Source organism: Ranitomeya imitator, chromosome 6 (genome assembly GCF_032444005.1).
Source record: "Ranitomeya imitator isolate aRanImi1 chromosome 6, aRanImi1.pri, whole genome shotgun sequence".
In the NCBI taxonomy this organism is placed as follows: domain Eukaryota; kingdom Metazoa; phylum Chordata; class Amphibia; order Anura; family Dendrobatidae; genus Ranitomeya; species Ranitomeya imitator.
The window spans coordinates 3921970-3994058 of NC_091287.1; the positions used below are offsets into that span (position 1 = coordinate 3921970).

Here is a 72089-nt window from a genome sequence, read left to right on the forward strand (position 1 = left end):
CCTCCCACCAGCCCAGGAACAGATTAGCATACGATGGGGCACAGGGACTCCCCATCGCGGTGCCCCTGAGCTGGTGGAAGTACTTCCTGTCAAATATGAAAAAGTTTTTTGTGAGAGTAAATTGTAGAAGGTCTAGTACAAATCTACTGTGGGCCCTATGTTGAACTGCTCTAGATCTAAGAAAGTGGTCCACCACTTTTAACCCCAAATGATGTGGTATATTGCTGTAGAGGGCCTCCACGTCTATGGAGGCCAAGAAGGAACCCTCAGCAAATTGTATCCCCTCGAGTTTAAGGAGTAGGTCAGATGTATCCCTTATATAAGAAGGAAGGGCTAATACGAATGGTCGAAGTACCTCATCAATGTAGACACCGCAGTTTTGGATCAGTGAGTCCGAGCCAGACACTATAGGACGACCTTTTAATGGTTCAAGCCCCTTATGTACTTTAGGTGTGGTATAAAAAGTAGCTGTAAGGGGGTGGGCTGGTAAGAGGAAATCATGTTCATTTTTAGAAATTAACCTCTCGGTGTGTGCTGCTTCAAGTATATCCGTCAGTTCAGTTTTGTATTGAGTTATGGGGTCAGCGCTTTAATATTAGGGCTTCCCAGGGCCAGTCGTCGCTGAGTGGGGGCGCCATTCCGCTGACCAGTAGGGTGCCAACCTCCACAGCCAGGCAGGCTGCACAGCAGTAGGGTACAGAGGTAGTGAGGCCTATTTTTAATACACGAGCACTTTTTTGTTATGCACATTGTTGGTCTTTAGTCCGTGTATCTCACCCTGTCACAAACCTAGTTTATATATATGATTATTTAATAAATATATATATATATACAGTCAGCCAGTTAGTCTGCCTATCTTTTTCCTGTCTAGTGTAAGTGCTGGTCTGTATGTGACACCTATATTAGGATCCATACTAGGAGACATAGGGACAGCCGACGCGGAGTGGGGGCGCCAATCTCGTATCTGTGTTTAGGGTGCCAACCTCCACTGATAGGTAGGCAGTACTAAGAGGTATTGTTTGGCAGGGTTATCCCAGAGTGCACGGTTGTGTGTTTTATGTGTTTATCTGGTTGTATTTGTGGCATGGTTTTAATTGGTATATTAATTAAAAGCTATATTTTATCTGTGTTATCTTTAGTACATAAAGGGTTCCTATTGGTATAATATAGATTGTCGTTGACCTTTAAGTAGCTGCTAAGACAGCTCCAAGTGGCGTTGAAAAACAATATAGCAGTCTCGAGCTGTGGAGCCAGGTTCGTCGTCTGGCTACATAAGGCCTCGAACGCTCCCTTTTCTGGGAGTAGGAAAACCGCTTTTAAAGCCGGAGCAGCAAGAGCAAGTTTTGGTTTTCCTTGCTGACTCAGCCTCTAGCTCTTTTGTCTCCTCTTCTGAAACTGGTAAATGTAAAAGCAGCGCGTCGTTAGTGGATGTTCACGGTCAGGGACAAGTCGCTTCCTTGTCCTCTTCAGCCAAAACAACAACAGAGAAGGATGCGTCAGGCGACACAACGGGCTACTCCATGGAGCTCTTTACACATACCGTCCCTGGCTTAGAAAGTGAAGCAGTTAACAGTCCATGCCCATTACAAGTTGAATCGGACATGGAGTGCACAGATGCACAGCCACAGCCAGATTATTATGCTGTTCCTTTGACTCAGACCACAACATTGCCCTCGCAGTGTACTGATCCAGAATCAGACCCTGATGAGACTATGGTGCCCCGTCACGAACGCTATACCACCGGCTTACACGGTGACACAGACGAAGTTGCACACGAGATAGAAGAGGAGGTCATAGATGACCCAGTTGTTGACCCCGATTTGCAGCCATTGGGGGAACAGGGTGCAGGCGGCAGTAGTTCTGAACCGGAGGAGGAGGGGTCGCAGCAGGCATCAACATCGCAACAGGTTCCATCTGCCGGGCCCGTATCTGGCCCAAAACGCGTGGCAAAGCCAAAACCTGTTGGAGGACAGCGTGGCCTGAAAAGGTATCCGATGCTAGAAAGAGTGCAGTCTGGCATTTTTTTAAACAACATCCAATTGATCAGCGCAAAGTCATCTGTCAAAAATGTTCAACTACCTTAAGCAGAGGTCAGAATCTTAAAAGTCTAAATACAAGTTGCATGCATAGACATTTAACCACCATGCATTTGGAAGCCTGGACTAACTAGCAAACGTCCCTTAAGGTTGTAGCACCCTCGGCCAATCAAGCTAGTCAGCAACGCTACATCCCTTCCGTCACTGTAAGGCCACCATTTTCCGCACCACCTGCAGTATCTGTGCAGGTTTTGTTGCCAGGCCAAAGCAGTCAGGGTCAGGGAATCACCAGTTTCGTAGTTGGAAACACTGCATGTAGGGCACCGGCAAGAATACCGTCTCCAACCGTCTCTCAGTCTGCCATGTCCACCGGCACCCCCGCTAGTTCCACGATCTCCAGCTCTCCAGTCCAGCTCACCCTACATGAGACTCTCGTTAGAAAAAGGAAGTACTTAGCCTCGCATCCGCGTACACAGGGTTTGAACGCCCACATAGCTAGACTAATCTCGTTAGAGATGATGCCCTACCGGTTAGTTGAAAGCGAAGCTTTCAAAGCCCTGATGGACTACGCTGTACCACGCTACGAGCTACCCAGTCGACACTTCTTTTCGAGAAAAGCCATCCCAGCCCTCCACCAGCATGTTAAAGAGCGCATCGTCCATGCACTCAGGCAATCTGTGAGTACAAAGGTGCACCCGACAACAGATGCATGGACCAGTAGGCATGGCCAGGGACGTTACGTGTCCATCACGGCACACTGGGTGAATGTGGTGGATGCAGGGTCCACAGGGGACAGCAATATTGGGACAGTTCTGCCTAGCCCACAGTCTAGGAAACAGTTGGCTGTAGGCGTTTGCACCACCTCCTCCTCCTCCTGCAGAAGCGAGAGCTCGTCCACAGACCGCAGTCGCACAACCACTCCATCCGCAGCTGCCACTGTTGCACACCAGGTGTCCCATTATGGGGCAGCTACTGGCAAGCGTCAGCAGGCTGTATTGGCTATGAAGTGTTTGGGCGACAACAGACACACCGCGGAAGTTCTGTCCGAGTTCTTGCAGAAAGAAACGCAGTCGTGGCTGGGCACTGTAGATCTTGAGGCAGGCAAGGTAGTGAGTGATAACGGAAGGAATTTCATGGCTGCCATCTCCCTTTCCCAACTGAAACACATTCCTTGCCTGGCTCACACCTTAAACCTGGTGGTGCAGTGCTTCCTGAAAAGTTATCCGGGGTTATCCGACCTGCTCCTCAAAGTGCGCAGACTTTGCTCGCATATCCGCCGTTCGCCCGTACACTCCAGCCGTATGCAGAACCATCAGCTGTCTTTGAACCTTCCCCAGCATCGCCTAATCATCGACGTTGCAACAAGGTGGAACTCCACACTGCACATGCTTCAGAGACTGTGCGAACAGAGACGTGCTGTTATGTATTTGTGGGAGGATACACATACACGGGCAGGCAGTTGGATGGCAGACATGGAGTTGTCAGGTGTGCAGTGGTCGAAGGTACAAGACATGTGTCAAGTCCTTCAGTGTTTTGAGGAATGCACACGGCTGGTTAGTGCAGACAACGCCATAATAAGCATGAGCATCCCCCTAATGCGTCTGCTGATGCAAAGTTTGACGCACATAAAGGAGCAGGCATCTGCACCAGAGGAAGAGGAAAGCCTTGATGACAGTCAGCCATTGTCTGGTCAGGGCAGTGTACAGGACGAGGTAGTGGGCGAACAGGAGGAGGAGGAGGACGAGGAGGATGATGGGGATGAGTATTTTTTTAATGAGGAAGCTTCTCCGGGGCCAATAGCAACTGGTGGCGTTGCAAGGCCGGGTTCAGGTTTTTTTAGGGAGACAAGTGACGTAGATTTGCCTGAAACTGCCCCTCAACCCAGCACGACCGCAGATTTGACAACTGGAACTTTGGCCCACATGGCGGATTATGCCTTACGTATCCTCAAAAGGGACCCACGCATTAGTAAAATGATGACTGATGACGATTACTGGTTGGCCTGCCTCCTTGATCCTCGCTATAAAGGCAAATTGCAAAATATTATGCCACATGAGAACCTGGAACAAATATTAGCAACCAAACAATCAACTCTTGTTGACCGTTTGATTCAGGCATTCCCAGCACACCGCGACGGTGATGGTTCTCACATGAGCTGCAGGGGGCAACAGGGCAGAGGTGTTAGAGTTGCACAAATCAGAAGTGGTGTTGGACAGAGGGGTTTTATGACCAGGTTGTGGAGTGATTTTGCTATGACCGCAGACAGGACAGGTACTGCAGCATCAATTCAATATTTTTCATCCCTTATCGACGTTCTCCCTCAACCGTCATTCCCATTTGATTACTGGGCATCCAAATTAGACACCTGGCCAGAATTGGCAGAATATGCATTGCAGGAGCTTGCTTGCCCAGCAGCTAGTGTCCTATCAGAAAGAGTATTCAGTGCTGCAGGTTCAATATTAACCGAAAAAAGGACTCGTCTGGCTACCCAAAATGTTGATGATCTAACCTTCATTAAAATGAACCACAACTGGATTTCGAATTCTTTTGCCCCACCTTTCCCGGCTGGCACCTAGCTTTCCTATGAAAAGGTCTTGCTTGTGGACTGCTCTGACTGACTTTTCCAATCTCGTAATTTGCAGCAGCTGTTTGTTCAGTATATGACATGTTTACACCTCCCAAAATGGCCAAACTCCCCCCACGGGGCCATGGTCTTGCCACTTGGCGCAAGCACCCGTGAGAGTGCCGTTTGTCTGAAGAGGTGGGTGTGCACGCTTTTGGTCGACGGCACTGCCACTGGGTCCCTCATAGTACAATAAAGTGTCTCTGGCGGTGGTGGTGTGCACCCATCAGACACACCGTTGTAACATGAGGGGCCCTGGGCCTGTACCGCCGGCCACAAGACAGTTCCCCCCCCATCAGCTCAAACAGTGCTCTACGATTTGCAAAATTATCTCTCACAGCTCCACCAATGTTTAGTCTATGCGCTGACATCCTTCAATGCCTGGCACTGACAATACCAATTTGTTGACATGTATGATGGTACTTAACATAGTCAGGGGCAGTGTCCTATATTTACACCAGTAAATACTTTGCGCCAAATTACTAGGTCTGAAACTCAGCAGAGGAGCCCACCCCTGTACCTAAGTATGCCACCCTTTTGTGTTTTGGTTTTGTGTATTGCGAGACATTAACATCTATTTATTTTTGGTAAGTACTAACTGTCAGACACTCATTACAATCGGCCTCCGCTGACAACACCAATGCTGCCTGTGTACCCCTGCAAGATAATTCCAAGTGTCTACAGCCTACTTTTGTTATGTTAGGCCTACTAAGCCTGTCTGCGGTCCCTCCTTCCACTGGTCCTCCACTGACCAGACCACTGCTGCCCGTGTACCCCTGGAACCTATTTTAAAGTGCCTACAGCCTACTTTTGTTATGTTAGGTCTACTAAGCCTGTCTGCGGTCCCTCCTTCCACTAGTCCTCCACTGACCAGACCACTGCTGCCCGTGTACCCCTGGAACCTTTTTTAAAGTGCCTACAGCCTACTTTTGTTATGTTAGGCCTACTAAGCCTGTCTGCGGTCCCTCCTTCCACTAGTCCTCCACTGACCACACCACTGCTGCCCGTGTACCCCTGGAACCTATTTTAAAGTGCCTACAGCCTACTTTTGTTATGTTAGGCCTACTAAGCCTGTCTGCGGTCCCTCCTTCCACTAGTCCTCCACTGACCAAACCACTGCTGCCCACGTACCCCTGGAACCTATTTTAAAGTGCCTACAGCCTACTTTTGTTATGTTAGGCCTACTAAGCCTGTCTGCGGTCCCTCCTTCCACTAGTCCTCCACTGACCACACCACTGCTGCCCGTGTACCCCTAGGACCTTTTTTAAAGTGCCTACAGCCTACTTTTGTTATGTTAGGCCTACTAAGCCTGTCTGCGGTCCCTCCTTCCAATAGTCCTCCACTGACCACACCATTGCTGCCCGTGTACCCCTGGAACCTATTTTAAATTGCATAGAGCATCCTTTTTTTAATTGAAGGCGTACTAAGTCTGTCTGCGGTCCATAATTGAAATTGTCCTCCACTGACCAGAGCAATGCTGCCTGTGTACCCCTGTAACCTTTTTTAAACTGCATTGAGCCAAATTTTGTGTTTAAGGCCTACTGTCTGCGCCACTCAATACAGCTGTCCTCCTCTGAAAAAAGCTGAGCGTCAATAGTCTGGTTTTCAGCCTATAGGAATTTGAAAACTGCATTGGGGCTACTACTTCGGTAGGGCCTACTAACTGTGTCTGCCGCTCCAAGGTGTTCTCCTGGTTGCCTCTCCATAGCTTCGATCTTCTAGCTCTCGTTCAGTAGTTGTTGAAACAACACTGCATTAGGCCTACAAGTTGGGTCTGGGTTCTAGAGACGGTGTCTGCCGCTCCAAGGTGTTCTCCAGGTTGCCTCTCCATAGCTTCGATCTTCTAGCTCTCGTTTAGTAGTTGTTGAAACAACACTGCATTAGGCCTACAAGTTGGGTCTGGGTTGTAGAGACGGTGTCTGCCACTCCAAGGTGTTCTCCAGGTTGCCTCTCCATAGCTTCAATCTTCATGTTCGTGTTAAGTAGTTGTTGAAACAACACTACATTAGGCCTACAAGTTGGGTCTGGGTCGTAGAGACGGTGTCTGCCGCTCCAAGGTGTTCTCCAGGTTGCCTCTCCATAGCTTCGATCTTCTAGCTCTCGTTTAGTAATTGTTGAAACAACACTGCATTAGGCCTACAAGTTGGGTCTGGGTTGTAGAGACGGTGTCTGCCGCTCCAAGGTGTTCTCCAGGTTGCCTCTCCATAGCTTCGATCTTCTAGCTCTCGTTTAGTAGTTGTTGAAACAACACTGCATTAGGCCTACAAGTTGGGTCTGGGTTGTAGAGACGGTGTCTGCTGCTCCAAGGTTTTCTCCAGGTTGCCTCTCCATTGCTTCAATCTTCATGCTCGTCTTAAGTAGTTGTTGAAACAACACTACATTAGGCCTACAAGCTGGGTCTGGGTCGTAGAGACGGTGTCTACCGCTCCAAGGTGTTCTCCAGGTTGCCACATAATCGAAGCTGCATAGAGCCTATTTTGTTATTTTACGCCTACTAAGTCTTTCTGCGGTCACTCCTTCCAATTGTCCTCCACTGAGCACACCAATGCAGACCGTGTACCCATGTAACCTTTTTTAAACCTGCGTCGAGCCAACTTTGTGGTGTAAGGCCAACTTGTAGTGTCTGGCTGCGCCACTCAATACAGCTGTCCTCTTTACAAAAAATGACCTACAATTATCTGGTTTTCAGCCTATCGGAATTTTAAAACTGCAGTGGGCCTACTAGTTGGGTTGGGGCCTTCTATCGGTGTCTGCCGCTCCTTGCTGTTCTCCTCCAGTGAACAAAGCTGTGCCGCCTGTTTACTACTGTTGCCAATTTTGAACTGCATTTAGACTACTTACTGATTTGGACCTACTCTCTGTGTCAGCCTCTCATTCCAGTTGTCCTCCACTGAACAAAGCAATGCCCCCTGGTTAGTCCTGTTACCAATTTTGAACTGCATTTAGCCCACTTTATTCTTTGGGCCCATATCTGTTTCCCCCTCATCCTGCCCATTGCCCAGCCAGTGATAGATGAGTCTGCTGGTACATTGACCCAGACCACTACATTCCCCTTGCCCTCTACACAGCCAGAATCTGACCCTGCTGAAAGTCAGGTTCCCCTTCCCGCATACCATACCACCTTACACGGGGACAAAGAGGAAGGTGCAGATGAAGGTGCAGGTTCCTTCATCAGGTGGGGGGAGGAATACTTGTTGGCGACGTTACTGGCACAGGGCCCCTCATAGTATGCAAAAGTGTCACTGCCGGTGGGAGGCGCCCCCGCCGTGCAAACACACCGCCGTACTTTGAGGGGCCCTGTGCCAGTGCCAACGAGTGGGCCCCCCCTGCTTGCTCAGGATCACAGCACTTGCAAAGTTGAAATACTTACTTCTCCCTGCTCCACTGCCGTGACGTGGTCCAGATTTCCTGGGCCCACTAATTACTTGAACCAGCCCTACCCCCCCCAACTTTAGCCAAATGACCCCCAATTTCCAATGCCTTACTATTATTATAAGGTAAATTAAGATTGACAAGCTTCAGTAACAAGAATGTATGTTTTTTGCCATTAAAATGGGCACTGTAGGTGTTTTCCTGGCCTCCACTCACTGCCGACTTTGCTCCCCCATTGACTTGCATAGGGTTTCGGTCGATCCCCGACTTTTCGCGATAATCGGCCGATTCCACTCGATTCGACTTTTGAGATAGTCGGGTTTCGCGAAACCCGACTCGACTCTAAAAAAGTCAAGGTCGCTCAACCCTAGCAGTTAGTATATGGGGGGGCAGTCAGCATACGGGAAGGGGGCCGGTCAGTATACGGGGCAGTTAGTATATGGGGGGCAGTCAGCATACGGGAGGGGGGCCAGTCAGTATATGGGGCAGGTCAGTAAACGGGGGTGGTCAGTATACGAGGCAGTCAGCATACGGGAGGGGGGCAGTCAGTATACATATATATATATATATATATATATATATATAGTTACATTGTTATTAAGGTTGAAGGAATACTATAAGTCCATCTGGTTCAACCCATAGCCTAACCTAACATGCCCTAACATGTTGATCCAGAGGAAGGCAAAAAAAACCCATGTGGCAAAGAGTAAGCTCCACATTGGGGAAAAAAATTCCTTCCCGACTCCACATACGGCAATCAGACTAGTTCCCTGGATCAACGCCCTATCAAGGAATCTAGTGTATACACCCTGTAACATTATACTTTCCCAGAAAGGTATCCAGTCCCCTCTTAAATTTAAGTAATGAATCACTCATTACAACATCATACGGCAGAGAGTTCCATAGTCTCACTGCTCTTACAGTAAAGAATCCGCGTCTGTTATTATGCTTAAACCTTTTTTCCTCCAACCGCAGAGGATGCCCCCTTGTCCCTGTTTCAGGTCTATGATTAAAAAGATCATCAGAAAGGTCTTTGTACTGTCCCCTCATATATTTATACATTAACATAAGATCACCCCTTAGTCTTCGTTTTTCCAAACTAAATAGCCCCCAGTGTAATAACCTATCTTGGTATTGCAGACCCCCCAGTCCTCTAATAACCTTGGTCGCTCTTCTCTGCACCCGCTCCAGTTCAGCTATGTCTTTCTTATACACCGGAGACCAGAACTGTGCACAGTATTCTAAGTGTGGTCGAACTAGTGACTTGTATAGAGGTAAAATTATGTTCTCCTCATGAGCATCTATGCCTCTTTTAACCCCTTCCCGACCTTTGACGCATACGCTGCGTCATGAAAGTCGGTGCCATTCCGACCCATGACGCAGCATATGCGTCATGGAAAGATCGCGTCCCTGCAGGCCGGGTGAAAGGGTTAACTCCCATTTCACCCGATCTGCAGGGACAGGGGGAGTGGTAGTTTAGCCCAGGGGGGGTGGCTTCACCCCCTCGTGGCTACGATCGCTCTGATTGGCTGTTGAAAGTGAAACTGCCAATCAGAGCGATTTGTAATATTTCACCTAAAAAACTGGTGAAATATTACAATCCAGCCATGGCCGATGCTGCAATATCATCGGCCATGGCTGGAAACACTTATGTGCACCCACCCCACCCCTCCGATCGCCCCCCCAGCCCCCCGATCTGTAGTCCGCTCCCCTCCGTCCTGTGCTCCGCTCCCCCGTCCTCCTGTCCGCTTCCCCGTGCACCAATCACACCCCCTGTGCTGCAATCAAACCCCCCCGCACTCCGATCCCCCCCCCCGCACACAGCGACCCCCCCCCCCGTGCTCCGATCCACCCCCCCCCGCACAGCGATCCCTCACCCCGTGCTCCAATCCTCCCCCGTGCTCCAATCCTCCCTCCCGTGTTCCGATCCACCCCCCCCATGATCCGATCCACCCCCCCGTGCTCCGACGCCCCCCCCGTGCCCTGATCTCCCCCCCCTTATACTTACCTGGCCGCCCGAGGTCCGTCCGTCTTCTTTCCTGGGCGCCGCCATCTTCCAAAATGGCGGGCGCATGTGCAGTGCGCCCGCCGAATCTGCCGGCCGGCAGATTCGTTCCAGAGTGAATTTTGATCACTGAGATATATCCTATCTCAGTGATCAAAATAAAAAAAATAGTAAATGACCCCCCCCTTTGTCACCCCCATAGATAGGGACAATAAAAAAAATAAAGAATTTTTTTTTTTTCACTAAGGTTGGGGTAAGAACTAGGGTTAGGGTTAGGGGTAGGGGTAGGGTTAGGGGTAGGGTTAGGGTTAGGGGTAGGGTTAGGGTTAGGGGTAGGGTTAGGGGTAGGGGTAGGGTTAGGGGTAGGGTTAGGGGTAGGGGTAGGGTTAGGGGTAGGGTTAGGGCTAGGGTTAGGGTTTCGGTATGTGCACACGTATTCTGGTCCTATGCGGATTTTTCCGCAGCGGATTTGAAAAATCCACAGTGCTAAACCGCTGCCGATTTATCGTGGATTTACCGCGGTTTTTCTGCGCATTTCACTGCGGTTTTACAACTGCGATTTTCTATTGGAGCAGTTCTAAAACCGCTGCGGAATCCGCAGAAAGAAGTGACATGCTGCGGAATGTAAACCGCTGCGTTTCCGTGCAGTTTTTCCGCAGCATGTGTACAGCGATTTTTGGTTCACATTGAACTGTAAACTCATGGGAAACTGCTGCGGATCCGCAGCGTTTTCCGCAGCGTGTGCACATACCTTTAGAATTAGGCTATGTGCACACGGTGCGGATTGGCCGCTGCGGATCCGCAGCAGTGTTCCATCGGGTTTACAGTACCATGTAAACATATGGAAAACCAAATCCGCTGTGCCCATGGTGCAGAAAATACCGCGCGGGAACGCTGCGTTGTATTTTCCGCAGCATGCCAATTCTTTGTGCGGATTCCGCAGCGTTTTACACCTGTTCCTCAATAGGAATCCACAGGTGAAATCCGCACAAAAAACACTGGAAATCCACGGTAAATCCACAGGTAAAATGCAGTGCCTTTTACCCGCGGATTTTTCAAAAATGATGCTGAAAAATCTCATACGAATCCGCAACGTTGGCACATAGCCTTAGAGTTGGGTTGGAATTAGGGTTGTGGTTAGGGTTAGGGGTGTGTTGGGGTTAGGGTTGTGGTTAGGGGTGTGTTGGGGTTAGGGTTGTGATTAGGGTTACGGCTACAGTTGGGATAAGGGTTAGGGGTGTGTTGGAGGTAGAATTGAGGGGTTTCCACTGTTTAGGCACTTCAGGGGGTCTCCAAACGCAACATGGCACCACCATTGATTCCAGCCAATCTTGTATTCAAAAATTCAAATGGTGCTCCCTCACTTCCGAACCCCGACGTGTGCCCAAACAGTGGTTTACCCCCACATATGGGGTACCAGCATACTCAGGACAAACTGCGCAACAATTACTGGGGTCCAATTTCTCCTGTTACCCTTGAGAAAATAAAAAAATGCTTGCTAAAACATCATTTTTGAGGAAAGAAAAATGATTTTTTATTTTCACGGCTCTGCGTTGTAAACGTCTGTGAAGCACTTGGGGGTTCAAAGTGCTCACCACATATCTAGATAAGTTCCTTGGGGGGTCTAGTTTCCAAAATGGGGTCACTTGTGGGGGGTTTCTACTGTTTAGGCACACCAGGGGCTCTGCAAACGCAACGTGACGCCCGCAGACCATTCCATCAAAGTCTGCATTTCAAAAGTCACTACTTCCCTTCTGAGCCCCCACGTGTGCCCAAACAGTGGTTTACCCCCACACATGGGGCATCAGCGTACTCAGGAGAAACTGGACAACAACTTTTGTGGTCCAATTTCTCCTGTAACCCTTGGGAAAATAAAAAATTCTGGGCTAAAAAATTATTTTTGAGGAAAGAAAACGTATTTATTATTTTCACGGCTCTGCGTTATAAACTTCTGTAAAGCACTTGGGGGTTGAAAGTGCTCACCACACATCTAGATAAGTTCCTTTGGGGGTCTAGTTTCCAAAATGGGGTCACTTGTGGGGGGTTTCTACTGTTTAGGCACACCAGGGGCTCTGCAAACGCAATGTGACGCCCGCAGACCATTCCATCAAAGTCTGCATTTCAAAAGTCACTACTTCCCTTCTGAGCCCCCACGTGTGCCCAAACAGTGGTTTACCCCCACACATGGGGTATCAGCGTACTCAGGAGAAACTGGACAACAACTTTTGTGGTCCAATTTCTCCTGTAACCCTTGGGAAAATAAAAAATTCTGGGCTAAAAAATTATTTTTGAGGAAAGAAAACGTATTTATTATTTTCACTGCTCTGTGTTATGAACTTCTGTGAAGCACTTGGGGGTTCAAAGTGCTCACCTCACATCTAGATAAGTTCCTTTCGAGGTCTAGTTTCCAAAATGGGGTCACTTGTGGGGGGTTTCTACTGTTTAGCCACATCAGGGGCTCTGCAAACGCAACGTGACGCCCGCAGAGCATTCCATCAAAGTCTGCATTTCAAGACGTCACTACTTCACTTCCGAGCCCCAGCATGTGCCTAAACAGTGGTTTACCCCCACATATGGGGTATCAGCGTACTCAGGAGAAACTGGACAACAACTTTTGGGGTCAAATTTCTCCTGTTACCCTTGGGAAAATAAAAAATTGCGGGCTAAAATTCATTTTTGAGAAAATAATTTTTTTTTTTTATTTTCATGGCTCTGCGTTATAAACTTCTGTGAAGCACTTGAGGGTTCAAAGTGCTCACTACACATCTAGATTAGTTCCTTTGGGGGTCTAGTTTCCAAAATGGGGTAATTTGTGGGGGATCTCCAATGTTTAGGCACACAGGGGCTCTCCAAACGCGACATGGTGTCCGCTAATGATTGGAGATAATTTTCCATTTAAAAAGCCAAATGGCGTGCCTTCCCTTCTGAGCCCTGCCGTGCGCCCAAACAGTGGTTTACCCCCACATATGGGGTATCTGCATACTCAGGACAAACTGGACAACAACATTTGTGGTCCAATTTCTCCTATTACCATTGGCAAAATAGGAAATTCCAGGCTAAAAAATCATTTTTGAGAAAAGAAAAATTATTTTTTATTTTCATGGCTCTGCATTATAAACTTCTGTGAAGCACCTGGGGGTTTAAAGTGCTCAGTATGCATCTAGATAAGTTCCTTGGGGGGTCTAGTTTCCAAAATGGGGTCACTTGTGGGGGAGCTCCATTGCATAGGCACACAGGGGCTCTCCAAATGCGACATGGTGTCCGCTAACAATTGGAGCTAATTTTCCATTCAAAAAGTTAAAAGGCGCGCTTTCCCTTCCGAGCCCTGCCGTGTGCCCAAACAGTGGTTTACCCCCACATATGAGGTATCGACGTACTCGGGAGAAATTGCTCAACAAATTTTAGGATCCATTTTATCCTATTGCCCATGTGAAAATGAAAAAATTGAGGCGAAATTAAATTTTTTGTGAAAAAAAAGTACTTTTTCATTTTTACGGATCAATTTGTGAAGCACCTGAGGGTTTAAAGTGCTCACTAGGCATCTAGATAAGTTCCTTGGGGGGTCTAGTTTCCAAAATGGGGTCACATGTGGGGGAGCTCCAATGTTTAAGCACACAGGGTCTCTCCAAACGCGACATGGTGTCCGCTATCGATGGAGATAATTTTTCATTCAAAAAGTCAAATGGCGCTCCTTCCCTTCCGAGCCTTACCATGTGCCCAAACAGTGGTTTCCCCCCACATGTGAAGTATCGGTGTACTCAGGAGAAATTGCCAAACAAATTTTAGGATCCATTTTATCCTGTTGTCCATGTGAAAATGAAAAAATTGAGGCTAAAATAATTTTTTTGTGAAAAAAAAGTACTTTTTCATTTTTACGGATCAATTTGTGAAGCACCTGGGGGTTTAAAGGGCTCACTATGCATCTAGATAAGTTCCTTGGGGCGTCTAGTTTCCAAAATGGGGTCACTTGTGGGGGAGCTCCAATTTTTAGGCACACGGGGGCTCTCCAAATGTGACATAGTGTCCGCTAAAGAGTGGAGCCAATTTTTCATTCAAAAAGTCAAATGGCGCTCCTTCCCTTCCAAGCCCTGCCGTGCGCCCAAACAGTGGTTTACCCCCACATATGAGGTATCAGCGTACTCAGGACAAATTGGACAACAACGTACGTGGTTCAGTTTCTCCTTTTACCATTGGGAAAATAAAAAAATTGTTGCTGAAAAATCATTTTTGTGACTAAAAAGTTAAATGTTCATTTTTTCCTTCCATGTTGCTTCTGCTGCTGTGAAGCACCTGAAGGGTTAATAAACTTCTTGAATGTGGTTTTGTGCACCTTGAGGGGTGCAGTTTTTAGAATGGTGTCACTTTTGGGTATTTTCAGCCATATAGACCCCTCAAACTGACTTCAAATGTGAGGTGGTCCCTAAAAAAAATGGTTTTGTAAATTTCGTTGTAAAAATGAGAAATCGCTGGTCAAATTTTAACCCTTATAACTTCCTAGCAAAAAAAAATTTTGTTTCCAAAATTGTGCTGATGTAAAGTAAACATGTGGGAAATGTTATTTATTAACTATTTTGTGTCACAAAACTCTCTGGTTTAACAGAATAAAAATTCAAAATGTGAAAATTGCGAAATTTTCAAAATTTTCGCCAAAATTCCGTTTTTATCACAAATAAACACAGAATTTATTGACCTAAATTTACCACTAACATGAAGCCCAATATGTCACGAAAAAACAATCTCAGAACCGCTAGGATCCATTGAAGCGTTCCTGAGTTATTACCTCATGAAGGGACACTGGTCAGAATTGCAAAAAACGGCAAGGTCTTTAAGGTCAAAATAGGCTGGGTCATGAAGGGGTTAATGCATCCCATTATTTTATTTGCCTTTGTAGCAGCTGCCTGACACTGGCCACTGAACATGAGTTTGTCATCCACCCATACTCCCAGGTCTTTTTCATTGACGGTTTTGCCCAGAGTTTTAGAATTAAGCACATGATTATACATCTTATTACTTCTCCCCAAGTGCATGATCTTACATTTATCCCCATTAAAGCTCATTTGCCATTTATCAGCCCAAGCTTCTAGTTTACATAAATCATCCTGTAATATAAAATTGTCCTCCTCTGTATTGATTACCCTGCAGAGTTTAGTGTCATCTGCAAATATTGAAATTCTGCTCTGAATGCCCCCTACAAGGTCATTAATAAATAAGTTAGGGAGTTAGAACACGATGGGTGGTTAGTATAAGAGGCGGTTAGTATATGGGGAGAGGTAGGTATACCAGAGGGGGGGACGGTCAGTATACGGGGAGTGGTCAGTATACGGGAGATGGGGGGCGGTCAGTATGAGGAGAGCAGTCAGTATACGGGAGGGGACAGTCAGTATAAGGAGCGGTTAGTATACGAGACGGGGGTGGTTGGTATAAGGAACGGTCAGTATATAGGAGGGGAGCCGGTCAGTATACGGGGGCGGTCAGTATAACGAGCGGTCAGTATATGGGAAGGGGGCCAGTCAGTATACGGGAGGGGGGCCGGTCAGTATATGTTATGTGAGGGGCGGTCAGTATATGCAAGCAGTCAGTATACGGGAGGGGTCAGTATACGGGAAGGGGGCAGTCAGTATACGAGGCAGTCAGTATAAAGGGCGGTCAGTCTACGGGGCAGTCAATATACGGGCGGGGTGTGGTATACTGGGTGCGGTCAGTATAAGGGAGGGGGCAGTCAGTATACGGGGAGCGGGCAGTTATGGGAGGGGAGTGGTCAGTATACGGGAGGGGGCAGTCAGTATAAGGAGCGATCAGTATATGGGAAGGGGGCCAGTCAGTATACATAGCGGTTAGTATATAGAGGGCAGTCGGCATACAGGAGGGGGGCGGTCATTATATGGGAGCGGTCAGTATACGGGGGGCGGTCAGTATACAGGAGGGGGCGGTCAGTATACGGGGGCGGTCAGTATAGGGGGGCGGTCAGTATACGGGGGGCGGTCAGTATACGGGAGCGATCAGTATACGGGGGGGGGGGGCGGTCAGTATACGGGGGGCGGTCAGTATACGGGGGGCGGTCAGGATACAGGGGGCGGTCAGTATACGGGGGGGCGGTCAGTATACGGGGGGCGGTCAGTATACGGGGGGCGGTCAGTATACGGGGGGCGGTCAGTATACGGGGGGCGGTCAGTATATGGGAGCGGTCAGTATACGGGGGGCAGTCAGTATACGGGGGCGGTCAGTATACGGGGAGCGGTCAGTATACGGGGGGCGGTCAGTATACGGGGGGGGGGCGGTCAGTATATGGGAGCGGTCAGTATACGGGGGGCAGTCAGTATACGGGGAGTGGTCAGTATACGGGGGGCAGTCAGTATACGGGGGGCGGTCAGTATACGGGGGCGGTCAGTATACGGGGGGGCGGTCAGTATATGGGAGCGGTCAGTATACGGGGGGCGGTCAGTATACGGGGAGCGGTCAGTATACGGGGGGCAGTCAGTATACGGGGGGCGGTCAGTATACGGGGGGCGGTCAGTATACGGGGGGGGCGGTCAGTATATGGGAGCGGTCAGTATACGGGGGCAGTCAGTATACGGGGAGCGGTCAGTATACGGGGGGCAGTCAGTATACGGGGGGCGGTCAGTATACGGGGGGCGGTCAGTATACGGGGGGGGCGGTCAGTATATGGGAGCGGTCAGTATATGGGGGGCAGTCAGTATACGGGGGGCGGTCAGTATACGGGGAGCGGTCAGTATACGGGGGGCGGTCAGTATACGGGGGGCGGTCAGTATACGGGGGGCGGTCAGTATACGGGGGAGCGGTCAGTATACGGGAGCGGTCAGTATACGGGGGCGGTCAGTATACGGGGAGCGGTCAGTATACGGGGGGCGGTCAGTATACGGGGGGCGGTCAGTATACGGGGAGCGGTCAGTATACGGGGGGCCGTCAGTATACGGGGAGCGGTCAGTATACGGGGGCGGTCAGTATACGGGGGGCGGTCAGTATACGGGAGCGGTCAGTATATGGGGGGCGGTCAGTATACGGGGGGCGGTCAGTATACGGGGAGCGGTCAGTATACGGGGGGAGCGGTCAGTATACGGGGGGCGGTCAGTATACGGGGAGCGGTCAGTATACGGGGGGCGGTCAGTATACGGGGGGCGGTCAGTATACGGGGGGAGCGGTCAGTATACGGGGGGCGGTCAGTATACGGGGGGAGCGGTCAGTATACGGGAGCGGTCAGTATACGGGGGGAGCGGTCAGTATACGGGAGCGGTCAGTATACGAGGAGCGGTCACTATATGGGGGTTGGTCAGTATACGGGGGGGCGGTCAGTATAGGGGGGCGGTCAGTATACGGGGGCGGTCAGTATACGGGGGGCGGTCAGTATACGGGGCGGTCAGTATACGGGGGGAGCGGTCAGGATACGGGGGCGGTCAGTATACGGGGGCGGTCAGTATACGGGGGGCGGTCAGTATACGGGGCGGTCAGTATACGGGGGGCGGTCAGTATACGGGGGGAGCGGTCAGTATACGGGGGCGGTCAGTATACGGGGGCGGTCAGTATACGGGGAGCGGTCAGTATACGGGGGGCGGTCAGGATACGGGGGGGGCCGGTCAGGATACGGGGGGCGGTCAGTATATGGGGGTTGGTCAGGATACGGGGGGCGGTCAGGATACGGGGGGCGGTCAGGATACGGGGGGCGGTCAGGATACGGGGGGAGCGGTCAGGATACGGGGGCGGTCAGTATACGGGGGCGGTCAGTATACGGGGGGCGGTCAGTATACGGGGGGCGGTCAGTATACGGGGGGAGCGGTCAGTATACGGGGGCGGTCAGTATACGGGGGCGGTCAGGATACGGGGGGGGCCGGTCAGTATACGGGGAGCGGTCAGTATACGGGGGCGGTCAGTATACGGGGGGCGGTCAGTATACGGGGCGGTCAGTATACGGGGGGCGGTCAGTATACGGGGGCGGTCAGTATACGGGGGCGGTCAGGATACGGGGGGAGCGGTCAGTATACGGGGAGCGGTCAGTATACGGGGGGCGGTCAGGATACGGGGGGGGCCGGTCAGGATACGGGGGGCGGTCAGTATATGGGGGTTGGTCAGGATACGGGGGGCGGTCAGGATACGGGGGGCGGTCAGGATACGGGGGGCGGTCAGGATACGGGGGGAGCGGTCAGGATACGGGGGGCGGTCAGTATACGGGGGCGGTCAGTATACGGGGGGAGCGGTCAGGATACGGGGGGCGGTCAGTATACAGGAGGGGGCCGGTCAGCACGTGTATAGTTCTGCTGTCTCTTCGGTGCAGTGTTTCGGGCCCCGGTTCCCTCTATAATCTCCTCAGTATGTTACCGCCCCGCTGGGCGTGTCTATGTGACGTCACTGCATACCACTCCCTAGGAAGGTCACTTGTCCTGTGACGTTATGCGCAGCCGCACTGTGGTGCCGTCAGTCTCTTCCTGCTTGCTGTCGCGGGTTTCTCTGGGAGATGTAGTTCCGTCAGTTACAGCCTTATCCTCCATGACAGACCGACAGACTCCATCTCCCAGCATGCCCCGGGAGCTGCTCCGTCTCACGCTCCGCAGGAAGTGACTGTTGCCGAGGCTGTGTGGAGCGCCGCGATGGAGCAGGTGAGGAGCGGAGAGAGAGCCCCGATCATGTGACCGTGAGTCCGGGAGCGGACAGTCCGATCATGTGACGGTAACCGAGCAGCCTAATGACGTCACTCTGCACCTGACGCTCACAACGACGGGGCGACGCTCCGGTGACATCATGACGAGGGGCGACGCTCCGGTGACATCATGACGAGGGGGCGACGCTCCGGTGACATCATGACGAGGGGCGACGCTCCGGTGACATCACGACGAGGGGGCGACGCTCCGGTGACATCATGACGAGGGGGCGACGCTCCGGTGACATCATGACGAGGGGCGACGCTCTGGTGACATCATGACGAGGGGGCGACGCTCCGGTGACATCACGACGAGGGGGCGACGCTCCGGTGACATCATGACGAGGGGCGACGCTCTGGTGACATCATGACGAGGGGCGACGCTCTGGTGACATCATGACGAGGGGGGCGACGCTCCGGTGACATCACGACGAGGGGCGACGCTCCGGTGACATCATGACGAGGGGCGACGCTCCGGTGACATCATGACGAGGGGGCGACGCTCCGGTGACATCATGACGAGGGGGCGACGCTCCGGTGACATCATGACGAGGGGGCGACGCTCTGGTGACATCATGACGAGGGGGCGACGCTCCGGTGACATCACGACGAGGGGCGACGCTCCGGTGACATCATGACGAGGGGCGACGCTCCGGTGACATCATGACGAGGGGGCGACGCTCCGGTGACATCATGACGAGGGGGCGACGCTCCGGTGACATCATGACGAGGGGGCGACGCTCCGGTGACATCATGACGAGGGGGCGACGCTCCGGTGACATCATGACGAGGGGGCGACGCTCCGGTGACATCATGACGAGGGGGCGACGCTCCGGTGACATCATGACGAGGGGGCGACGCTCCGGTGACATCATGACGAGGGGGCGACGCTCCGGTGACATCATGACGAGGGGGCGACGCTCCGGTGACATCACGACGAGGGGGCGACGCTCCGGTGACATCATGACGAGGGGGCGACGCTCCGGTGACATCATGACGAGGGGCGACGCTCTGGTGACATCATGACGAGGGGGCGACGCTCCGGTGACATCACGACGAGGGGGCGACGCTCCGGTGACATCATGACGAGGGGCGATGCTCCGGTGACATCATGACGAGGGGGCGACGCTCCGGTGACATCATGACGAGGGGCGACGCTCCGGTGACATCATGACGAGGGGGCGACGCTCTGGTGACATCACGACGAGGGGCGACGCTCCGGTGACATCATGACGAGGGGGCGACGCTCCGGTGACATCATGACGAGTGGGCGACGCTCCGGTGACATCATGACGAGGGGGCGACGCTCCGGTGACATCATGACGAGGGGGCGACGCTCCGGTGACATGACGAGGGGGCGACGCTCCGGTGACATCACGACGAGGGGGCGACGCTCCGGTGACATCACGACGAGGGGCGACGCTCCGGTGACATCATGACGAGGGGGCGACGCTCCGGTGACATCATGACGAGTGGGCGACGCTCCGGTGACATCATGACGAGGGGCGACGCTCTGGTGACATCACGACGAGGGGCGACGCTCCGGTGACATCATGACGAGGGGGCGACGCTCCGGTGACATCATGACGAGTGGGCGACGCTCCGGTGACATCATGACGAGGGGGCGACGCTCCGGTGACATCATGACGAGGGGGCGACGCTCCGGTGACATGACGAGGGGGCGACGCTCCGGTGACATCACGACGAGGGGGCGACGCTCCGGTGACATCACGACGAGGGGCGACGCTCCGGTGACATCATGACGAGGGGGCGACGCTCCGGTGACATCATGACGAGGGGCGACGCTCCGGTGACATCATGACGAGGGGGCGACGCTCCGGTGACATCATGACGAGGGGCGACGCTCCGGTGACATCACGACGAGGGGGCGACGCTCCGGTGACATCATGACGAGGGGGCGACGCTCCGGTGACATCATGACGAGGGGCGACGCTCCGGTGACATCACGACGAGGGGGCGACGCTCCGGTGACATCACGACGAGGGGCGACGCTCCGGTGACATCAGGACGAGGGGGCGACGCTCCGGTGACATCACGACGAGGGGCGACGCTCCGGTGACATCACGACGAGGGGGCGACGCTCCGGTGACATCACGACGAGTGGGCGACGCTCCGGTGACATCACGACGAGGGGGCGACGCTCCGGTGACATCACGACGAGGGGGCGACGCTCCGGTGACATCATGACGAGGGGCGACGCTCCGGTGACATCATGACGAGGGGGCGACGCTCCGGTGACATCACGACGAGGGGACGACGCTCCGGTGACATCACGACGAGGGGACGACGCTCCGGTGACATCACGACGAGGGGCGACGCTCCGGTGACATCATGACGAGGGGCGACGCTCCGGTGACATCATGACGAGGGGCGACGCTCCGGTGACATCACGACGAGGGGGCGACGCTCCGGTGACATCATGACGAGGGGCGACGCTCCGGTGACATCATGACGAGGGGGCGACGCTCCGGTGACATCACGACGAGGGGGCGACGCTCCGGTGACATCACGACGAGGGGACGACGCTCCGGTGACATCACGACGAGGGGCGACGCTCCGGTGACATCATGACGAGGGGCGACGCTCCGGTGACATCATGACGAGGGGCAGGGCTGTGGAGTCGGTAAGCCACAGTTGCGACTCCGACTCCTGGAATTTATTAGGTTCCGACTCCTTCATAAATGGCCAATTCGTAACAATAAATTTACTGTTGTCAAATATTAACATCGTGCTTATTCAGTTTCTCACCATCATAAGTAATCAGACCACTTAGAGCAAAAACTCTATTTATTAGAATATAATTAGAATATAGCAAATAACTTTTCTAACCTCTTGTAAGTAAATATGCAATAAACAGTGTTATGCAGTTAATAAGAAGAAATCTATGAATTTGTCCTCAGTAAAGTATTGCCTCTGTCAGATCCTCCCTCAAATCTGATGTAATTATTCTGAGAGCAGAGAGCGTCCTCTCTACAGTAACTTGGGTTGGTGGTAAAGCAGTGACCACTCGGGAACATCTCTGACAATGTCCGGATACAGAGGAATCGCTTGTTGTTATTTTTGATGAACGGTCAAATTTCTCCATTTCTCTTAGTGCGCATGATAAATCCTGCTGAAATGTCCTGGCCGTGTTCTGTGATGGGGATGACTCTTCTATGTGGGAACGCTTTGCACGGTCCTTGTGATCCAAATATTTGTCTAAATTAAATTCTTCATCAGTTGATGAGGGTGAAGATGTGGCAGGACGACCAACTTCTTCTTGTTCCTCCTGACTGTTCTGCAACCCTTTCATCCTTACTGCTATTCTTTTCCTTTAGTTAGCTGTTGATCATCTAGAAGAATCCGATGCATTGGGTCTACATAAACAGCTGCCAATGAATGTTATTTTGTAATAGTAGCTCCTCTCTCCGTATCATTGATGTAGCAATGCCACTTGCAATTAACCCTCCTCTTTGGGGACAGGCGAAACATCAGGTTCTTCCGCTCCTGTAAGAAAATACCTGGAGTTACGTCCCCTGCTTGTCATTTTGTAGTCACTGTAAATGGGTGCTGTAGCAATTTTTCCAGCTCCGTCACCTGATTCCACTGACTTTCATTTAGCGTCAGTTGAGGGTTGGCCATGTCTACAAAAAGGTTTTCAGTCCAACCAAGCGCTGAATCATTAAGTAAGTACTGCCCCATCATGTGGCTTGATCAATAATTGCCCCTTTTCCAGCACGTCTCTTCAAAATTGAGTCCACTTTAGGGGTTCTGGCAACAGTAGCCAATGTTCTCACCTTGCCAATCAGGGCAGCAGCATATCCTTCTTGCAGACTGTCTTATAGCCGGCTGTAGCGTATGCACAACACGGCGCATGTGATGAATGAAAGAACGTATTGACACAGTTCCAACAAGATCATCTAAACTATCATGTTGCCGTTCATCTGAAGCAACTTCAGTTTGCTCCTCAGTTACAATACTGTGTTCCTCTATTTCTAACATTTCTGTGTCTGTGGACCCAGAATGTTCTTCTAGCTGCTGGTCACCATCATTACTCTCATTCATTAGCTTAATAGAACTTATCATATTTGAAGCATTGTCAGTTACGACAAAGAACTTGCTCTTTTTTAAGTTCATAGACTTGCAGAACCTTTTCCACCAAGACCTGGAGACACTCACTGGTGTGATGAGCTTTGGTGTCTTTTACTGCCAATGTCTTGGTAACTATTTCATTTTTGTCACAAACAAATCGGACATTGATGGCAAAATAGTTCACTCTGTGACTTGTGCAGGCATCCATTTTGAGAAACAGAAACCTTCCCTTGAGAGTTTTTTTTAAGTTCTTCCTTTTGTTTAAAAGCTTCTTACTAATTTTCTAATACTCTCTCCAAACATCAAGCTTGCGGGCCATTACCCCATTCAGATACATAAAAGCTGGTCATGAAAATAATGAAATAGGCACACTATCCTTTACAACAAGCTCTGTGATCTGTTTTTTAAATGTATTTACTGTCATTGTCACAGTAACTTTGTCACTGACAAAATATCTTGCAACTGATGGCTGCAAAGTTCTCTGCTCCTTTGTTTGGCTGGAAGAGCTGAGCACTGGTTCATTGGTTTGGATGCAGTCTTTCTCATCCACTGCTTTCAGTACTTCTGGATGAAAGCGCTGTAAATGTCTCTTTAGATTAGAAGCTCTGGTAGGAGCATTTTTATCTTTGCCTGAATATGCACTGATCTTGGCTTCACAGCAGTGATGGTGAAATGTTCAAATACGGCTGATTTAATGTGACGCTTCTTTGACATTTTCAGGTTTTTAATTTTGCATTCATAATCCAAATGACAATTGTTTTTCCTAAAAACAATTGTACAAAATTATTGCCAGGTCGTACAACTGATATAGTGGTCAGTAATACTGTTATTCCTCATGTACTCACAGTTAACTGATGCAAAGTTTGTTGAAAGGATAATACTTCTTACAGTCTTCCTCTTCTGAGTAGCGGCTGTGAGATGCTTGGAAGACGCACACCAAACATCTAGTCTACAGGAGGAGCTTTACTACTAAGAATTTGCAACACAATTTCACTTTCAGTTTCATACATTGTAAGTAGGGGGGTTGGGGCAGCATGAGGTTAACCAAGTATAAGATTAGATAAGGGCAGTGGACAACAGTGACACACAAGAAGTAAGAAATGTCTCCATCTCCGGCAGATCTGCTTATCACTGTTGTTCATAGTTTGATAGAACATATATATTTGAGTAACATTTATAAAATTCATATGAAAGTTCAATTATGAAATATTAATACATTTTTTTTAAAGCTGGAGTCTGTACATTTCTACCGACTCCAACCAAAACTAACTCCGACTCCACAGCCCTGACGAGGGGGCGACACTCCGGTGACATCATGACGAGGGGACGATGCTCCGGTGACTTTACGACGAGGGGCTGAAGCTTCAGTGACATCATGACGAGGGGGCGATGCTCTGGTGACTTTACGACGAGGGGCTGAAGCTTCAGTGACATCATGACGAGGGGATGATGCTCCGGTGACTTTACGACGAGGGGCTGAAGCTTCAGTGACATCATGACGAGGGGGCGACGCTCTGGTGACATCATTACGAGGGGACGACGCTCTGGGACCTTATGATGAGGGGGCGAAGCTCCGCTGAGATGATGACGAGGGACGACGCTGTGTTCACAATGGCACTATGCTCCAGTGACGTCATGACAAGGGGATAACGTTTCGGTGATGTCCTTACAAGGAGCCCGCGCTCCTATGACATAAGGGAGGAAATGCGGAGACATGAGAGAGGAGACCGATGCGGAGACATCAGGGCCATACTTGACACTCACACTGCCCTCAACCCGCCGTCTTGTAGCCGCTCCAGGTAACGAGTACTGACTAGTCTTTGGAAGTTTCTGCTTGGAAGCCGCTTACTGGCTTATTCCATACAATTTAAATAAAAGCCAGCTGCCAAAATATGTTGGAACAAATGGCCAAAAAGAAGCCAGTTTAGGACAAAAACCGCCAGCGTATTCTAAAGTTATCACTTGTAATGTTTGAGGGGTTTGCAGGTGTCTAACAGGCGAGGTGTTCACAGGCCCTAAGAGCATAACTGTTAGTACTTAAGGCTCTTTTAGACTAGTGTTGACCATACACACCGATAGCGACAGGATGGAAGGTGTTATGACCTGGTGGTTAAGAGGCCACACTGAAATGACCTGGTGGCTAAAACGCAACATGGAACGAGCTCTGAGAAGGTGGTATCTACTGACCGCAGTCCCTAATCCTAACAACACAACTAGAAATAGCCGTGGGATGTTCCTGACACTCCCTAGACACCTCGTCACAGCCTCAGATATAACTACCCCTAAAGAAGGAAATAGACAGCTATCTTGCCTCAGAGAAACCCCCAAAAGGAAAGACAGCCCCCCACAAATATTGACTGTGAAAGGAGAGGGAAATGACAAACACAGAAATGAAATTAGATTTCAGCAAAGGGAGGCCAAAACTAAACTAGATAGACAGAGAGCAAAGGATACTGTGCGGTCAGTATTAAAAACTACAAAATCCACGCAGAGTTTACAAAAATGAACTCCACACCGACTCACGGTGTGGAGGGGCAAATCTGCTTTCCCAGAGCTTCCAGCTAGCCTGAATAAGACATAGTGACAAGCTGGACAAAAGAGACAAAATGCAAAGCAATAGAGTCCAAACAAATGGGCAAACAAAACTAGCAAAACTTATCTTTTGCAGACAAGGACTGGCCGTATGAGAAATCCAAGGGAAGAATCAAATCCAACCAAGAACATTGACAGCAGGCATGGACTAAAGCCCAGAGCAGGTTTAAATAACAAACCCAGGCAAGGCGATTAGTGAAGGCAGCTGCTCCAGCTACCTGAAGGAGCAGCAGTTCCAGTTGAAACCACCAGAGGGAGCCCAAGGGCAAAACTCGCAAAAGTACCATTAGCAACCACAGGAGGGAGCTCCAGAACGGAACTCACAACAGTACCCCCCCCTTGGGGAGGGGTCACCGAACCCCAGGCCGATCAGGACGAGCCAAATGGAAAGCATGAACCAAATCGGGAGCATGAACATCGGAGGCAACAACCCAAGAATTATCCTCCTGGCCATAACCCTTCCACTTGACCAGATACTGAAGCTTCCGCCTCGAAAAACGAGAATCCAAAATCTTCTCTACCACATATTCCAATTCCCCCTCAACCAACACCGAAGCAGGAGGATCAACAGAGGGAACCATAGGTACCACATATCTCTGCAACAAGGATCTATGGAACACATTATGAATGGAAAAGGAAGCTGGAAGGGCCAAACGAAAAGACACTGGATTGATAATTTCAGAAATCTTATAAGGCCCAATAAAGCGAGGCTTGAACTTAGGGGAAGAAACCTTCATAGGAACATGACGAGAAGACAACCAGACCAAATCCCCAACACGAAGCCGGGGACCAACACACCGACGACGGTTAGCAAAACGCTGAGCCTTCTCCTGAGACAACGTCAAATTGTCCACCACATGAGTCCAAATTTGCTGCAACCTGTCCACCACGGAATCCACACCAGGACAGTCAGAAGGCTCAAGCTGCCCTGAAGAAAAACGAGGATGAAAACCAAAGTTACAAAAAAAGGCGAAACCAAGGTAGCCGAACTAGCCTGATTATTAAGGGCAAACTCTGCCAACGGCAAAAAGGTCACCCAATCATCCTGATCAGCAGATACGAAGCATCTCAAATAGGTTTCCAAGGTCTGATTGGTTCGCTCCGTTTGGCCATTTGTCTGAGGATGGAATGCAGAAGAAAAAGACAAATCAATGCCCATTCTAGCACAAAAGGACCGCCAAAACCTAGAAACGAACTGGGAACCTCTGTCAGACACAGTATTCTCCGGAATACCATGCAAACGAACCACATGCTGAAAAAATAATGGAACCAAATCAGAAGAGGAAGGCAACTTAGGCAACGGCACCAAATGGACCATCTTAGAAAACCGGTCACAAACCACCCAGATGACAGACATCTTCTGAGAAACAGGAAGATCAGAAATAAAATCCATGGAAATATGCGTCCAGGGCCTCTCAGGAATAGGCAAGGCAAAAGCAACCCGCTGGCACGGGAACAGCAAGGCTTAGCCCGAGCACAGGTCCCACAGGACTGCACAAACGAACGCACATCCCGCGACAAGGAAGGCCACCAAAAGGACCTAGCCACCAAATCTCTGGTACCGAAAATCCCAGGGTGACCAGCCAACACCGAACAATGAACCTCAGAAATTACCCTACTAGTCCATCTATCAGGAACAAACAATTTCCCCACAGGACAGCGGTCAGGTTTATCAGCCTGAAACTCCTGAAGTACCCGCCGTAAATCAGGGGAGATGGCAGAAAGAATCACCCCCTCCTTGACGATCCCAGCCGGCTCAAGAACTCCCGGAGAATCAGGCAAAAAACTCCCAGAAAGGGCATCAGCCTTCACATTCTTAGATCCAGGAATATACGAGACCACAAAATCAAAACGTGAGAAAAACAAAGACCACCGAGCCTGTCTAGGATTCAACCGCTTAGCAGACTCGACGTAAATCAGATTCTTGTGATCAGTCAAGACCACCACGCGATGCTTGGCTCCCTCAAGCCAATGTCGCCACTCCTCAAATGCCCACTTCATAGCCAACAACTCCCGATTGCCGACATCATAATTACGCTCAGAAGACAAAAATTTTCTGGAGAAGAAGGCACAAGGTTTCATCAAAGAGCCATCAGAATTTCTCTGAGACAAAACGGCCCCTGCCCCAATCTCAGAAGCATCAACCTCAACCTAAAAAGGGAGAGAAACGTCTGGCTGATGCAACACAGGAGCAGAAGTAAAACGACGTTTAAGCTCCTGAAAGGCCTCAACAGCCGCAGAGGACCAATTCACCACATCAGCGCCCTTCCTCGTCAAATCGGTCAGAGGCTTCACCACACTAGAAAAATTAGCAATAAAGCGACGATAAAAATTGGCAAAGCCCAAAAATTTCTGAAGGCTCTTTACAGATGTAGGTTGAGTCCAATCATGAATGGCCTGGACTTTAACAGGGTCCATTTCAATAGCCGAGGGAGAAAAAATGAAGCCCAAAAAAGAAACCCTCTGAACTCCAAAGAGGCACTTAGACCCCTTCACAAACAACGCATTAGTACGAAGGACCTGAAAAACCATCCTAACCTGCTTCACATGAGACTCCCAATCATCGGAGAAAACCAAAATATCATCCAAATACACAATCATAAATTTATCCAGATAATTCTGGAAGATATCATGCATAAAGGACTGAAATACCGATGGAGCATTAGAGAGCCCGAATGGCATCACAAGATATTCAAAATGGCCTTCAGGCATATTAAATGCTGTTTTCCATTCATCACCTTGTTTAATACGCACAAGATTATACGCCCCTCGGAGGTCGATTTTAGTAAACCAACTAGCCCCCTTAATCCGAGCAAACAAATCAGAAAGCAAAGGTAACGGATACTGGAATTTGACAGTGATCTTATTGAGAAGGCGATAATCTATACAGGGTCTCAAGGAGCCATCCTTCTTGGCAACAAAAGAAAATCCCGCTCCCAACGGTGACGAAGACGGGCGAATATGCCCTTTCTCCAAGGACTCCTTTACATAACTCCGCATGGCGGCATGCTCTGGCACAGACAGATTGAAAAATCGGCCCTTAGGGAATTTACAGCCAGGAATCAAATTAATGGCACAATCGCAGTCCCTATGAGGAGGCAGAGACCTGGACTTGGGCTCATCAAATACATCCTGGAAATCCGACAAAAACTCAGGAACTTCAGAAGAAGGGGACGAGGAAATGGACATCAAAGGAATATCACTATGTATCCCCTGACAACCCCAACTAGTCACCGACATAGATCCCCAATCCAGCACTGGATTATGTTCCTGTAACCATGGAAAACCCAGCACAACAACATCATGCAAATTATGCAACACCAAAAAACAAATATTTTCCTGATGTGCTGGAGCCATGCACATGGTTAACTGTGTCCAGTACTGAGGTTTATTCTTGGCCAATGGCGTAGCATCAATCCCCCTTAAGGGAATAGGACTCTGCAAAGGTTCCAAGGAAAAACCACAGCGCTTGGCAAACTCTAAGTCCATTAAGTTCAGGACAGCGCCAGAATCCACAAATGCCATAACAGAAAAGGACGACAATGAGCAAATCAGGGTAACAGACAAGAGAAATTTAGGCTGCACAGTACTAATGGTAACAGAGCTAGGGACCTGTTATGAACAGGTAATTCAGAACCACAATGGACCTTGAAGTTCAGAGCACACAAGGTGACCTGACATTTACCAAAAACATAGGACGAGCTCTGAGACGTGGAAACTCTGCTGACCGCAATCCCTAATCCTAACACACCACACTAGAGGTAGCCGTGGATTGCGCCTAACGCTCCCTATGCAACTCGGCACAGCCTGAGAAACTAACTAGCCCTGAAGATAGAAAAATAAGCCTACATTGCCTCAGAGAAATTCCCCAAAGGAAAAGGCAGCCCCCCACATATAATGACTGTGAGTAAAGATGAAATACAAACACAGAGATGAAATAGATTTAGCAAAGTGAGGCCCGACTTACTGAATAGACCGAGGATAGGAAAGATAGCTTTGCGGTCAACACAAAAACCTACAAACAACCACGCAGAGGGGCAAAAAGACCCTCCGCACCGACTAACGGTACGGAGGTGCTCCCTCTGCGTCTCAGAGCTTCCAGCAAGCAAGAAAAAACGAATATAGCAAGCTGGACAGAAAATATAGCAAACAAAAATAACACAAGCAGAACTTAGCTTATGCAGGATAGAGAGGCCACAGGAACGATCCAGGAGGAAGCAAGACCAATACTAGAACATTGACTGGAGGCCAGGATCAAAGCACCAGGTGGAGTTAAATAGAGCAGCACCTAACGACTTAACCTCATCACCTGAGGAAGGAAACTCAGAAGCCGCAGTACCACTCTCATCCACCAAAGGAAGCTTATAGACAGAACCAGCCGCAGTACCACTCACGACCACAGGAGGGAGCTTGGCCACAGAATTCACAACAGGGACCCTCCTAGTACGCTTAGGGCAATCAGAAATAGCATGAGCTGAATCACCACAATTAAAACACAGCCTATTCTGACGTCTGAATTCCTGCCGTTCTGCTCTAGTCACAATCCTATCACATTGCATAGGCTCAGTACTTCGCTCAGAGGACACTGCCATATAGTGCACCGCCTTGCGCTCACGCAAGCGCCGATCAATCTGAATAGCTAGAGACATAGATTCGCTCAAACCGGTAGGCGTAGGAAAGCCCACCATAACACCTTTAAGGGTTTCAGAAAGACCTTTTCTGAAAATAGCAGCCAGCGCCTCTTCATTCCATTTAGTGAGCACAGACCATTTTCTAAATTTCTGGCAGTATAACTCTGCCGCTTCCTGACCCTGACACAGGGCCAACAGTGTTTTCTCAGCATGCTCTACAGAGTTAGGTTCGTCATACAACAATCCGAGCGCCTGAAAGAATGCATCTACATTCAATAATGCCGGATTCCCTGTTTCAAGAGCAAATGCCCAGTCTTGAGGATCATCACGCAGTAAGGATATGATGATTTTCACTTGCTGAATGGGATCACCAAAAGAACGGGGTTTCAAAGCAAAAAACTATTTGCAGCTATTTTTAAAGTTCAAAAACTTGGATCTGTCCCCAAAAAACAAATCAGGAGTAGGAATTCTTGGCTCTAGAGCCGGAGTCTGAACAATATAATCTTGGATACTCTGGACTCTTGCAGCAAGTTGATCCACACGAGAAAACAAACCCTGAACCTCCATACCAGAGCATATATCCAACACCACCCAGATATCAAGAGGAAAAAGAAGACAGAACAGAGCACAGAAAAAAAAAAATGGTTCAGAACTCTTTTCCTTCTTTTGAGATGCATTCAATTCATTCTTGGCCTGCTGTACTGTTATGACCTGGTGGTTAAGAGGCCACACTGAAATGACCTGGTGGCTAAAACGCAACATGGAACGAGCTCTGAGAAGGTGGTATCTCTACTGACCGCAGTCCCTAATCCTAACAACACAACTAGAAATAGCCGTGGGATGTTCCTGACACTCCCTAGACACCTCTTCACAGCCTAAGAAATAACTACCCCTAAAGAAGGAAATAGAAAGCTATCTTGCCTCAGAGAAACCCCCAAAAGGAAAGACAGCCCCCCACAAATATTGACTGTGAAAGGAGAGGGAAATGACGAACACAGAAATGAAATTAGATTTCAGCAAAGGGAGGCCAAAACTAAACTAGATAGACAGAGAGCAAAGGATACTGTGCGGTCAGTATTAAAAACTACAAAATCCACGCAGAGTTTACAAAAATGAACTCCACACCGACTCACGGTGTGGAGGGGCAAATCTGCTTTCCCAGAGCTTCCAGCTAGCCTGAATAAGACATAGTGACAAGCTGGACAAAAGAGACAAAATGCAAAGCAATAGAGTCCAAACAAATGGACAAACAAAACTAGCAAAACTTATCTTTTGCAGACAACGACTGGCCGTATGAGAAATCCAAGGGAAGAATCAAATCCAACCAAGAACATTGACAGCAGGCATGGACTAAAGCCCAGAGCAGGTTTAAATAACAAACCCAGGCAAGGCGATTAGTGAAGGCAGCTGCTCCAGCCACCTAAAGGAGCAGCAGTTCCGGTTGAAACCACCAGAGGGAGTCCAAGGGCAAAACTCGCAAAAATACCATTAGCAACCACAGGAGGGAGCTCCAGAACGGAACTCACAACAGGAAGGGTCTTCACCACTCCCACCACATGTTTAATGTCCCCGCATGGGATGGAATAATTAAACTCTGCGGTTGGGTATTCCCGGATTTCCCCGTGGATACCCATCACCTCCACTTTCTGTCCTTTGGGGTTGTCCCCGACAACAAGGAACCCATGGACCAAAGTCACTAAGCTCCTCGAGTCCAGGAGAGCCTTTGTTTTGCACCCATTCACGAATACCTGGCACAGCCGCAGATCGCTGCCGGCAGTGCCTTTAGTGGTGGTACAAACTGGCTGGGCATACATAGACACACAACGAGTATACCCGCAGTCCTGGTCCTGGGCTGGCGAGGCCCGACGTGACAGCCAAAGTGGAGCAGTGTCCTGTACAAAGTCTCAAGTGGCTATTTACCAATCAAACTTACCAGCTGGTCCAGGTCCCCTTACCCCAACCAACGCTGCATGGTGGCCGGGAGAACCCTCAGCCGATCGACCACCACCATCTCTACCATCTGAGCCGGGGTCAAAGTCTCGTCTCAGGCAGGAGCCATTCCTCCACCAACTGCAATAAGTCATACAACTGAGACCTGGCGGGACGAGTCTCTGCAAAGGACCACTGGTACACCCTCTGATCGACCCTCACCTTAGGGATCTCCTCTTTAAACCGCTGATCACCTCTCACCTTAGGGGTCTCCTCTTTACACCACTGATGCTCCGATTGCTGCCGCTGGAACTGCAGCACCTCTTGCTGCGGTTCCTCCATTTTTCCAACCAGCTTGCTCACTGACGTACAGCACGCTTTGGGGTATGCCTCAGTTCACACTGCCTGCATACTCCAACCATATGTAGTGCAGCGGTATCCACACTGAGCAGTGATGAGGCAGTGACCCAGCAAAGTTCAAAACAAAACTCTCTTTAAAGGGAACCTGTCACCTGAATTTGGCGGGACCGGCTTTCGGTCATATGGGCGGAGTTTTCAGGTGTTTGATTCACCCTTTCCTTACCCGTTGGCTGCATGCTGGCCGCAATATTGGATTGAAGTTCATTCTCTGTCCTCCGTAGTACACGCCTGGGCAGGGTGAGATTGCATTGCGCAGGCGTGTACTACGGAGGACAGAGAATGAACTTCAATCCAATATTGCGGCCAGCGGGTAAGGAAAGGGTGAATCAAACACCTGAAAACTCCGCCCATATGACCGAAAACCGGTCCCGCCAAATTCAGGTGACAGGTTCCCTTTAATGCTCAACTCGCAGCAAAACACATCACGCGATATCCTCCCGATTGCAGCCGGGAACCATATCCTCCAGTTTGCAGTCGGTAAACATGCCATTCCACCTCCGGATCGCAGAAGGGCACAGGACAGTCCTCCGAGACTGGATGAGAGAGGATCTTGGTGCAATTAACTGGGACGATATCCTGAGACACAAAAATACACAAAGAAAATGGGAGACGTTTATTAGCATCCTGGCTAGGACCTGTGCACAGTATATACCGTATGGGAATAAACATACTAGAAATAGGAGGAAACCAATATGGCTAAATAGAGCTGTAAGGGGCGCAATAAGGGACAAAAAGAAAGAATATAGAGAACTAAAGGAAGTAGGTAGTGAGGAGGCATTAAATAAATACAAAAGATTAAATAAATTCTGTAAAAAGCAAATCAAGGCAGTAAAGATTGAGACAGAGAGACTCATTGCCAGAGAGAGTAAAAATAATCCCAAAATATTCTTTAACTACATAAATAGTAAGAAACTAAAAAATGATCGTGTTGGCCCCCTTAAAATAGTCTGGGTGAGATGGTGGATGAGGATGAGGAAAAAGCCAATATGCTAAATGACTTTTTTTCATCAGTATTTACACAAGAAAATCCCATGGCAACAATATGATCAGTGATAAAAATTCCCCATTAAATGTCACCTGCTTAACCCAGCAGGAAGTGCGGCGGCGTCTAAAAATCACTAAAATTGACAAATCTCCGGGCCCGGATGGGATACACACTCGAGTACTGCAGGAATTAAGTACAGTCATCGATAGACCATTATTTTTAATCTTTAAAGACTCCATAATAACAGGGTCTGTACCACAGGACTGGCGTATAGCAAATGTGGGGCCAATATTCAAAAAGGGAACAAAAACTGAACTCGGAAATTATAGGCCAGTAAGCTTCACCTCTACTGTGGGTAAAATCCTGGAGGGCATTCTAAGGGACGCTATACTGGAGTATCTGAAGAGGAATAACCTCATGACCCAGTATCAGCACGGGTTTACTAGGGACCGCTCATGTCAGACTAATCTGATCAGCTTCTATGAAGAGGTAAGTTCCGGACTGGACCAAGGGAACCCAGGGGATGTAGTGTATATGGACTTTTCAAAACCTTTCGATACGGTGCCACACAAAAGGTTGATACATAAAATGAGAATACTGGGGATAGGGGAAAATATGTGTAAGTGGGTTGAGAGCTGGCTCAGCATAGGAAACAAAGGGTGGTTATTAATGGAGCACACTCGGACTGGGTCGCGGTTAGCAGTGGGGTACCACAGGGGTCAGTATTGGGCCCTCTACTTTTTAACATATTTATTAATGACCTTGTAGGGGGCATTCAGAGCAGAATTTCAATATTTGCAGATGACACTAAACTCTGCAGGGTAATCAATACAGAGGAGGACAATTTTATATTACAGGATGATTTATGTAAACTAGAAGCATGGGCTGATAAATGGCAAATGAGCTTTAATGGGGATAAATGTAAGGTCATGCACTTGGGTAGAAGTAATAAGATGTATAATTATGTGCTTAATTCTAAAACTCTGGGCAAAACCGTCAATGAAAAAGACCTGGGTGTATGGGTGGATGACAAACTCATATTCAGTGGCCAGTGTCAGGCAGCTGCTACAAAGGCAAATAAAATAATGGGATGCAGTAAAAGAGGCATAGATGCTCATGAGGAGAACATAATTTTACCTGTATACAAGTCACTAGTGCGACCACACTCAGAATACTGTGCACAGTTCTGGTCTCCGGTGTATAAGAAAGACATAGCTGAACTGGAGCGGGTGCAGAGAAGAGCGACCAAGGTTATTAGAGGACTGGGGGGTCTGCAATACCAAGATAGGTTATTACACTGGGGGCTATTTAGTTTGGAAAAACGAAGACTAAGGGGTGATCTTATGTTAATGTATAAATATATGAGGGGACAGTACAAAGACCTTTCTGATGATCTTTTTAATCATAGACCTGAAACCGGGACAAGGGGGCATCCTCTGCGTTTGGAGGAAAAAAGGTTTAAGCATAATAACAGACGCGGATTCTTTACTGTAAGAGCAGTGAGACTATGGAACTCTCTGCCGTATGATGTTGTAATGAGTGATTCATTACTTATATTTAAGAGGGGACTGGATACATTTCTGGAAAAGTATAATGTTACAGGGTATATACACTAGATTCCTTGATAGGGCGTTGATCCAGGGAACTAGTCTGATTGCCGTATGTGGAGTCGGGAAGGAATTTTTCCCCAATGTGGATCTTACTCTTTGCCACATGGTTTTTTTTTGCCTTCCTCTGGATCAACATGTTAGGGCATGTTAGGTTAGGCTATGGGTTGAACTAGATGGACTTATAGTCTTTCTTCAACCTTAATAACTATGTAACTATGGTTGCTGTGGGTGCCAAGCCTTGGCTGTTTGGCTCCGCTTGCCTGTGTTGCCTCACACAGGTGGCGCTCTGCAGAGCCTTCTCCTTTGCACTCTTCCAAACATCAGACTGACCCTGACACACCCAAACCTTTTACTGCAGGGCATGTAACTGCAATCTGTGGCCATAGGCCACATGGAAAACCCGGGTCGGGAATGAAACGGACTGCACCACTACCATTTTGTAGTCCGTTTCAAAACACAAAAGCCCAGAGCTGGTTTTCCCTAAATCTGCCTTGGACAAATGGTTTGCCCAAGACTTAACACTTTTTATTCCACATTGCAATCACAGCTACGCCTGTGACTGCAGTGCACGCCCATGGCCTCAATACGCCTCCGTGCGCATCCTGAGGGGAACACACAGCGACCCCTACATGTGACACTGGTCACCGCCTCACAATCAGTACATGAATACATCATCAGAAACACCATCAGTGTATGAATACAGCACTAGAACCTCTATCAGTATGTAAAAACATCACCAGAACCACCTTCAGTGCATAAAAAAAATCAACTCACAAATACATCACAAGAACCGCTATAAGTCCTTGAGTAGTGCACCATAACTACCATCAGTGAATGAATAGGGTACCAGAATCACTGTCAAAACATAAATAAAGCGCCAGAACCACCATCAGAGCATGTATACATTGTCAGAACCATGACGTGTACATGAAGACATCAGCAGAACCACATCAGTATATGAATGCAACACCAGAACTACCATCCGTGCATGAATACATCAACAGAACTACCATCAGTATAGGAATAGAGTACCAGACCCTCCATCAATACATGAATACAGCACCAGAAACACCATCAACAGAAGCACCACCAGTGAATGAATAGAGCGCCAGAACCAACAAGTGCATGAATACAGCAGAACAACCATCAGAGCATTAACAGAGCACTAGAACCACCATTAGTACATGGAGACATCACCAGAGCCACCATCTGTTTGTTAATATAGTACCAGAACCATCGTCAGTGCATTAATAGAGCAACAGAACCACCATCAGTATAGCAATACATCACCTAAACCACCATTAGTACATGAATACAGCAAAAGAAAACCACCATCAGTATATGAATAGAGCATCAGAACCAGCATCAGCCCTTGACTAGAGTGCCAGAACCACCATCCGTACATGAATACATCACTAGGAGACCATTGCTACATGAATAGTTCACTGGAACAACAAACAGTACATGAACAGAGCACCAAAACACCATCATTACATGACTTGAGCAATAGAACCACTATCAGAGCATGAATAGAGCACCAGAACTACCATCAGTGCATGAATACAACATCAGAACCACCATCCGTTCATGAATACAGCACCAGATCCACCATAATAGCATGAATACAGCACCAGATTCACCATCAGTACGTGAAAAAATCACCAGAACCACCATTAGTGTATAAATGATGGTGGTTCTAGTGATGCACTCGTGTGTACAGGATGATCATATTAGTGATCATTCTGTGCACATGGCAGTGCGGTCAGCCTGTCTCATCAGGATTTATAACGACTGACGATCGGCTTCATGTAATGGCGGTAGTTTAAAGACTTTGACTGTCCAGTATAAATGCTCCCTTATGCCCAGGTACCTTAGAGGTGGCATCAACTCTGAAGCCTTTTCTCCTTCATCTGGTCCTGACGCCAGGGTGACTTTAAACACCACAGCTCCTCTGCAGACTGTTCTTCTCTCCCGTCTTCTGCAGCACATAAGTGTTATTATAATGCTCATAAGTAAAAGTAACCTCTATACTGTGCCCTAAATAAGCCCTACCCCCATGTTGGCTACTCCTCTTCACTCTGACTGGCATACTGTCCTCCTCTTCATGCTGCCCCCCCCCCCCCATGCTGGCCCTTCCTCTTCACACTGACCCCCTTCATGCTGGCCCCTCTTCAAACTGCCCACCATGCTGGCTCCTCCTCTTCACACTGACCCCCATCACAATGCCCACCCAACTGCTGGCCCCTCCTATTCACAGTACCCCCCATGCTGGCTCCTTTTCACATAGACTCCCCCTGTCACGGTTCACGGGGAGGATACCTTTATCATCCCCGCCGCTCACACCAATTTGTCATGAATCGGGGTTGTTTGTTGTTTGGTTGCCCAGTTCTTTTGTGAAGGGGATTTATCTATATCCCTCTTCCCAGTTCCGGTTTGGAACTTGCAGCTCTCTGGTGCCCCCTTACCCTCAGGTCAGACAGGGTACTGCACCTAGGATAATTTGTCGCCAGAATGGCTGCCTGCAGCGAGGGAGATATAACTACTCCCACTCAGGCGGGAACAGTAATTATCATTGCTGCCATTGCTACAAAGCCTCCCAAACGCACAGGACAAATCCGCTGCCACCAGCTCCAATTTCTTAATAACGGGTCCGGAGCCCACCCAGATTAGTAGCGTAATTCACTTCAGAGGATGTGACAGTTCGTTATAGAGCAAGGAGAAACAAAACTAGTAATTTTATGTTTTACTCCAAAAAAGGTAGGCAGTGTTTACAGAAGTATAAAAGGTATTATAAAAGTAGACAAGTCGTATGTACAGTACAATTACAAATAAAATGGTATTAAAGTTGAAAAACACTTACATTTCGTTCATATCATCTCATCTCATGGCTGACCATGTGCTGGGGAGAAGGGGCACACATCTAGATGCATATCACACATCTGTCGCACAGCTAGACCCAGGACAAAGACTAGTGAAGACTGAGCGCTCACTCAGTTATCTACGTGTCCAAAACCAAGACACTCCCTCTGTGGTGACCTCACTCAGAGACTGAATCCTCCCCTTTCTTAGAGTTATGACAAACCATTTCTGTACCTAACTTGCTGGATGAACCTCGTATGAGAACGACACAATTATCAGGATTTTCACCACGTCAGGGGGGTTCTTTTAAGTGTAAACATGGCGTAGTTACATGACCCGCTTACAGAGAAATCCGTCGCTTGCATTCTGTTAGGTGTAGCTCCTAGCGATTTTAGTGAGTTATATATATCTCGGTGGACATCTGGAATATGTAACTTGGACACCTTTGTCACTACTTGGGGTGGAATTATTCCATCTTAAATAACTCTCTGATGCACAAAGGAGCACATGTTTTCAGGCAAAAGCCTGGCTTTCCCAGCTAAAAGCCATAAACTGCTCAGTGGGGGGCTGCTGCACATTGGTATCAAGTTGCACAGAGTGTGTAGTGAGAAGTCGAGCTTCCAATGCAGCTGAAGAGGGGGGATGGTCAGAGAGCCCACAGCGTGTGTCTGCCATAGGGCTTTGTTTTTGTATCAGCGAATGCAGTGGGGAAGAAAGGGGGGTCGAATCTGCAGCGTGTGTCTTTGCCATGGAACCTTCTAGAACTAAACTCATAATATGGCATTTTTACATTATCGTGACACCCCCATGCTGGCCTCTTCTCTTCACACTGACCCACCATGCTGGCTCCTTCTCTTCACACTGACCCACCATGCTGGCTCCTTCTCTTCACACTGACCCACCATCCTGGCTCCTTCTCTTCACACTGACCCACCCATGCTGGCTCCTTCTCTTCACACTGACCCCCCATGATGGCCTCTTCTCTTCACACTGACCGCCCATGCTGGCCTCTTCTCTTCACACTGACCGCCCATGCTGGATCCTCCTCTTCACACTGACCCCCCATCCTGGCTCCTCCTCTTCACACTGAACGCCCATGCTGGCTCCTTCGCTTCACACTGAAACCCCATACTGGCCTCTTCTCTTCACACTAACACCCCATGCTGGCTCCTTCTCTTCACACTGACCCCCCATGTTGGCCCATCCTCTTCACACTGACGCCCCATACTGGCCTCTTCTCTTCACACTCACCCCCCCATGCTTACTCTTCTCTTCACACTGACCGCCCATGCTGGCCCATCCTCTTCTTCACAATGCCCACCCCATTGCAGGCCTGTCCTCTTCAAACTGAACCCCCCCCCCCCCCATGCTGGTTACTCCTCTTCACTCTGGCCCCCCATACTAGGCCCTCCTCTTCACACTGACCCTCCATGCTGGCCCATCCTTTTCACACCGACCCCCCCCCCCCATGTAGGCCCCTCCTTTTCACTCTGACCCCCACACTCCCATGTAGGACTCTCCTCTTCACACGGATTTTCCTCCCCATGCTGGCCCTTCCTCTTCACACTACACCCCCCCCATGCAGACCCGTCCTAATCACACTGCCTCCATACTGGCTCCTCTTCACACTGACCCCCCCCATGCTGGCCCTTCGTCTTCACACTGCCCCCCATGCTGTCTCCTCCTCTTCACACTGCCCCCTTATGCAGACCTGTCCTCTTCACACTGTCCCCCCATGCTGGCCCTTCCTCTGCACACTGACCTCCCATGCTGGCCCATCCTCTGCACACTGACCTCCCATGCTGGCCCATCCTCTTCACACTGACCCCCCATGCTGGCCTCTCCTCGTCACACTGTCCCCCCAGTCTGGCCCTTCCTCTTCACACTGACCTCCCATGCTGGCCCATCCTCTTCACACTGACCCCCCCCCCCCATGCTGGCCTCTCCTCTTCACACTGTCCCCCCAGTCTGGCCCATCCTCTTCACACTGACCTCCCATGCTGGACCATCCTCTTCACACGGACCTCCCATGCTGGCCCATCCTCTTCACACTGACCTCCCATGCTGGCCCATCCTCTTCACACTGACCCCCCATGCTGGCCTCTCCTCTTCACACTGTCCCCCCAGTCTGGCCCATCCTCTTCACACTGACCTCCCATGCTGGCCTCTCCTCTTCACACTGTCCTCCCATGCTGGCCTCTCCTCTTCACACTGACCTCCCATGCTGGCCCATCCTCTTCACACTGACCTCCCATGCTGGCCCATCCTCTTCACACTGACCTCCCATGCTGGCCCGTCCTCTTCACACTGACCTCCCATGCTGGCCCATCCTCTTCACACTGACCTCCCATGCTGGCCCCTCCTCTTCACACTGACCTCCCATGCTGGCCCATCCTCTGCACACTGACCTCCCATGCTGGCCCATCCTCTTCACACTGACCATCCCATGCTGGCCTCTCCTCTTCACACTGACCTCCCATGCTGGCCCATCCTCTTCACACTGACCTCCCATGCTGGCCCATCCTCTTCACACTGACCTCCCATGCTGGCCCATCCTCTTCACACTGACCTCCCATGCTGGCCCATCCTCTTCACACTGACCGCCCATGCTGGCCTCTCCTCTTCACACTGACCGCCCATGCTGGCCCATCCTCTTCACACTGACCTCCCATGCTGGCCCATCCTCTTCACACTGACCTCCCATGCTGGCCCATCCTCTTCACACTGACCTCCCATGCTGGCCCATCCTCTTCACACTGACCTCCCATGCTGGCCCATCCTCTTCACACTGACCTCCCATGCTGGCCCATCCTCTTCACACTGACCTCCCATGCTGGCCCATCCTCTGCACACTGACCTCCCATGCTGGCCTATCCTCTGCACACTGACCTCCCATGCTGGCCCATCCTCTGCACACTGACCTCCCATGCTGGCCTCTCTTCACACTGACCATCCCATGCTGGCCCATCCTCTTCACACTGACCTCCCATGCTGGCCCATCCTCTTCACAGTGACCTCCCATGCTGGCCTCTCTTCACACTGACCATCCCATGCTGGCCCATCCTCTTCACACTGACCTCCCATGCTGGCCCATCCTCTTCACACTGACCTCCCATGCTGGCCTCTCTTCACACTGACCATCCCATGCTGGCCCATCCTCTTCACACTGACCTCCCATGCTGGCCCATCCTCTGCACACTGACCTCCCATGCTGGCCTCTCCTCTTCACACTGACCTCCCATGCTGGCCCATCCTCTGCACACTGACCTCCCATGCTGGCCTCTCTTCACACTGACCTCCCATGCTGGCCCATCCTCTTCACACTGACCTCCCATGCTGGCCCATCCTCTGCACACTGACCTCCCATGCTGGCCCATCCTCTGCACACTGACCTCCCATGCTGGCCCATCCTCTGCACACTGACCTCCCATGCTGGCCTCTCTTCACACTGACCATCCCATGCTGGCCCATCCTCTTCACACTGACCTCCCATGCTGGCCCATCCTCTTCACACTGACCTCCCATGCTGGCCCATCCTCTTCACACTGACCTCCCATGCTGGCCTCTCTTCACACTGACCATCCCATGCTGGCCCATCCTCTTCACACTGACCTCCCATGCTGGCCTCTCCTCTTCACACTGTCCCCCCATGCTGGCCTCTCTTCACACTGACCTCCCATGCTGGCCCATCCTCTTCACACTGACCTCCCATGCTGGCCCATCCTCTTCACACTGACCTCCCATGCTGGCCCATCCTCTTCACACTGACCTCCCATGCTGGCCCATCCTCTTCACACTGACCTCCCATGCTGGCCTCTCTTCACACTGACCATCCCATGCTGGCCCATCCTCTTCACACTGACCTCCCATGCTGGCCTCTCCTCTTCACACTGTCCCCCCATGCTGGCCTCTCTTCACACTGACCTCCCATGCTGGCCCATCCTCTTCACACTGACCTCCTATGCTGGCCCATCCTCTTCACACTGACCTCCCATGCTGGCCTCTCTTCACACTGACCTCCCATGCTGGCCCATCCTCTTCACACTGCCCACATCAGTGATATGATATAGTGTGTGTTGTACTCTCTGGGTTACACTCAGTAGTCGGGGTCCGGACTCCCCGGTGACGTGTTCTTTCTTTCAGGCTCTTGTGACATTTGAGGACGTCGCCATTTACTTTACGAGGAGAGAATGGGAGTTGCTGGACGAGGAGCAGAAGACGCTCTACAAGGAAGTGATGAACGACAACTACCAGATGATCCTGTCCCTGAGTGAGTGCCCCCCACAGATAACAGACCCTGAGCTGGTGTAGGGGGTGATCATCGTCTCATCACTGATCCGTTTATTTCCTGCAGATCGTCCAGACATCATCCTGAACATTGAACTAGGATTTGAGCCGTACGTCCAGAGCAAGAGCGAGCGTGACTGCACAGGTACCAGAGTCAGGGGCAAGTAATACTCCTGCTTATCACTGCACTGTAATCTGCCTCAATATACCCCAGAGCTGCACTCACTATTCTGCTGGTGCAGTCACTGTGTACATACATTACATTACTGATCCTGAGTTACATCCTGTATTATACTCCAGAGCTGCACTCACTATTCTGCTGGTGCAGTCACTGTGTACATACATTACATTACTGATCCTGAGTTACATCCTGTATTATACTCCAGAGCTGCACTCACTATTCTGCTGGTACAGTCACTGTGTACATACATTACATTACTGATCCTGAGTTACATCCTGTATTATACTCCAGAGCTGCACTCACTATTCTGCTGGTGCAGTCACTGTGTACATACATTACATTACTGATCCTGAGTTACATCCTGTATTATACTCCAGAGCTGCACTCACTATTCTGCTGGTGCAGTCACTGTGTACATACATTACATTACTGATCCTGAGTTACATCCTGTATTATACTCCAGAGCTGCACTCACTATTCTGCTGGTGCAGTCACTGTGTACATACATTACATTACTGATCCTGAGTTACATCCTGTATTATACCCCAGAGCTGCGCTCACTATTCTGCTGGTGCAGTCACTGTGTGCATACATTACATTACTGATCCTGAGTTACATCCTGTATTATACTCCAGAGCTGCACTCACTATTCTGCTGGTGCAGTCACTGTGTACATACATGACATTACTGATCCTGAGTTACATCCTGTATTATACCCCAGAGCTGCACTCACTATTCTGCTGGTGCAGGCACTGTGTACATACATTACATTACTGATCCTGAGTTACATCCTGTATTATACTCCAGAGCTGCACTCACTATTCTGCTGGTGCAGTCACTGTGTACATACATGACATTACTGATCCTGAGTTACATCCTGTATTATACTCCAGAGCTGCACTCATTATTCTGCTGGTGCAGTCACTGTGTGCATACATTACATTACTGATCCTGAGTTACATCCTGTATTATACTCCAGAGCTGCACTCACTATTCTGCTGGTGCAGTCATTGTGTACATACATTACATTACTGATCCTGAGTTACATCCTGTATTATACTCCAGAGCTGCACTCACTATTCTGCTGGTGCAGTCACTGTGTGCATACATTACATTACATTACTGATCCGGAGTTACATCCTGTATTATACTCCAGAGCTGCACTCACTATTCTGCTGGTGCAGTCACTGTGTACATACATTACATTACTGATCCTGAGTTACATCCTGTATTATACTCCAGAGCTGCACTCACTATTCTGCTGGTGCAGTCACTGTGTGCATACATTACATTACTGATCCTGAGTTACATCCTGTATTATACTCCAGAGCTGCACTCACTATTCTGCTGGTGCAGTCATGGTGCACATACATTACTGATCCTGAGTTACATCCTGTATTATATTCCAGAGCTGCACTCACTATTCTGCTGGTGCAGTCACTGTGTACATACATTACATTACTGATCCTGAGTTACCTCCTGTATTATACTCCAGAGCTGCACTCACTATTCTGCTGGTGCAGTCACTGTGTACATACATTACTGATCCTGAGTTACATCCTGTATTATACTCCAGAGCTGCACTCACTATTCTGCTGGTGCAGTCACTGTGTGCATACATTACATTACATTACTGATCCGGAGTTACATCCTGTATTATACTCCAGAGCTGCACTCACTATTCTGCTGGTGCAGTCACTGTGTACATACATTACATTACTGATCCTGAGTTACATCCTGTATTATACTCCAGAGCTGCACTCACTATTCTGCTGGTGCAGTCACTGTGTACATACATTACATTACTGATCCTGAGTTACATCCTGTATTATACCCCAGAGCTGCGCTCACTATTCTGCTGGTGCAGTCACTGTGTGCATACATTACATTACTGATCCTGAGTTACATCCTGTATTATACTCCAGAGCTGCACTCACTATTCTGCTGGTGCAGTCACTGTGTACATACATGACATTACTGATCCTGAGTTACATCCTGTATTATACCCCAGAGCTGCACTCACTATTCTGCTGGTGCAGGCACTGTGTACATACATTACATTACTGATCCTGAGTTACATCCTGTATTATACTCCAGAGCTGCACTCACTATTCTGCTGGTGCAGTCACTGTGTACATACATGACATTACTGATCCTGAGTTACATCCTGTATTATACTCCAGAGCTGCGCTCACTATTCTGCTGGTGCAGTCACTGTGTGCATACATTACATTACTGATCCGGAGTTACATCCTGTATTATACTCCAGAGCTGCACTCACTATTCTGCTGGTGCAGTCACTGTGTACATACATTACATTACTGATCCTGAGTTACATCCTGTATTATACTCCAGAGCTGCACTCACTATTCTGCTGGTGCAGTCACTGTGTGCATACATTACATTACTGATCCTGAGTTACATCCTGTATTATACTCCAGAGCTGCACTCACTATTCTGCTGGTGCAGTCACGGTGCACATACATTACTGATCCTGAGTTACATCCTGTATTATATTCCAGAGCTGCACTCACTATTCTGCTGGTGCAGTCACTGTGTACATACATTACATTACTGATCCTGAGTTACCTCCTGTATTATACTCCAGAGCTGCACTCACTATTCTGCTGGTGCAGTCACTGTGTACATACATTACTGATCCTGAGTTACATCCTGTATTATACTCCAGAGCTGCACTCACTATTCTGCTGGTGCAGTCACTGTGTGCATACATTACATTACATTACTGATCCTGAGTTACATCCTGTATTATACTCCAGAGCTGCACTCACTATTCTGCTGGTGCAGTCACTGTGTACATACATTACATTACTGATCCTGAGTTACATCCTGTATTATACTCCAGAGCTGCACTCACTATTCTGCTGGTGCAGTCACTGTGTGCATACATTACATTACTGATCCTGAGTTACATCCTGTATTATACTCCAGAGCTGCGCTCACTATTCTGCTGGTGCAGTCACTGTGTACATACATTACATTACTGATCCTGAGTTACATCCTGTATTATACCCCAGAGCTGCACTCACTATTCTGCTGGTGCAGTCACTGTACACATACATTACATTACTGATCCTGAGTTACCTCCTGTACTATACTCCAGAGCTGCACTCACTATTCTGCTGGTACATATATATGGTAGGCAGGACTGTTGTCCACATTCCATTTATTCTCTTCTGTCTTCTATTTCTGAAGGTTTCTGGCCTGAGAAGAATGTGAAAGATGGATCTTGTTTCCCGGAGAGTTGTGGTGTCACCACGAGCAGAGGATGTGAGGTCAGGAGGCAGAGACGTTATCCCCGAGTCAACCCCATCAGATGGATCAAGAAAGACAAGAAAAGGAAGAGGCGTCTTAGTCGCTCCTCTCGCCAGATTTCCAGGAGATCTGAGGACACAAGGGAAAGTGGAGAATATCAAATCCAAACCTCCCCAGAAAAAACAACCTACAACCTCTCCACCTGCTCCTCACTGGACCCTGCAGGTGACCCGCCAGATGAGTCTGCTGGCAAAGATCTCAGTTCTGATGATGGGTCGGCGGCACAATCTTCTCGTACTATGGAGAAAGCTGTGGACACAAGAAGCGGAAGGTTCAGAGGAGACACAAAACAATGTGAAGCAGCTGCAAGAGGTTTTCATGAACTATCCACCATGGGTTGCTCTCATGAAGAAGATGGGTTAAACCCAGCACTCAGTAGTGATGCTGCTGATTACAAAGACCTTACTATATCTGAGATCTCGGATATTCCATGGAAAGCCAACAATGAGAGCCACAGCAAGAGGACAACCCCAAAAAACGAACATGTGAAGAAAGAAAAAAGGTCTCCCTCCTCAAAGAAGAAAGTGTCCCACCATAAGAAAGACAGGCACGTGAAGTTCAGTGAAGTGGTCACCATGATTCTCATTGACCACCATCACGAAGAGTGCTCCGCGGAAAATCAGGGTGGTGAAGTGAAGCTCCGAAGCACACATCTTCCCATATGCTACTCTGTGAATGAGAAGGACAAGAAGAAATGCAGCTCTGCAGTTTTTGTAGAAAATGACATAGCAAGTGCGCTCCTCAAAACTGCGGAAGGAACTAAGAAGGCAACAAAGAGCTCCCAACCAGACATAGCGAAACTAAGTAAAGAAAGGATCTTTGAAAGATCAGAATCATCTCAGCGACCTCCAGAGCTGAAAGCGTGGTCTCCAACCATAAAGCAGAAACGTGAGCTGCACGGCATGGAGATAAATAAGGTTGTGAACGTACGCCTTCTCAACGTGAAAATCAAAGACATCAAACTAGACACATGCTCGACATCAGCACAACCAAAATCTCCAATAAGCGGCCATGAGCCAAGGCTCATTAAATCTTATTCTTGTTCCAAGTGTGGCAAAATCACACACTGGTCAAAGCTCACCGTCCATCAGAAGGAAAACATAGAGAAGTCTGTTGCGCACATGTGCAGAACGTGTGGTCATCACACAAGTCGCAGCTCTGCCACCTATTCTGCCCAGGCCATCCATCCGCTGTCCCTCACAACCACTACTGCTCAGCCCATTCCTCCTCATTCCTTCACGTCCGCTCCTGCCCAGTCTATCCATCCTCTGTCCCTCACATCCGTTCCTGCCCAGACCATCCCTCCTCTCTCCCCCAAAACTGCTCCTGTCCACACCATCCCTCCCTTGTCTCTCATAACTGCTCCTGCCCAGACCTGTCCGCTGTCCATCACAACGGCTCCTGGCTCTGTTGCGTCGGCTTCACCAGTGAATTACAGTCAGAAGATCTCTGTCTGCTCTCCTTCACAACCAAATACTGAAATCTCATCAACTGAGAAGAAGGAAAGTCGACAGAAAGATGAGACAAAAAAGAAGACCACAGAGAATCTGAGAATTCTCATCACTGCTGGTGATCAGTACAAGAAGCCTCCACACACAGCTCAACACCACACAGACGTATGCAGCAAATGTGATGGACTCAAACTGGATCTTAAAGTAAAGCCTTTCACCGGATCCTCAGCCACCCACACATCCACTATTGATACTACAGCTCTGGATCTTACCTGGAGCAGAATCGGCTCAAAGGATAATAAAGTGGCCTCCAAATGTTGTTCTGAGCAGCCAGGAAAGAATGTGGACAGCAAGGAGCACAAGGTCTGCAGAAAGTGTGGTGAATGGTTTATACCAAAGCAAAGGAACCAACCATTGAGCTCCGATCAGAAGGTGAGACCAGCTGAAAGCAGCCTCCGCGTGCTTCAGAAGACACAAGGTTGTCCTAAAGCTGCTCTCACCATGGATTCCACCTATATGGACATCAGTGACCCCCAACGTAGCTTGGCCGCTGAGAATCACACATCAGAAAAAGACTGCATTAAATGTGGCAAGCGTCTGGCACTGCACGTGACGGCTAATCCTGGGGATCCTGCAGAGGACGGGGAGAAGAAATGTGTTTTACGTTTGAAAAAGAAGCGTAAAAGACTGCTGGATGGGATTCAGCCATTCAAGTGTAAAGAGTGTGGGAAAATCTTCACCCGCCATTTCACCTTGCTCCAGCACAGCTCCGTACACACCGGAGAGCGCCCCTTCTCCTGCAAAGAATGTGGGAAATCCTTCCGAGATGGTGGATACCTGAAAGTTCACATGAGGCAGCACACTAAGGAGAAACCTTACCCTTGTTCTGAGTGTGGTAAATGTTTTGGGCAGAACTCGGCGCTAGTCAGGCACCAGAGGATACACACAGATGAGAAACCCTTCAAGTGTGGCGAGTGTGGGAAGAGGTTCAGCGATCTATCCACATTTCGCCACCACCAGGTGATTCACACCGGGGAGAAGCCCTTTTCATGTTCCTTTTGTGGAAAGAAGTTCACCCAGAAGGCGCACGTAAAGCGCCATGAGAAGATGCATACGGGGGAGCGACCCTTCGGGTGTACCATGTGTGAGAAGAGGTTTATCGACCGTACAAAGCTGAAGAAGCATGAGCTTATCCACATGCGAAAGAAAGTCTGAGGGCCCAAGAGCTGACGCCCGTCATAAGGACTGAAGGTCGCCACGATGGCCCCCGCTGTCTGCCCATCTGGTTACGTCGCTGCTTGTAGCTTGTGTTGTAACATAGAGCCACTGCACTTCTCCGCATTTTATGGAAATCTCTATTTTTGTACTTATATAGGATATTGTGAAATCTGGAACTGGAGATTCCGGGACTTGGTCTTACAGCAACCCTGGAGTTATTACTACTCCCAATACTTCTGTTGCGGCACCTTTACAGAGTTGGATCAGTCCATCAAGTTCAGCCTTTCTCCACCGATTATACACACATACCTATTGCTAGATTATATATTACCCGCAATGCATTGCTTATGGAAATATCCCTTGGCCCGTCTACAACTACCACTCTGGTGTCGGCCATTACTAGTGCTTGTGATCGGGCAATTCACAGTCTGATGGCTCTAACTGTAAAGAACTCTTTCCTCCTTTTCTGCCAGAATCGCTTGTTCCCCATTGTAGCAGATTCATAAATCACACACCTAACATAAAACAATCTTTGCGTCCCCTTAAGCAACGTTCCACAACCTACAGTTACAGCGCTGGCTCAGTAATATATAGCCATGTTCACACTGCAATGCCCAGGATGCGAGCTAGTGCCTGCCTGCCCAGGACGTTTCCACAGTCAGTAGTCAGCAAATCATCTATGACATTTTATAGTGAGAGGGGGCTTATAATAAGGAGGAATCAAATCCATATTTGTCGTCATTGCCGAGTCTGCACTGTACTACAAACAATCACATTATTCATCCCTCATGGTGCCGGCTGTGAAAAAAAGAAGACTAAGCAAAAAGGCAAGTGGACCCAAAAATGGTGCAAATGAGAACTGCATCTGCTCCAGAAAACAAAGACTCCCTCTCCAGGTCTGTAGATAGACGTCACATCATTTCTGTATTTCCCGTCCATGGTGCCAACATATTCTGCAGCCATTGTCACCATTCACATTAGTCTCTGTCCACAGAGGGCAGCGCAATCTTCCTGGTTTTAGTCACTTGTAGAAAATCACTTAAGCTCCTTATGTTGGAATGTGGGAGGAAACCGGAGAACCCAAATGAAACCCCCACAAACACGGAGAGAACACACACTCCATGGAGACTGCAAAATCAATATTGTGCAACTGTAGCAAAACATAAAAAGTGTCTGAATTTTACTGCGCTGTGACTGCCGTCAAAATAAAACTAAGCTACAAAGTTTGCTTCTTTATTTGTATCTTGAAAATGTAATAAAAATACTCAAAAGTTGTGTGGACCCCAAATTGGCAGCAATGAAAACTAAAGCCCGCCACTCTACCCATGGAGCAAGAAAAATGCAGCAACACCAAAATGGTTTTATCTCCTTGTGTAAAAGTAGGAAACCTTTAAAAAAAAAAAAAAAAATAGAAAGTTGACGCGACCATAATAGTCCCAACCTGCAGAATAGAGGTAAGATATCACATACCACACAGTAGGTATTCCAGGGCCCCTGCCGTTTGTACTCACTGCTAAGAAGTCAGTGTGGGGGAATCACCAGGAGGGGGTGCCTTTGGTAGTTTTGCTGGAGTCAATGTTGCCGTTATTCAGAGTGAGGATCACCACAAATGCCTCCACTGTCGGTTCCTACTGTTTGCACAAAGTGTCGCACAATATTAGATTAACGTGGTTCAACTTTACAAACAGCAGCCGTTTCTTCCCATTTTTACATCCCCCTTACTTGAGTGAGGATTGCATTTTTTTTTTAAGATCACAGTTCATTAATCTGACCTGTAGCTCAGTCAGACTTCAGTATTTTGTCGTAAGAGATCCGACGTTTTCACAAGTAGAACTCGTACCTATGACAGTGTATGGCGTTGTTCACATGTCCCTGTAGTTTTGAAAACTACATTATCTGTAGAAAATCATTTAAGAAAAACCGATGAAACTCCGAACAAGCTCTGGTGATAAAACCAAGTTGTGATGAACAACGCTCCGCTGCCTCCAATCATCAGGACAATTACACAATTGACCGGTTAGTGACGGACGAGGCCGCGGCTGCTTCCACTGATAGGCCGGTTATTGGGGAACTCACAGTGCGTATATGGTATATACACCGATTGCAAGGCATGGAATATATATACACTCCAGTACAGTCACTGCGAACTCCACAATAACGGGAGAACTACTAGCTGCCACCACCAGTCATTTATACAGGCCTATTGGATGCCCGTTACAGGTAGCGTATGGCTTCGGGGGGTGTGGTTTACAGAACAAGAGGAACAGAGCTATTACATTTTATATTTTTAAAGTGCTCCTGTCGGCAAGATTGTGCACATTAACTACAGTGTCAGGTTGGCGCAGTTATACTGATTACAATAATACTTGGTGAGGAAATCCGTCTTGTGATTGTTGTGTAATCTGGATTTGTAGTTTTCAGTTAATGAGATTCTCATGCTCCTGGGCGACCTTTGGGGGGGCTTTATGCAGTGCTCTGGTTACATATTCATCTGTATGAACTTATGACAGGTCACTGATCCCCTCACTGACCCACCCCTTTGTCATAAATCCCACCGTGCTGCCACCAATATGTCACGGATCCCACCGAATATGTCAGGGATCCCACCACTATGTCACAGTTCACGGTGAAGATACCTTTATCATCCCCACCACTCACACCAATTTGTCACGAACCGTGGTTGTTTGGTTGCCCCTAGTTCCTTCTGAAGGGAATTTATCTATATCCCTCTTACAGTTTGGAACTTGCAGTGCTCTGGCGCCCCCTTACCCTCAGGTCAGTCAGGGTAATGCACCTAGGGTAGTTAGTCGCCAGAAAGGCTGCCTGCTATGTACTGGTTATTGGGCACGCTGCATCGAGGGAGGTATAACTACTCCCACTCAGGCGGGAACAATAATTATCAATGCTGTCGAAGCTACAAAGCCTCCCAAATACACAGAACAAAGTATGCTGCCACCAGCTCCGATTTTCAAAGTATTGACGGGTCCGGAGCCAACCCAAATCAGTAGCATAATTCACTTCAGGGGACGCGACAGTTCGTTTAGAGTATGGAGAGACAAGCTAGTAATTTTATATTTTACTCCAAAAAAAAGGTAGGCATTGTTTACAAGGTATAAAAAGGATATTATAAAGAAGACAAATCATGGGTACATTACAATTACAAATAAAAGAAGGATTAAAATTGAAAAAAACCGCGTTCAGATCATTTCATCTTCTGTTTGCCCATGTGCTCAGGAGATACATCAAGATGTATGTCACATCCATAGAGCAGCTGGACCCCGGGCAACAAGACTACAGAAGACTGCTTGCTTTGTGAAGGGTTAAACTAAGGTCAAAACTTAAGGGCATCATTTTGTTCTTGTGACTCCATCTTGTTGTTTTGAAGTAAATTCTGTTACTTAATTAGGTAAAAGTTCATAGTTGTTATGAAGACCTTGATTGTTCCAGCCTGGATAAGATATGAGACTGAGGGTGTATTGTTCTACGAGACCTTGACACACAAGCCATTATGTTTTTTTTCTATGCCACGTAGACTCGGCCATATATGTAGTTTCCGTTTTTTCTGTATTCTTATAGGTTAAGTGTTGAAAGTGTGATTTTATACTATTGGTTGAAGTATAACTTGCTGAGATTATGAAAAGTGCGACACAATAAATGGGGGTTTAGAGATCTGCCTTTGATCCCCCCAAACAAATACGTCTCCGTCTGGTCATTCTCAGTTGCCGGCAACGCCCTGTGGATCAATTTAGAAATCACTGAGTCAACCGCGAAGGGTCACTTCAGATCCTTGCCCAACATGGGGCCCCCAAACAGACGCTTCTGCCCCCTGGAGGGCAACAAGAAAAAGGACCCTCTGACTGGACACAGGCACTGGAAATTGGCACTGATCATCCCCCACCACAAACACGGTAAGTTGGCAGTTATACTGTTCAGACTGACCGTTTGGTGTGGTTTTCCTGTGTTTGTTGCTGCAAAGAGGATCTGAGGTTTGTCACCGATGGTGGGGTGATTCTTGGGTGGAATCATATAGAGGTGTAGTTCCATTGAGGGCCCAGTGCTCGATCCATACCTCATAAGGGACGGACACCCCGGATCGACCAGTGATTGTAATTCTCCTAGTCAAAATATCCTGATAACTGTTAAAATCAGGTGCAGTGAGGTGATCGAAGATTGGGTAGGATACGTAACTCAGGAATATATATATATAACCAGAGGTGTCCGGAGGGATAGTCTAAGACGCCCTCCTTTCACTGAGTACCGCGTTGGAATTTTGGGTTGTCCCAGTGGGGGACAGATAGACCCAGTGGAACAGACTGAACAGCCGCTCCAGTACTGTGCACAACTGAATTAAAGATATTTAGCTCTAAAGGAGAATCATGTTTCCGTGGAAGAAAAAGAACAGTTTGGATTTGTGTGATGGATCTGATACTGTTAGTCTTATGATTCAAAGACGGGGAAAGAAATCTGTCAGGAATGCAGGAAAAATATTCTCAATCATGAGTTTTCCTAAGGGCGGGAGGCTACAGCCTACGCTATGGGATGAAGGTATCAGAAAGAACAAGGGAAGGTTGATAATGGTTAGCTTAAAGACGCTGAGGAATTCCGTGGTCTGGCACATGAATTGTGTGATGAAGGCTATGTGGAAGAGGAAGTGAATTCTGATTTTGTTATTGCCACGTTGAAAAAGGAAAGCTGTCTACTATGACAAAAACTGAGAAATTGGATGTTTTGTGGTGCAAGAAGGAATTGAGGAAGTGATTAAGTGTAATGAGCCAGAAAAACAAACAATTTAAAATGATCTGGAACAGGGGGTCTCCCTGCTAGATAATATGGGCCCTCCCCAGGAAATCAAGCCTCACCTCCCGACTGTAAGCTCCGTGCCCCTTAACCCCAAAGCACCAATATACCCTGAGTTGCCAAAACTCAGTGCGCCCCACCCTATGATCCTGGTGGGTGGATTTGTGACCTATGCAGAGTTACTAATTCTCAGTGGAGACAGGTCTGTTACAATTGTGGAGCAAAAAGACCCGGAGTCGTAGCCCGCACCTTTCCCTTGCTAAACGCTAACGGCACTTATTATCTGCAACCGCCAGCACCAGTCCCTGCTATGCCTAGTATTGCTAGTGGTTATGAGTATCCACCACCTCCTACTTTAGTCACCCGGTCAGAGACAGGATACACAGAGGAGATAGAATATTTCCAGGAAATGTATAGCGATGTTTTTTCTGGACCCCACCATCATGATGTGCTCTTTACAATCGGGACAGGGGATCTTATGAAGCAGCATGTTGGGGCCATAGTAAATGCCACAAATAACACCATGCTGGAGGACTGGCCGTAACAATTTCACAGAAAGGCGGACCCATGATACAAGAATCTAATTCATATATACAAACGTATGGCCAGGTAGAAACAGGACAGGTCGCAGTGACCAGAGCAGGACAGCTGCCGTGTCAATATGTGATACATGCAGTGGGACCACGATATAATCCTTCCAACATTCCTAGGTCCCAACAATTACTTACTGAGGCTGTCCAGAACGCAATCCTGTATGCCTCCTCTGTCCCCCCGGTACGATGCCTCAACGTACAATGGCCATACCACTAATCTCTGCCGGTATCTTTCTATATGCTAGGAAGGATGTCGCCATGGTCATAGTATCAGCAATAGAGCGGTGTATACAGGAAAACCCCATAAAATTGGAGGAGGTCTCATTTGTTCTCGATAGCCACCTAACGGCCCATCAGGCAATACAATCTCTAACTGTAACAGCCTCCTGCCCCGCCTCTGCAGATGCCTCTTGTGCCCGTACTACCGCCACCTCCTCCCGCCCCAAGTTAGAAATATCAGAGTTTGAAGAGGATGATGTGGAAACTACTCCTAACAGGCCAAAGTATACCCCCTTTACCCCATCCCAAATAAACACCCTTTGTAACCAGTTACCCAATCCAGAAAACTCCCCCATGGCCTTTTATAGACAAATGACAGTGAATCAAGAGATTTAGTCCACTCCCCGAAGAGATCTATTACATTTGCTCCGAGTGAAGGCTTGGGAGGGGTATTTTCCAATTATTGAGGGTGGCATAATGTATAATGTGAATTTGGATGGGGGAACATATGAGAGTGCTGTTGATTTCTGCAATGCTTTAAAATTTTGGGCACAAGATAGACTAGCGGACCAAGCTACCTCCCTCACAGACATCACATAGGACAAAGGGGGAGACTGCCGAGAAGTTTTATGGGCGTCTTATGGTAGTGTTTAAAGACTTGGGGTTTTTACTGTATAATAAAGCCCATTCACACCTTCTTGTGGCAGCTTTAATGTTTGGCCTCAAATCTGAATTGAAAGAGGCAATAATGTCAATCAGACCTGATATCGAGACTTCCACTCCGGATGATGCATTGAAAATAGTAAAAAGTTTTCAGAAGAATTTAGCCTGCTTTTCATCAGCAGGAAAGGCAAAGGTTAAACCAATAGCCGCAGCGATTCCTGCTCCAACCTCAGCCCCCACCCCAGCTACAAGCACACAACTCTTTCCTTAGCAGCAGCAGACACCAGTTCCAGCCCTACAACTGTACACAAATTCAGTTCCCTACTCCAATATCCCTTTTAACCCTATGTCTGGGAATCTCGCTCCCCAGCCCTGCCGTGCCAGTTCTCGCTTGCAGTGCTGGCGCTGTGGCCGACCCGGTCTCTTTCAGAGAGATTGTCATACCCCTGCTGACAGATGCTACCCTCAAGTTCCCCCTTCAGTCGCAACCTGAAAACTGGGAACCCTGGGGGATACTCTAGTTACAGACAACCTCAAAATCCTGATAATTGCCCATACTGAAGGGGTGGTCAACCAGGGTCTGTCATCACAATGTCCTCCACCAAACCTAGGGCATGCTCATCTGTCACGCTTCCTGTTGGGGACACCCTTCTTAAGTTCATGGTAGACACTGGGGTGGCCAATTCCTTAATCAAGTCATCAGATGTACCTACGGATATCCCTATTCAATTCTCAGACCAAGACCTTGTTTTAATTGGAGTAAATGGCAGACCCAATATACATACTCTTACAAAACCCATCCCTGTGGGACCCTTACCCTGAGTTTACTGCCCAGTTCGTAATCTCTCCCACATGTCCGGTAAATTTACTGGGGGCAGATTTATTATCATTGTTCCGCTCCAGAATACAATTCCAAGATGATGGTCAGATGGTTCTTACGTTACATAACCTTTATGCAGATGAACACAATGAGGAGATCTGTATCCTACATGCCCTTGTTTCCCATTAAGAAAAAGACCCCACCCGGCCAACCCCCTGTCTACCGGCTGGTACAAGACCTATGGGCAGTTAATGCAGTTACTGTTCTAGAAACTCCGGTGGTGCCTAATCCACATACTCTCTTGTCCCAGATACCTAAGGATGCTGCTTGGTTCACAGTTATCGACCTTGCCGTTGCCTTCTTCAGCATTCCATTACACCCAGATTGCCAGTTTCTGTTTGCATTTACTTATCAGGGATGACAATTGACATGGACAGTTATGCCACAAGGGGCCCAAAACAGTCCCAATCAGTTTGCAAAAAATATGGGCGAGTGTCTTTTATCCTGGCAGTTAGAACACCCCTATGTGACGCTGCTTCAGTATGTGGGTAATCTTTTGTTGTGTGCACGATCGGAGCAGGAAGCCATTGCTGCCACTGTTAGCCTCCTCAAGTATCTGGCAGATCTGAACTGTCGGGTTTCGGCCTCGAAACTTCAGTTCTGCCTTGGTCAAGTGATATTTTTGGGTCACTGTCTCCGTCAGGGTGTCAGACACCTCACAGAAGAAAGAAAGCCGTCAGCTCCCTTCCTTTTCCAAAAAATGAGACTGAACTCCAGCATTTCCTTGGACTATATACTTATTGTCATCAGTGGATACCGGACGCATCCCGCATAATGCAGCCTCTCTACGATGCCTTAAAAGACGGTATAATGAACTATAAGGAGAGATCACCGATTTGTATGGAAAGCCTTTATCGTGCCTTCTCTGAATTAAAGCGGCTTATTGCTTCCGCCCCTGCATTGGGCATTCCGGACTATACCTGACCGTTCCATTTGTATGTGTCTGAGAATGAAGGACACGCAGCAGGGGTACTTACACAATCACATGGCAATAGGCAACGACCAGTGGGCTACTATTCGTCCCGCCTTGACCCCGTGGCCTGGGCATCACCAAGTTGCATGAGGTCAGTTCACACCACTCACTCGATTGACAAGGCTGCAGACATAATTCTTGGATGAGAGGCACATTCTTGCCCTGCATGATATTACGGCAATACTGACACTCCAACAGCCAAGAAATTTAACTGTACAATGATATTTACGGCTGCAGTGTTCACTCGTTTTGCCTGACTACGTCAAGTTTCTTCGCTGTACTACCATCAACCCCGTTACTTTACTGCCGGTCCCCAAGAAGGATGGCAGTGATGAGGATTACCTCCAACATGACTCTTCCCAACTCCTGAATGAAGAAACAGCTACTCCGCCAAATGTCAGTGAGAATCCACTTCCAATTCCTGATCTGGTGTTATACACGGATGGTTCAAGATATGCTGATGAGTTTGGCAGATTCCACACAGGATACGCTGTTACTACGGAAGACACTGTAGTGCACGCAGCTGCGCTCCTGCCCTCACAGTCAGCACAAGAAGCAGAACTTCAGGCTCTGTGTACTGCATGTGTTCTTGCCAAGGACAGGCGGGCTAATATATACACGGACTCACAGTATGCATTTGGTATTGCTCATGATTTCGGAGCCCTATGGGCCAATCGAGGGTTTATTACCACCGCCAGGACTCCAGTGAAGAATGCTGAAGCTGTTAAAACCCTCATGGACTCAATCAAATTACCTACCCAGGTAGCCATTATCAAGGTCAAGGCGCATGGTCCTAGGAACAGTCCATACGCTTTTGCGGATATGCAAGCAAAAGCTGCTGCCCTCTTACCCGTTGAACCGACCATACCAGCTATGGTGACCACACGCTCTCAGCGTAAACAGTTACAAGAAACACTGACTCTACAGGAACCTGATGATCTACGCCGGACTGAGGTTTTCTGTCGGACCCTGCGAGATCGCTTAATGTTGATGCAGAGAATGTCTCCAAAGGAAGAAGTGAAGCAGTGGAAGGCTGATGGAGCACGCATGGACAATGGTCTCTGGAAAAAGGACCAACTTGTGTGTCTCCCTAAGCGGATGTACCCTACTATTGCCACGTGGGCACATGGGCCCACACATCGAGGAAAAAAACAGGCCCTAGCCCTGGTACAAAAATTCTACTGGGCTACTGGTACTTCAACGTGTACCCCCGAAGCACTTTGCTAAGCCCGACTATCCTTTCCAAAGGCTCCAGGTGGACCACATCACGTTGCCTAAGTCTGGAAGGTATGAATATTGTCTGGTGGTTGTCGACATGTTCTCCAGTTGGCCGGAAGCATTCCCCGTTACCAACATGACTCCAAAAACCACAGAGAAGAAACTGGTGATGGAAGTCATATGCAAATATGGTGTCCCAGAAGTTGTTGAAAGTGATCAAGGCCCGGCCTTTTCTTCTCATGTGTATCAGAAGGTTCAGAAAATGTTTGGATCCACTGTAGCCCTCCATACTCCATACCATCCACAATCCAGTGGGAAAGTTGAGAGGCTGAATGGCACACTGAAGGGACAATTGACCAAAATGATGCAGGAGACTACAGTTCCATGGCAAGAGCTCCTACCCATTGTACTGTACCACATTCATACTACCCTGTGAGGAAGACGTTTATAATAAGTTTAGTTTCTCTGCCAGCACATATAGGGTGGGCCGTGACCCCCTTTACTTCAGGGTTTAGCTTTTCTTTTCAATGGGTGTAGAAGAGCTTTTATTGCTTCTTGCTAGCCCATGCTGTGGGCTAAAACCTCCTTCTCTGTGTTCCTGTTCTGAGATGTGTATGTGCGGCTCCCAAACCCCTCATGCCCCTCCCAAAAGAATTTTTACGATCACTGGTGTCGGCTCAAACCTTCCTCCAGCAGGAACTGGTCTGATTTCCTTCTTTAAAGGCAAGAAGTCCTTTGTTCCATTATAGTGAGATATTGGGTCAACGGTTTAGGCTTGGAAAATAATACGTCCAGTTTGTGAATCTCTATCAATGCATCTATCAGCCACGGTAAGCGCGAGCTTCTAGTTCCAACAGGGACAGAGTATGGATTTCTCTGAAACTATGCGTCCCATCAAGCCCAAATTTGGTCTCATTATAACGCCAATGTTAATACAAGATGAATGTTGGGTGTGTTATGATTCTGACATGTTCTGTAGCGGAGATACAGGCATTAGACAAACTTGTGTTAAATTTAGTAAGACTGAAGAGATTGGAGGGTCTGAGAAAACCAGCCCTGTTAGTGATGTCATGAGGCTGTGGTTATTTAAGTGACTCCACTTTACCCAGCCTGGAGAGTCTGTGTGAGTCTGACTTGAGAACCCTCACTGCCAGTCCTGATGCATTGGGACATTTGGGAGCTCCGCCCACTAGCCTGGTTTTGCCTAAAATGACCTGAACACATGTAAGTGTTAATTTCTCATTTAACCCGTTATTTTTATAATTACCTTGTACATATTTTCAATTGTCTCATATTGTAACATCTTTTATACCTTTTTCTAAACACTGCCTTAATCTTTAATGGAGCAAAATATTTAAAATACTAGATTCGTTCTCCTGTTCTAAAACGTACCCTAAGTCTTCTGAAGGGAATTACGCTACTGTTCTGGGTTATCTTCGGACCCGTTTAATCGAAGCTGGTGGCAGCATACCTTGTACGGTGCCTTTGGGAGTCGTAGCGACTGCGGCATTGATGATTATTGTTCCTGCCTGAGTGGGAGTAGTTATATTGCCTCGCTGCAGCGTGCCCAATAGCCAGTACATAGCAAGCAGCCTTTCTGGCGACTAATTAGCCTAGGTGCAGTACCTAGTCTGACCTGAGAGTGAGAGGGGCGTCAGAGAGCTGCAAGTTTTCAAGCGGAACTGTAAAGTGGGATATACATAAATCCCTGCAGTTCGTGGTATATTGAAGAGCAGTGGGATATCTAAAATAAGCCCCTTCTGTAAACTAAGAGGTCAATAGCCTTGTATGTGTTTTCTCATCACATTGTTAGCAGTGGAGGGATAACTAAGATAAGCCCCCTGCACATGTGATAGCCGTCTGTTGGCCTAAGGTCACCCCGATCTGTGACGTAGGGGTGACGGTCACGGTGTGAATCGTGACATACCCCTATTGCAAAACATGGCCTATCCCCATATGAGATATTGTTTGGTGCTAGGCCCCCAGTTGTAAATTTCCAGCCTCAGCAGTTATCAGAAGAAACTCACCGTGTTATTCAGCTTAGTAAAAATCTTGCTAACACCCATGCTCTAGTTTCTTCTTCCCTTCGAGATTCAGCAGAAACCGACACTTGTCACAGCTTGAAGCCTGGTGATTTTATTGTTGTGAAAAGGCATGTCAGAAAACACGGACTGGAACCCTTGTATGACGGTCCCTACCAAGTCCTCCTCATTACTCCTATGTCAGTAAAGCTGGAAGGCCGACGTAGATCCACGTATCGCACTGCAAGCTGGTCAAACAGACTAGTAGCAAATAAGGGGACATAATGTTTTGGTTTTTCACATTTTCCATACTATTATTGGTAACCGCATGGGACAGCCTAAATTCCCCAAGGTCCTTGAATGATTTCATTTACCCTATGATTACACAAATGTGGGATAAATTGGTTAGGGCCACAGATTATCTAGATGATCAAATTTGGGATATATTGGATATACTTAATACTACTGTTGCTGTCCAAAATCAACTTATCATAGTCACTAATCAACACACTGTAGTACTGGATTACTTAACAGCAGCACAGGGTGGTATGTGTCAGGTTATTGGACCCGCATGCTGTTATTATACAGATCCCAGTAGCACTATGAAGTTAAAGTTAGAAGACATTCAAAGACTCAGAGATCAATATAATAAAGACAATGATCGTAATAAGGACAGTTGGTGGGCAGACACCCTCTCATTTCTCAATCCAGCCAATTGGTTCAAAGGAATTGGGGGCTGGATAGCTGGAATCCTGCAGTTTGTTACACATCGCTGCCTTTATCCTTCTCATGTATGTAATACTAAAACTTGTTCTTTGGTTTATTTCTATATGTATTAGGAAGTTCTGTACTGGGACAGCTAATGATGATACCAAAAGCATTGCCACCCCTGCTCTTTTCTACACCGATTTCACGCAGTTACCCGATGAAGATGTTGAAGCCAAGCACATGGCTACCTTCAAAAGATCCCCACCACCGTTATCAGAAATTGTTATTTGTAAATTCTAGCATACAGGGGGGGACGGGTACGCCGCAACAGCCATGGCTGGTAACATGGCACCAGTCATGTAAAGACCGTATCCCTCGAGCTTATAGCTTGGGATAGTACCTCTGATGCTGGACATTAGTTAAAATTTATCTAGGGGGGATTGTGAAAGGTTAAACTAAGATCAAAACTAAAGGGCTTAATTTTGTGCTTGTGACTCCATCTTGTTGTTTTGAGATAAATTCTGTTACTTAATTAGGTAAAGGTTCATAGTTGTTATGAAGACCTTGACTGTTCCAGCCTGGACAAGATATGAGACTGAGGGTGTTTTGTTCTACGAGATTGATGCACAAGCCTTTATGTTTTTTCTATGCCATGTAGACACGGCCATATATGTAGTTTCCGGTTTTTCTGTATTCTTATAGGTTAAGTGTTGCAAGTGTGATTTTATACTATTGGTTGAAGTATAACTTGCTGAGATTATGAAAAGTGTGACACAATAAACGGGGGTTTAGATATCTGCCTTTGATCCCCCCCAAACTCAGATACGTCTCCGTCTGGTCATTCTCCGTTGCCAGCCATGCCCTGTGGATCAATTTGGAAATCACTGAGTCAACCACGAAGGGTCACTTCAGATCCTCCCCCAACAGCTTCACAACTTGTTTCTTAGCCTAAAACCCAGGCATTCCCACTGCGGTGATATCACTTATGGGCTGAAACCTCCCCTTTACTCAGACTTAGGAAAACAATTTTTTATGCCTAGATCGCTGTGGGAATCTCATATCCGGAATACACCTGGATCACGTCAGGGCGATTCTTTGAAGTGTAAACACGGAGCAATTACCTGAACCATTTACTGAGAAATCAGCACTTTGCCCTCATTGTGCTTAGCTGCTAGCGGTTTCAGGGAGTGATAGATCTATTGATGGACATCCGGTATATACAATTATATCTCTAGCTCGGATCAGTGCCAAAATATGTCATTTTAATAGAACAAAGAATCTCATGGTTGCTACACCAGATTCAACTAGTACCATGTGTGAGGGGAAATGAGTAGTTTTAGGGAGACTGCTCTGCCTGCAGCATAGAACCATAAAAAAATCTTCAGGGAGAGGTTTAGGATTCACCCACACACAAGCAGCAGGCAGAGAGAAGAGGGGGGTAGGAATGGCCCACAGCGTGTCTGGGAAGCCATGTAACATTCTAAAACTAAACTCACAATATGACATTTTTACATTATCATGACACCTCCCCCTTTTAGGCAGTGCTATGAAGGCAGAACCTCTCGGTACTACTCCATGCGCACCTCAGCAGGTTCACCCTGGCGGGACAACCCATCTGCATTGCCATGCTCCCTGCCCGTTTTGTGCTTGATGGTAAAGTCGTACTGCTGGAGGGTCAAGACATGATCGCGCCAGACAACCAGGCTTTGGCTTTATAAACTTCCCACCTACCCAGTGCCCCAGGTAGTGGACCTCTCTCATGCCCATCTAGCACTTTCCTGGCTTGATGGTCAGACCAGCTTGGTGAATTCACCTGAGCACCTCCTGAAGGTGCTGCAGGTGTTCATCCCAGAAGGAACTGAAGATGGCAATGTCATCCAGGTACGCCACTGCGTACTTCTCCAGTACCTGAAGCAGGTGGTTGACCATCCGCTGGAAAGTGGCAGGGGCATTCTTCATGCCGAAGGGCATGACCATGGACTCATACAGTCCGAAGGGTGTGATAAAGGTGGACCTCTGCGCCTCGGGGCTCAGGTAAATCTGCCTGTATCCTCAACTCAGATCTATTATGGTCAGATATTTTGCTCCAGCTAACCGCTCAAGCAGCTCCTCGATGCGCGGCATTGGGTGCGCATCAGAGGCTGTGAGGCGTTGAGCACCCTGTAGTTCACGCAGGACCGGGTGGTCCTATCCTTTGACATGAGAACTACAGGTGAGGCCCACGCGCTCTTTGACAGTTGAATCACCCCCAGGTGTAACATCTCATCGATCTCCTGGCGCATAACGTGCTGCCCCTCATCAGAGATCCGATAGGGTGTTCGCCGTAGTGGGGTATGATTCCAGTTTTCACCTCGTGGACTGCTAACATCGTCCTTCCAGGTCGGTTGGAGAACATGGCCCAGAAGGGTTCCAGTATGGTCTGCAATTGCGACCGCTGGGGTTCGGTTAAGAAGGTGCTTATGTCCACATCCTCAATGGACCCACCGGCCTTAGCTTGGGCCAGCATGTCCAGGAGGGCGTCTTCCTCACCTTCGGGCAGGCTGCAGACCGGTAGGATGTAAGGTTCATGGTCATGATGAGCCTTCATCATGTTGACGTGAAAGGCCTTTCACCTACCACGAGCGTGGTCAAACATGACTACGTAGGAGTCTAGGTTGAGTTGTTGGTGGACGACATACGGGCCTTCCCAGGATGCCTGAAGCTTATCCTTTGGTATGGGGACCAGCACCCACACCTTTTGACCGACGTGGTAGGTCCGCTCCCGGGCATTCTGGTCATACCAGTGCTTCTGGTCAGCCTGAGCCTGCGTCATGTTGTCATGCACGAACTAAGTCAAGGTCTGCATTTTGTCACGGAAGCGCATGACATACTCCACTATGGACACTTCAGAAGGGTTCGGCTCCTCTTACCAGGATTCCCTTACCAACCCAAGTGGTCCCTGGACTCACCTGCCGTACAGGAGCTCGAAGGGAAAGACCCCTGTCGAGACCTGCAGAACCTCTCGGTAAGAGAATAGCAGGTGTGGGAGGTACTGGTCCCAGTCGCGCCCTTGGGTCTCAACCAGCATGCGTAGCATCTGTTTGAGGGTACCATTGAAGCGCTCACACAAGCCATTGGTCTGTGGGTGATATGCTCTCGATACCAGACGCTTCACCTGCATTTTCTTACAGAGAGCCTCCATTAGTCGAGACGTGAATTGGGTCCCTTGATTGCTAAGCATCTCCCTTAGAAATCCTACCCGTGAAAAGATAGCAAACAGTGCATCCGCCACCTTATTTGCCCTAGCTGAGGACAGATCCACTGCCTCTGGGTACCGGGTAGCGTAGTCTACCACAGTAAGGATGTATTGCTTTCCAGAGCTGCTGGGGACGGCCAGCGGGCCCACAATGTCCACCGCGATCCTCTGGGAAGACTCCTTGATCACTGGCAAAGGGATCAGAAAAGCCTTAAGAGCAGGCCTCGCCTTCCCCATTCTTTGGCAGGTGACACAGGAGCGGCAGCAGTTTGTCACATCTGTCCCCATCTTGGGCCAATAGAAGTATTTCTCTGTGTTCCGGGACATAGTGCGTCGGCACATGCACAGTAATGCTTTTCGGCTTTGCCCGCAGATGGGCAAAGCATACTGCGCGTGGTAAGATTGCATTGCGCACACGCGAACTATGGAGGACACCTACTCCAATTCCAGAAAATATTGCCAACAGCGGGGAAGTATGGGGTGGAGGAAAAAAGAAGAAACGCCACCCATCGGCTCGAAAATGGCATTTACACAGCCCACCAAATTCAGGTGAGAGATTCCTTTTAAGGCTATTGATATTGCCTTCCACCTTGCAAATGTTTTGCACACCCCCATACTGAATGTAACCCCAGACCGTGATCTTTCCACCACCCAATGTAACTGTTTTTTGGGTGTATTTTGGATCCATACGGGCTCCAGTAGGTCTCCTGCAGTATTTGTGGTGGCTGTGGTGTAATTCTACTGAAAATTCATCAGAGAAATCCACCTTCTGCCACTTTTCCAGCGTCCATGTTTAGCAGCTGTGGGACTTTGCAAATGCCACATCTACTATATAATTGCCTAGAATAGTACTTCCTGCAATTTGTGCCAACTTCCTGTCCGGAGCTAATGTCCGGAGCTAATGTCCGGAGCTAATGTCCGGAGATAATGTGCGGAGATAATGTCCGGAGCTAATGTCCGGAGCTAATGTCCGGAGCTAATGTCCGGAGCTAATGTCCGGAGATAATGTCCGGAGCTAATGTCCGGAGCTAATGTCCGGAGCTAATGTGCGGGGATAATGTCCGGAGCTAATGTCCGGAGCTAATGTCCGGAGCTAATGTCCGGAGCTAATGTCCGGAGCTAATGTCCGGAGATAATGTCCGGAGCTAATGTCCGGAGCTAATGTCCGGAGCTAATGTGCGGGGATAATGTCCGGAGCCAATGTCCGGAGCTAATGTCCGGAGCTAATGTCCGGAGATATGTGACGTCAACAGTGTCCAGTGTCTGATTGGTTGCCGCCTGCTGCGAGCGACCAATCAGAAACGTGCCGTACTGTGACACACTCCGCCCACCATTTTGGTGTGATTTTTGAATTTTTACCTCACAGCAAGTTTCTACTGCGTGGAGGCGGCCCAGTGACGTTGCTCTTCAAGCTCCTGCCGAATTTCGTCAAAAAAATGATAATACCATTTACCAAAACTATATATATTTAGTTGTGAAGTGGTTCAGTGACATTTTCACACCAATTTTGAACTTTTGTTTGGTGTTTTCTCCATATACTGCCTATTATTCACTGACTGTTATACTGAGAGACTGCCGTTTATTAACCTCTTCTTTGCCACATTGGGTATATTGCTCTATTATTTGCCACATAAGGACATTGTCCATTATTGCCCAGCAATTTCTCTGCAATATAAACTGCCTATTTATTAATATCTGCATTCCTGCAAAGAACTATTGCCTATTATTAACTGGCTATTTTCCTACTACCTGACACTGCCCACAACACGCAAAGTTGTCGTCTGATGTCTTTCATCCCTCCCCTCATAAGCATGTTCATGGATCCTGTGTAACTGTACCTTAAATAACAAGAATTGTCAAGAGCTGGTGAGTGCAGCCATTTTTTGTTCTTTCTTACTATTATTTATTAATTGTATTATTCTTACATTTGAATAAATAAAGTATATATGGATTCTAGACTCCCGATTCTGTAGAATCGGGCTGCCATCTAGTCTACTATATAATTGTCTAAGGGTCACTTCCGTTTGTCTGTCCTTCTGTCTGTCTTTCTGTCATGGATATTCATTGGTCGCGGCCTCTGTCTGTCATGGAAATCCAAGTCGCTGATTGGTCGCGGCAAAACAGTCCGGCAGAAAAATGGCCGCCCCTTCCTCCCCAGTCAGTGCCCGCTCCGTACTCCCCTCCAGTCAGCCCTCACACAGGGTTAATGCCAGCGTTAATGGACCGCAGTGTAACACTCCATTAACGCAGCTATTAACCCTGTGTGACCAACGTTTTACTATTGATGATGCGTATGCAGCATCAATAGTAAAAATATCTAATGTTACAAATAATAATAAAAAAGGTTATTCTCACCCTCCGCCGTAGCGTCCTCCCCTCGGCAGTGCAAGCGGCAGGCTCCGGTGCTAAGGGTGCTATGCAAGAAGGACCTGCCATGACATCACAGTCATGTGACTGCGACGCCATCACAGGTCCTGCGCTCATACCAACCCTGAGACCAGAAGCTGCCGCGTGCACCGCACACAGGCGCCAGGACTTCAAGGGGCCCTCGGAAGGTGTGTTTATTTTTTATTTTAAGTCTTTTTTAACCTGTTACATGTGTCTGGGCAATATACGTGACTGGCCAATATACTACGTGGCTGCGCAATATACTACGTGACTGGGCAATATACTATGTGACTGGGCAATATACTATGTGACTGGGCAATATACTACGTGGCTGCGCAATATACTACGTAACTGGGCAATATACTACGTGGCTGGGCAATATACTACGTGACTGGGCAATATACTACGTGGCTGGCCAATATACTACGTGACTGGGCAATATACTACGTGGCTGTGCAATATACTACGTGACTGGGCAATATACTACGTGACTGGGCAATATACTACGTGGCTGGGCAATATACTACGTGGCTCTGTGCTGTATACTACGTGACTGGGCAATATACTACGTGGCTGGGCAATATACTACGTGGCTCTGTGCTGTATACTACGTGACTGGGCAATATACTACTTGTCTGTGCTGTATACTACGTGGCTCTGTGCTGTATACTATGTGGCTCTGTGCTGTATACTATATCGCTGTACAATATACTACGTAGCTGGGCAATATACGTGACTGGGCAATATACTACGTGGGCATGCATATTCTAGAATATCTGATGCGTTAGAATCGGGCCACCATCTAGTGGTTTTATATTTGCCTTTTGTTTAGTTCTGGCTTCAGGGCACCGATTCAACCATGGAGGCCATTTCGAGACAGAATCCTACAAACTGTTCTAGTTGACACAGGGACTTGAGGTGACCAGGCCTGTTGGAGCTCTGCTGCAGTGGAAGAGGGGCTCGCTTTGGATTTTCTAACAAACGTTCCTCCTGAGCAGTTGTCTTGCGGGGTCTGCCGGACCTGGGCTTGTCAAACACATCTCCAGTCTCTTCAAATCTTTTTTTTAATTCTTTGTACTTGACGCTGAGACACATTAAAGGTGCCAGCCACCTCTGCAATGGATATGGTCTTCAGCTTCTTGATAATCCAGGCTTTGGTCGCAGGGTGGATTTTTGGCATGTTGTCAGAGCTCAAGTTGCAGTTCAAGTGAAGGTCTGGGGTGCTGGGTTTCTTTTTATACACACACACACTAATTAACCGATCATTTACTGAGCACAGGTGAGGATGGAAATTAGAATTGGGAGCATTATATGACCAGGCGGCAAAATTTTTGTCTTGCCAAAATCTGACCATTCTGTGTCCATTAACTAATCAATATTTCTGCATTGAAGCCAATTTATTTTCTTAACCTAAACCACATTTCGGAGGGTTTCAGCTTTCAAAAGAATAATTTATACAACCAATGGATGAATGTAACATTAGGTTATAAGCTTTTATTTACATAACATGGTTCAGCGACAGAACTTCTGTCAGGGAATGTAGATATGATTGCAAATCTATAAGAAGTCTCAAATTCACCAAGAGCTTGCAATCCAACAACTTACGTTTACAAGACCACTTTTGCAGCTGGCTCCTCCTTTGGAAAAAGGTAATTAAGGAAACTCCTAATGGCTAGCTGATGTGAGACAATCTTAGGCCGGTTTCACACGTCAGTGGCTCCGGTACGTGAGGTGACAGTTTCCTCACGTACCAGAGCCACTGACACACGTAGACACATTGAAATCAATGCATCTGTGCAGATGTCACTGATTTTTTGAGGACCGTGTCTCCGTGTGCCAAACACGGAGACATGTCAGTGTTCGTGGGAGCGCACGGATTACACGGACCCATTAAAGTCAATGGGTTCGTGTAAAACACGTACCGCACACGGACGTTGTCAGTGTGCAGTCCATGTGCCGTGCAGGAGACAGCGCTACAGTAAGCGCTGTTCCCCCCCCACTGGTGCTGAAGCCTCCATTCATATCTTCTCTGCAGCAGCGTTTGCTGTAAAGATATGAATATTCCTTTTTTTTTTGTTTCTCGTGTTTAACATAAAGATCCATGTCCCCACCCCCCTCCCACTCCTGTGCGCCCGCTCGCTGTTCTTAAAATACTCACCCGGCTCCCTCGCTGGCTGCCGCTGCTTCCTGTCCTGGCCGCACCTTCTACTGTATGAGCGGTCACGTGGGGCCGCCGATTACAGTCATGAATATGCGTCTCCACCTCCCATAGGGGTGGAGACGCATATTCATTACTGTAAATGAGCGGCCCCACATGACCGCTCATACAGTGTGGTACCCAGTGGGCACATGGGCGGCACACGTGTGCCGCACGTGTGCCACACTGATGTGCCACAGAAACGCAGGGGCACACGGACACGGATAATTCCGGTACTGATTTTTCCGGTACCGGAATTATCTGGACGTGTGGGACTGCCCTTAGCATGAATACATAATATGTAGAAGGGCAGATTTACAACTGATAGACATAAGAGCCCCAGCTGAAAAGAAAACTTAAAATCCTTTGTGTACTTTATAGAAATTATAAAGAGAGGTTTTAGGAAATACATTGATACAATAGACGAGGAAGTCATATTTTCATAACCGTGATGAAATGGCGAACACAATGCGTGGTTTAGCCAGCCAGAGTCCACCATCTGGAGAGCGGCCAGATAGATGACAATATCTGTGTCATGTCTCCTATTTATGAGCAGATAAAATCAGGATATGAAAGATGATGGTGATATCTCCCACCGGGGACCTCCAGGGGTGAAGATATAGTAAAAGTTGGAAATCTTATTGTAGTGAAATATGTATAAATATATATGTGTGCAGTGAACTATGTATAGGTTTAATGTGTGACTAGTAATAATTTAACATCTGTCCTGAAGGCTGCAGGTCTCACCCAGGTGTTAATATATATTTTCCAGAGACAGCAGACTTCTGTATCCAATCTCACCAGGGGGTTGTGTTGGGAACCAAGAAGAAAGGGAACATTTGACACCTCCTAGCTCTTTGAAGAGAGATGTCAATTACAGCCTGATACTATCTATCTGTGGGAAGCTTTACACAAAGGATCTCAGAGAAAATAATATATTCATTGGGGGCGCAGCCGAGGTACAATCAAATACAAGCAATTAGAATATCAACTTGAGGGGCTGGTCTAGAAATCTGACCTCCAGGGTGACTATAAATTTGACTTGTATACATTCAAAAATTGTTCACATGTCAGGGCAGCCTGGGAAGCTGATGTGATCCAGTCCATATTCACCCCCCCCTCAGGGAGCAGAAGCAGACTAAAATGTTAGCTATTTCTGTAAGTTTCTCCTATTTATTTTATACTGTTTTGCATACCTGTATGTCTTTTCTTACCATATTTTTATACCTTTTTCTTTTACTGTAAGCACTGAACCTTTTTTGTATTAAAGCATAAAACTTTAACAGTTGAACTGTGTATGTTTTTGAGTGGTGGCAGCGTGTATGGCCTGGGTCGGTGTGTGATTTATGCTCCCATTACAGCATAGGACAGAGGTTGAATGCTGAACTGAGAGTGGGGAGATAGATTAACCCTTGCAGGCACAACCCCAAGTCACGTGCTGAGAGCGGATATATGATGAATTAGCAGCAGCAGGGAGAGGGATCCGTGACACTTATAATTTACTGAGACACATCCTATAGTTCTCTGAGGTTCAGCCCTGTTATCAGTCGCTAGAGGGGAGGTGTGAGTTTAACTTGTGCCAATGAAAAGCCAATGACAATTATAATGTTCATTCAATGTTCAATGATATATTGTATTGTTTTGCCCTTTTTGTATCATCTTTTGTATATTTTTATAAACACTATCTTTTTGGATTAAATACATAAAATGTAATAGCTCTGTTCCTCTTGCTCTGTAAACCGCATCCTGAAGCCGTACGCTACCTGTAACGGCGTCCAATCTGCATGTATAAACGACTGGTGGTGGCAGCGAGTAGTTTTTCTTGGGTTATTGGGGAGTTGGCAGTGATCGTACAGCTACAGGGTTGAGATGGGGAGTGGAGGCCACTTCATGACCCTTCTTAAGGAGAAGTTGCACAATCATAAGGTCCTGTTGTTCCCCATTAATTACTCAGTCTCCGCCAGCTGTCATGTAATGGACCCACAGGGGTAGAGCTCCATGGAGTGTGATCACCAGAGACCCATCCATACAAGCAGCAGGCACCAGGGTCTTATTACAGGACAGTCGACTGAGATCCAATCCTCAAAACCCCTCAGAGGACAATGGAAGGAACCACAGAGGACACGTGAGCGATAATGAAGCTGGTCCCTCTTCCACCGCACAGTATAAAGAGGAGACAACCTACAAAATAAACCATTTAATAAAAGCAAACAGACACAAACTGCGCAAACAGCGCCATCTACAGGTCGAAGAGCTCGTCCAGAAATATTAGTATGTCCAGCATATCCCACTGCGGCTGCTCCTCTGCCTCCTCCAGCAGCTCCTCTGTAAGAGAAAGACAAGGCCATAACCCAAAAGGCAGCGGATCCCATGAAAAGCAGCACTTACCCGACGTGCGGACACAGCCAGGGCCGTCCTCCAGAGACAGAGCAGGCAAAACCCCCCAGACAGATCACCTACGACGCCGATCGGCATCAGCCCCCCACTCAGAAACAGGGCAAACCTCCTACGACACTGATCGGCCGCAGCCCCCCCCAGACAGAGCAGGCAGACCTCCTACAACAGGGGTGTCAAACTGCATTCCTCGAGGGCTGCAAACAGGTCATGTTTTCAGGATTTCCTTGCATTGCACAGGTGATAATTTAATCATTTGCAGAGAATGATTCCAGCACCTTGTGCAATGCTAAGGAAATCTTGAAAACACGCATGGTCTGAGGCCCTTGAGGAATGTAGTTTGACACCCCTGTCCTACAACACTGATCAGCCGCAGCCTCCCCCCCCCCCCCCCCCCAAAAAAAAAAGCAGAGCAGGCAGACCTCCTACAGCACTGATCGGCCGCAGTCCCCCCCCCCCCCGACAGAGCAGGCAGACCTCCTACGACACTGATCGGCCGCAGCCCCCCCGACAGAGCAGGCAGACCTCCTACAGCACTGATCGGCCGCAGTCCCCCCCCCCCCCCCCCCCCGACAGAGCAGGCAGACCTCCTACGACACTGATCGGCCGCAGTCCCCCCCCCCCCCCCGACAGAGCAGGCAGACCTCCTACAGCACTGATCGGCCGCAGTCTCCCCCCCCCCCCCCCCCCGACAGAGCAGGCAGACCTCCTACGACACTGATCGGCCGCAGCCCCCCCGACAGAGCAGGCAGACCTCCTACGACGCCAAGTGGGGGGATGTACTCAGGGAGGAATGTACTCGGGGGTGGGGGATAAGCTCAAGGGTGGTAGTCAGGAGGTGGGGGATGGGGTGAGCGCAGGGTGGGCACCTGGGCAGTCGATCTGCAGCTCCATGTCCAGCTCCTCCTCCGCTCGGTCGCTTCTTTCTGTGGATAATGAGAAAAAAAAATGTTATTGGGCAAGAAAAACATTCTATGTAGAATCAGACTCCACCCACTATTTACTGGCCCCTCCCACAACCCAAAGATTAAATCCTCCCATCACAAAGCCTAAGTCAGTGATGTCATGTGGCTCCTCCCATCACCTGTGGGGGCGGGGTTTTCTGAGCATTGCTCCTGTGCCCTGATACAGGGGTCATCTCCCCTCTCAAGCCTGGACATGATCTCCGGCTGATCTGAAGGAAACAGAAAACGTAAGATGCGGCGAGAGAGGGAGGAAGCGGGCGCCGGCGGGAGCGGGCGCCGGCGGGAGCGGGACGACGGGAGCAAGCGAGGACAGAAGCAAGCAAGCGGGAGGACGGGGAGCAAGCGGGAGGACGGGGAGCAAGCGAGCGGGAGGAGGGGAGCAAGGGAGGACGGGAGCAAGCAAGCGGGACGACGCGGAGCAAAGGGAGGACGGGGAGCAAAGGGAGGACGGGGAGCAAAGGGAGGAGGCGCTGGCAGGAGAAAGGGAGCCGGCGGGAGTAAGGGAGCGGGAAGACGGGAGCGGGATGGCAGGCGCAAGAGGGTGGGTGCAAGCGAGCGGGA

General features: G+C 48.5%; 2 protein-coding genes across 3 annotated transcripts in view; one reads left to right on the top strand and one right to left on the bottom strand.

Annotated features, from left to right (window-relative positions):
- Positions 1-18502: 18502 nt before the first annotated feature.
- LOC138641576 (zinc finger protein 850-like) lies at positions 18503-51971 on the top strand. 2 transcript variants are annotated; one of them, XM_069729049.1, is made up of 4 exons: positions 18503-18645; positions 41948-42074; positions 42159-42236; positions 45489-51971. In XM_069729049.1, exons 1-4 carry the CDS (start codon positions 18637-18639, stop codon positions 48272-48274), a joined length of 3000 nt encoding a protein of 999 aa, XP_069585150.1. In that variant the 5' UTR covers positions 18503-18636; the 3' UTR covers positions 48275-51971. The 2 variants fall into 2 exon arrangements, with proteins under 2 accessions (XP_069585150.1, XP_069585151.1); XM_069729050.1 differs by having other exon boundaries at positions 18599-18715.
- Positions 51972-70351: 18380 nt separating this feature from the next.
- LOC138641586 (zinc finger protein 777-like) overlaps positions 70352-72089 on the bottom strand; it is a 2181-nt gene continuing 443 nt past the window's right edge. Inside the window, exons 2-4 of the mRNA XM_069729080.1 lie at positions 71648-71737; positions 71433-71489; positions 70352-70494 (exon numbers count right to left, since the gene is read on the bottom strand). Coding sequence (XP_069585181.1) covers positions 70409-70494; positions 71433-71489; positions 71648-71737 — 233 coding nt within the window. The 3' untranslated portion in view covers positions 70352-70408. The remainder of the gene's footprint in view (positions 70495-71432; positions 71490-71647; positions 71738-72089) is intronic.

Bases quoted from the DNA above. Each gene is read 5' to 3' on its own strand.
- LOC138641576 (XM_069729049.1), top strand. The intron at 42,075-42,158 runs GTGAGTGCCCCC...TATTTCCTGCAG, and splicing joins CCAGATGATCCTGTCCCTGA to ATCGTCCAGACATCATCCTG. The intron at 42,237-45,488 runs GTACCAGAGTCA...CTATTTCTGAAG, and splicing joins GAGCGAGCGTGACTGCACAG to GTTTCTGGCCTGAGAAGAAT.